The 50,784-nt window shown below is 50.1% G+C and overlaps 1 protein-coding gene and 1 long non-coding RNA gene across 2 annotated transcripts; one reads left to right on the top strand and one right to left on the bottom strand.

Annotated features, from left to right (window-relative positions):
- Positions 1-726: 726 nt before the first annotated feature.
- Positions 727-21,093, top strand: LOC146075900 (uncharacterized). Its single transcript, XR_014473654.1, has 2 exons — positions 727-858; positions 20,948-21,093. It is a non-coding gene; the product is annotated as an uncharacterized LOC146075900 (long non-coding RNA).
- LOC146075888 (uncharacterized) lies at positions 18,364-48,011 on the bottom strand. Its single transcript, XM_083185563.1, has 2 exons — positions 47,966-48,011; positions 18,364-21,047 (listed from the first exon to the last, which is right to left on the bottom strand). The coding sequence occupies exon 2, from the start codon at positions 20,870-20,872 to the stop codon at positions 19,652-19,654; it is 1,221 nt and encodes a 406-aa protein (XP_083041689.1). The 5' UTR covers positions 20,873-21,047; positions 47,966-48,011; the 3' UTR covers positions 18,364-19,651.
- Positions 48,012-50,784: the final 2,773 nt, after the last annotated feature.

Genomic DNA, 50,784 nt, shown 5'->3' with positions numbered 1-50,784 from the left:
GGTTTGCTGTGTGAAACCCGCTGTAGAACAGGACACACAGTAGCTATGAGACAGGCTGCTGGCGTCACCATGGTCAGGCTGAGAGGAGCGCGATGGAATACAGCAGACAGGAATCAGCATCCCTGGCATGGATACAGGCAGGTGGCAATACCCACATGCTGCCCTGCTCACTACAGATCCCTGATGCACTTATCTTCCCTCCGTGCATATGTAATGAGCGGGTCCCGCTTAATAAATATGCACTGCACCGGGTCCCCGCTCATTAAATATGCACAAAGCGGGACCAATAGTGCTCATTGCTACCTGGGTACCATTTCAGACCCGTTCACACTGCAAAAAAAGGGGTCTGAAACGGGTAGGACCCTGCTTTTTTACTGGTTTAAAATATAAGTTATTTTAAAATGGTAAATTCACCCTTGACCTTTCAGACCGCACATATTACCGTTTTTGAAACGGTAAAAAATGGCAAAAAACTGGGTAATAAGTGCGGTCTTAAGGGGCATAAATGTCCAGTTGAAATATAAAGAACAGTGTCAGCCTGGTAACATACCTCCCAATTTGTAATGCTGGCGAGGAGGGACACTGGCGCCTGCCCAAAATTAGGGGAGTGGCTTGCCACGGGAGGGGGCATGGCCTATAATTGCATCATCCCATGAGGCCACACCCACATTTTGCCCCCAGCCCCTCTGGCTGTGCTGTGCGCATGCACGCAGCATCTATTACCGCTGGCCAGCAACTGACAGGAGGGACTCCCAACTGTCCCCCCCGCCCTGCTGTGAGACACTGCGGGCCGCGGGAGGGCCGCAATGGCGTCCCTGAAAACTGTGACGTTCCCACGGTAATCGGGACGGTTGGAAGGTATGTGATAATATAATGACATTCAAGGGTTTTGGTCTGGAGCAACAAGGGTTAATGGGTTATTGTGTAGCAGTAGTTCATCAGGTCAGTGAGCAGCAGGCAGAAGCAGTTAATATGCTGCTGAAGTTGGTTTGTGCTGCATGATGTTCGCAAAGCTGTATCAGTACACATGTATATGTCACTACTGATATCTCAGAGATAATCTCTGTTATGCTCACCTCTCCTGTTTGGAGGGAGGAACGAAGAGGAAGGAAGAGGGCCTTGCTTCTACGTGCTGCATGCAGTGTTGGGCAGCCTTGTGTAGAGAGTTTCTGCTCAGACAAAAATGTCCATTTGAATAGCTGACAGGCAGGCTCAAAGGGGTTGCAGTGGACCGTGGAGCCTCAGCAAGGTGACAGACCAGAACGCCAGGGACCAGGACACCGGACAGAAGGCTGGAAGTGTGGTGGGAGGATACTCTGGCAACAGTGGGCGGAAGTTATGTGATTCATCTCCTTGGCAACCAGAGACTTCCTCAAGACGCTGTCCCTATACTTCGGGACTTGCTGAGTGAAGAACGAGTGCAGCGCAGGGTGCATACAGAGGAGGATTGCTGTGGGCAAAACGAGCTTCCCGGGATCTTCCAGAGGCCAGGACAGCTGTAACCACAGCACCCCCCTGTCGGTGGCCCTGCTCTTATGTACCCTCCCTCTCCTCCCCCCACTGGCTACCATCAGTGCACAAGAACTTGCCTCTGCCACAACCTCTAATCCATTTTCTTACCCAGCTTAACCCTTTGACACTTTGGGCCGTATTCTTGTTCACTCTCAGAGGCAAATTCCTTCTTAAATGGACAGAACCATGTGCACTGCAGGTGGGGCAGATGTAACATGTGCAGAGAGAATTAGATTTGGGTGAGTTATTCTGTTTCTGTGCAGGGTAAATACTGGCTGCTTTATTTCTACACTGCAATATATATTTCACTTTGAAAAACCCCACCCAAATCTAATTCTCTCTGCACATGTTATATCTGCCCCACCTGCAGTGCATTTGGTTTTGTCCGTTTGAGAAGGAATTTGCCTCTGAGAGTGAACCAGAATAAGACCCTTTCTCTTCATTTGAGCCCACAAATGAAAAGGAAGTACAGTATACGCACTCTTCTTATCCTCCTACTCCACTACCTCTCCTCTTGATCCTATACCTGCACAAGTCATTAAAACTCTATCTCCTGTGCTTATCCCAACCTTTACTAAAATCTGCAATCTCTCCTTTTCTACTGGTACTTTTCCTTCTCTGCTCAAACATGTAGTGATTACTCCCATTCTGAAAAAAGACAATTCTGACCCTAACTCTCTCACTAACTACCATCCTATCTTTCAGCTCACATGCCTCTCCAAGCTACTGGAGAGACTTGTCTCCTCTCACCTCACACACCTTCTGAACTCTCACACCCTGTTAGACCCACTTCAGTCAGGCATTCGTTCCCAACACTCCACTGAGACAGCACTGACTAAATTGGTGAATGATCTGGTAACTGCCAAGTCTAAAGGCCATCATTCACTACTTATTCTTCTAGATCTCTTTGTTGATTTTTACACTTTTGATCACACTCTTCTCATACAAACACTACACTCCCTAGGTCTTAATTGTTACGCTGGGTGGAGGGTAGAACGTCAGGCGTGAGCCCGTAGCCGGGACCGCCGGTCAGGACGGCCACAGCGAACCCTACACTCTCTCTGTTGGGTTCCTCTGGCAGATGACTGGCCACTGCGAAAGCTAGTGTTCACCTGTGGCCGCCGCGTCCGAAGGAGCGAGTTATGCCCGCTCCAGCCCCGATGCAGCCAGGTCTTATGTTGGGACAAGTGACCAGCGATCGTCAGAGGTAACACAAGAGGCGACTCTAACTACAGGGCCTAACTGAAATAACACACCCTGACTGCCGGCACCAAGCCAAGGACGGGGATGCGACCCAGTCGCAAACACAAAGAGGATACACGGGGAATTACCACCATGCGATACAAAATGAAACCAAAAGAATTCCCCAAAGCGACAGAGGAACGTAACAGGAGATATGCCCTGCCTACCAAAAAGAAGTAACGAAAAGTACAGAATAAATCCTGTTGCTAACAGAGACCAACAGGGTAGGTCCGAGAACACAGGGACCAATTCTCAAACAAATAAATGGCGAGGTGGCCAAGGTGTAACATAAGGAACACAAAAGGTAATAAGCCCCAAAAACAGGGGATAAAGAGTAACGCTCCTAAAGGAGCACTCACGTGACCCCAGGAGGGGGAGCAGGGTGAACCAAGGCAGGGAAGAACCAGGACTGACACCAGAAGACACTTGGGAGCAGGGTCTGGGACCAGGCAAGGCGACCAGGATAGCTGAGAGAACAAGCTATAACCGGCGCCATCTTGCCTGTGAGTATCCCTTAAAAGGGATACTACAGCCAATGGGGATGTCCCTGCATGATCCAGCCCCCCGCTACTTAGTAGTATCAGGTGGCCGAGCGCGCGACTCCCGGCGTCCCATGTTGCTAGGCAACCGCTGGGCGGCTGCAGGGGAACGCCGAGAGCTAGTACACAGACGCCCACGCTGGGCGGAAGTGATGTCACTCCGCCGGGCGGACGTGATCATCGGACGCTCGGCTGAGCCGGGCGGAAGCGCTGTGTGCACCTCCTGTGCACCCGCCCCCGGCCGCCGAGCGTCAGGAACGGCAGGAGAGCCCCTGCAGCGGCGCACCCGCCTGGCGGAAGAACCCGCTGGACGCTCGGCTGAGTCGGGCGGAAGTGCGGTGTGCACCTCCTGTGCACCCGCCCCCGGCCGCCGAGCGTCAGCGCCGGTAACAGTACCCCCCCCTTGAGGAGGGGTCAACAAACCCCTACCACCGGGTTTGTATGGAAATTCCCGAAAGAATAGCCTCTTAAGATTGGGGGCATGCAAATCCTTCTCGGGAACCCACGACCTTTCTTCGGGACCGAAGCCTTTCCAATGCACTAAAAACTGCAGAGAACCTCTACAGAACTTAGAATCCAGTATCTTCTCCACCTGAAACTCCTGCTGTCCCCGCACCACCACCGGAGAGGACCCAGGGGAAATCCTGCGGGGAAACCTTGGTGAGAAGAACACCGGTTTCAGGAGAGAGGCGTGGAAAGTGCTGGCAATCTTGAGGGACTTGGGAAGCAAAAGGCGAAAGGCCACCGGATTAACCCTTTTAACAATACGAAAGGGACCAATATACCTTGGCCCTAATCTCGCCGACTGTTGGTGGAGTTTGATATTACGGGTGGATAACCACACCCAGTCACCAACTTTGAATTGGCAAGGACGTCTGGACTTGTCAGCGAACACTTTCTCCTTCAAGGCAGCTTCCTTGAGAGCCTCATGGGTTCTTTTCCAGATAACTCTGAGGTGAGAAACAGAAGGAAAAGACGACTTGGGGACTTCTGGTCCAAAAGCATTGGCCCGTGGATGAAAACCAAACACCACAAAAAAGGGGGAGGCTTTAGATGCAGAGTGGTAGGCATTGTTATACGCGAATTCTGCTAATGGCAAAAAGCTCACCCAATCATTTTGTAGCTTGGACACAAAACATCTTATGTACTGCTTGAGGGATTGATTCAGACGCTCCGTCTGTCCGTTCGATTGCGGATGAAACGCTGAGGTTAGACTGATCTTTATTTTGAGAGAGGAGCAAAAAAGTCTCCAGAATTTTGCGACAAACTGTGGACCTCGATCTGAAACAATATCGGAGGGTAAACCATGAAGCCTGAACACATGTTGTAAAAACAACCCGACCAACTCCTTGGCGGACGGTAGTTGTTTCAGCGCCACAAAGTGTGCCATTTTAGAAAATCTGTCAATGATGACCCAGATAACTTGACACTGAGATGACACAGGTAACCCAACTATGAAATCCATGGCCAGATGAGACCATGGCCTGGAAGGAACGGATAAGGGGATAAGAACCCCAAGGGGCCGGGACCTAGGAACTTTATGTTGGGCACATACTGGACAGGACAACACAAATTCCCTGGCATCCCGTGCCATCCCTGGCCACCAAACCACCCGGGATAAAAGATCTAAGGTTTTAACAATCCCAGGATGACCAGCAATTTTGGAATCATGCAGTTCCGACAAGACCCTACGTCGAAGAGATTCGGGTACAAATAATCGAGAAGCTGGGGTTTGGGCAGGAGCCTGATCTTGAGCTTGACGAATTAACCCCTCCAACGTCTGATTGATCCCTGCATGTATACAAGTTGCTGGCAAAATAGGAATTTTGCTCGTCTTGATCTCGTGTTGGGGAAGAAAACAGCGAGAGAGGGCGTCAGCTCTACTGTTCTTAGAACCAGGCACGTAGGAGATAATGAAGTTAAACCGCATAAAGAACAGTGCCCAGCGGGCTTGCCGAGCATTGAGCCTTTTGGCTGTTTCAATGTATTGTAAGTTCTTGTGGTCAGTAAGAACCAATATTTGGTGAATAGCTCCTTCCAACCAGTGACGCCATTCGTCAAAGGCCCATTTGACCGCAAGCAATTCTCTATTCCCTACGTCATAATTAGTCTCAGCCGAAGAGAATTTTCTGGACATGAACGCACAGGGATGTACTTCCTGAGACTCCGGATCTCTTTGGGACAGAACAGCTCCGGCCCCTACTTCGGAGGCATCCACCTCTACTATGAAGGGGAGATCTGGGTCCGGATGTCTCAATACGGGAGCTGAGACGAAGGCCTGTTTAAGAGCCTGGAAGGCCCGCTCCACTTGTGGAGACCATTTGGATGGATCGGCCCCTTTCTTGGTTAGGGCAACCAAGGGCGCTACTATAGAAGAAAAAGAATGGATAAAGCGCCTATAATAGTTGGCAAATCCAAGAAATCGTTGGACAGCCTTCAAGTTGGTGGGTCGGGACCAATCCACAATGGCTTGTAGTTTCTTGGGATCCATCCGAAATCCCTCAGAGGAAATTATGTATCCCAGAAATGATACTTGGGACACCTCAAACTTGCATTTCTCCAGTTTTGCGAACAGCTGATTCTCCCTTAATTTTTGTAGAACTTGTCTTACTTGGCTCCTATGTAAGTTCACATCTCGGGAAAAAATCAAAATGTCGTCCAAGTACACGACCACGAATTGACCCAAAAAATCACGGAGGACGTCATTTATAAGATCTTGAAAGACGGCAGGGGCGTTGGAAAGACCGAAAGGCATTACTAAGTACTCATAATGCCCAGATTGAGTACTAAATGCCGTCTTCCATTCGTCCCCTTCCTTGATTCGAATAAGATTGTACGCACCTCTGAGATCAATCTTAGTGAAGACAGTGGCAGATCTTAATTGATCAAAGATTACCGAAATCAAGGGAAGAGGATATGTGTTTTTTACCGTGATCTTGTTAAGCGCACGGAAATCAATACAAGGCCTGAGAGAGCCATCTTTCTTTTCTACAAAAAAGAAGCCGGCACTAAGGGGTGATTTTGAGGGTCGGATGAAGCCCTTTTTAAGGCTTTCCTGGACGTATTCTTCCATAGCCTTGGTCTCGGGGATAGACAAGGCATACAACCTCCCTTTCGGCAGAGGAGCATGGGGAATTAACTTGATGGCACAGTCGTAGGACCGATGTGGAGGGAGATTGTCTGCTTTTCCCTTCGAGAAGACATCTGAAAAATCCATATAAAAAGAAGGAATCTCGGAAAGAGACACAGAAGCCTGGACCAACGGGATGTGCACACATTGTTCGGAGCAGAAAGGACTCCAACGAGCAATCTCTCCAGAACTCCAATCAATGACTGGGTTATGTTTAACTAACCAAGGATGACCCAAGACGATGGGGACACCCGGACAAGAGGTCAATAAAAATGTAATTTCTTCAGAATGACACAAACCTACGGTAAGCCGCACTAAAGGAGTTTGAAAGGAAATATCCCCGTTGGAAAGCACATTCCCGTCTAAACCCCGCAGGGTGATAAAACCATTGAGTCTGAGAAGGGGAATACCCAGACTACGGGCTAAAGAAATGTCTAAGAAGTTTCCTGCAGCACCACTGTCAATAAAGGCAGTCCCAGAAAAATTATTCTCTTGAAAAGAGATGCAACAAGGAGCTAGTAAAGAATCTTGAGAGGAAAAAAGCTGAAGGCCTAAGTGAACCCTCTCCACGTTCACTTGGCCTGAGCTTTTACTGGCCTAACTGGACAATTGCGGAGAAGATGCCCTTTGCCTCCACAATATAGGCAAAGGCCGGTACTGAACCGGCGGGCTCTTTCTTCCGGGGAGATGCGAGTCGCCCCTATTTGCATGGGTTCTTCGCTGTCCTCGGGAACCAAGGGAACAAATGGAAGTGGACGTACTTGAGCCCCTCGCTCGGACCTTCGCTCGCGTAGGCGGCGGTCAATGCGAATAGCCAACTCCATTAATTTATCTAGAGAGGTTGGTACTGGATACTGGATTAGGCTATCCTTGATGGCATCAGAAAGCCCACAGCGGAATTGACTACGTAAAGCAGCGTCATTCCAGCCGCAGTCATTGGACCAACGGCGGAATTCGGTACAGTAAGCCTCCGCTGGGTCTCTTCCCTGTTTAAGGGCCCGGAGATGGGTTTCCGCGGAAGCCTCTCTGTCAGGATCATCGTAGAGTAAGCCTAGGGACAAAAAGAAACTCTCCACCGTCGCCAAGATTGGACTATCGGCCGGGAGACCAAAGGCCCAGGTTTGCGGATCTCCTTGCAGGAGTGACATTACTAAGCCCACTCGCTGGGTTTCTGAACCAGAGGACCGAGGTCTTAGTCGGAAATACAACTTACAACTCTCACGGAAGTTGAAAAAGGCCCTACGATCCCCGGAAAAACGGTCAGGCAAATTAACTTTGGGTTCCAGAACCCCTGGATCTGGAGATCGGACCCTCTGCTCCTGAGTAGCAACTTTCAAAGATAAATCTCGCACCATCTGAGTTAAACCCTGTACCTGGTCTGAAAAGGTCTGAGGAGTGGGATTCATTTCTAAGTCTGCCTGAATGGTTGCTATATAAAAGAAAAATTTATATAACCTGTATGGCCGGTTATAATGTTACGCTGGGTGGAGGGTAGAACGTCAGGCGTGAGCCCGTAGCCGGGACCGCCGGTCAGGACGGCCACAGCGAACCCTACACTCTCTCTGTTGGGTTCCTCTGGCAGATGACTGGCCACTGCGAAAGCTAGTGTTCACCTGTGGCCGCCGCGTCCGAAGGAGCGAGTTATGCCCGCTCCAGCCCCGATGCAGCCAGGTCTTATGTTGGGACAAGTGACCAGCGATCGTCAGAGGTAACACAAGAGGCGACTCTAACTACAGGGCCTAACTGAAATAACACACCCTGACTGCCGGCACCAAGCCAAGGACGGGGATGCGACCCAGTCGCAAACACAAAGAGGATACACGGGGAATTACCACCATGCGATACAAAATGAAACCAAAAGAATTCCCCAAAGCGACAGAGGAACGTAACAGGAGATATGCCCTGCCTACCAAAAAGAAGTAACGAAAAGTACAGAATAAATCCTGTTGCTAACAGAGACCAACAGGGTAGGTCCGAGAACACAGGGACCAATTCTCAAACAAATAAATGGCGAGGTGGCCAAGGTGTAACATAAGGAACACAAAAGGTAATAAGCCCCAAAAACAGGGGATAAAGAGTAACGCTCCTAAAGGAGCACTCACGTGACCCCAGGAGGGGGAGCAGGGTGAACCAAGGCAGGGAAGAACCAGGACTGACACCAGAAGACACTTGGGAGCAGGGTCTGGGACCAGGCAAGGCGACCAGGATAGCTGAGAGAACAAGCTATAACCGGCGCCATCTTGCCTGTGAGTATCCCTTAAAAGGGATACTACAGCCAATGGGGATGTCCCTGCATGATCCAGCCCCCCGCTACTTAGTAGTATCAGGTGGCCGAGCGCGCGACTCCCGGCGTCCCCTGTTGCTAGGCAACCGCTGGGCGGCTGCAGGGGAACGCCGAGAGCTAGTACACAGACGCCCACGCTGGGCGGAAGTGATGTCACTCCGCCGGGCGGACGTGATCATCGGACGCTCGGCTGAGCCGGGCGGAAGCGCTGTGTGCACCTCCTGTGCACCCGCCCCCGGCCGCCGAGCGTCAGGAACGGCAGGAGAGCCCCTGCAGCGGCGCACCCGCCTGGCGGAAGAACCCGCTGGACGCTCGGCTGAGTCGGGCGGAAGTGCGGTGTGCACCTCCTGTGCACCCGCCCCCGGCCGCCGAGCGTCAGCGCCGGTAACATTAATGATACAGCCCTTTCCTGGTTCACATCTTACCTATCTGATCGCTCTTTCAGTTTTCGCTTCTCTGACTCTACCTCTTCTTCACTACCTCTGTCAGGCACAGTTCCGCAAGGCTCAGTCTTAGGTCCTCTGCTTTTCTCAATCTATACCTCATCTCTTGGCAAACTAATCAACTCTTTTGGATTTCAGTATCATTTATATGCAGATGATACTCAAATCTATCTATCAACCCCAGAGTTGTCACCAGTGGTTTTGGTCTGAGTCTCTTGGACGTCTTTTATCGACACCTCAAGCTTAATTTTTCCAAAACTGAATTACATTCCCACCAACCAAGAACAGTTACCATCCTGAGATCTCCATAACTGTTGACAACTCGATAATCTACCCTACCTCACAAGCTCGTTGCCTAGGGGCAATCTTCGACTCTGAACTGTCCTTTGTCATATTCAATCTGTCTCCAAATCATGTTACATACATCTGACAACAAAAAACTGAATAGTCCCAAGGCGCTACCAGTCCTTGCAGCCTCAACTCCAAAACGAGGACCACTGAGTAATCCTCCTGTACAACTCTCCAAAACAAATAGGAATTGTTGGCGCTGGACTTGTATGTTCCAATGTAGATTTTTCTCGTGCAGATATAAAACAATAAAAAATGTGTAAAAGTGACACAAATAAGTATTCGGGTAAGTGGGGTGAGATATACCCAAAAGAGGAAGTCGTACCACGACTCACACTTTGTGTGCTGTTACAGATGTGTAACGGTTTCTTAAAGGGTCCACCAAAGTGATAAACAAACAAGGACTACCAGGGGATGGGTGAGATCAATCACAGGTGCATACCGTACTCACTGATTGAACAGGAGTTCTAAACATATAAAGGTATCTTCCAACCAAGGGTCCCAACCGCATCAGTATATATCAATGGAAAGCAAGGTCACTTCGTACCATACTCACTAATAGTGCTGGTAACATAAGCATATAAAGGTATCTTTGGTGGACTGGCTCCTAACAAGACTCCACTCCTCGAGTTCCCACGTGGGAGCAGATGAACCCAAAAACAGAGGGATGACCAGTCTCAGTACCAAAATATATTTATTTAAAAACTGTAAAGTGGCCCATTGGCCAAAGGGCACGATACAGAATACAAAGATAAATGGACAAAAAAATAACTCACTTGACATCCAACATGTTTCGGCGGTCTCAGCCGACTTTTTCAAGGATAGTCAGTGAGTCAAACTTACAGGGTATTTATAGCAATATGGAGGAACCGTCACTTTAATTCAAAGTGCAAGTGCGCGAGCTTGTAAGAATCAGACTGTTAAGTCTCCGGCACAAGCCTCCGGCATGTGCTCTCTGACCGCACAGCCTTAATAACATAATAAATTACCTGTACCGATGCCTACTTGCCTACTTTTTAAATCTAGTTTCAGGGAGATTATAGTTGGTAGTAGAATTTTGCACAGCGCCCCATTGTGGGGGTGGCTCCAACCGCTGATGGGGAGAGGGACTGTGTGCCCTTAGGGATAGTGGCTGTGTACTCCTGCTGTGGGGAGAGGGGCTCTGTGCTCTTTCTGTGGGGAGATGGGCTGTGAACCCCTGCTGTTGGGAAGGGGGCTGTGTGTTCCCCGGATGGGGAGAGGGGCTATGTTCCCCCGATGATGGGGAGAGGGGCTGTGATCACCAGCTGATGGGGAGAGGGGCTGTGTATCCTTGCTGTGGGGATCTGGAACTGTGTACTCCTGCTGTGGGGAGAGCGTCTGTGTGCCCCCACTGATGGGGAGAGGGTCTGTGATCACCCGCTGATGGGGAGAGGGGCTCTGTGCTCTTTCTGTGGGGAGAGGGGCTGTGTGCCCCCACTGAGGGGGAGAGGGGCTGTTATCACCCGCTGATGGGGAGAAGGGCTGTGTTTCCTTGCTGTGGGGATCAGGAACTGTGTACCCCTGCTGTGGGGAGAGCAGCTGTGTGCCCCTAGGGATAGTGGCTGTATACTCCTGCTGTGGGGAGAGGGGCTATGTTCCCCTGATGATGGGGAGAGGGGCTGTGATCACCTGCTGATGAGGAGAGGGGCTGTGTATCCTTGCTGTGGGTATCAGGAACTGTGTACTCCTGCTGTGGGGAGAGCAGCTGTGTGCCCTTAGGGATAGTGGCTGTGTACTCCTGCTGTGGGGAGAGGGGCTCTGTGCTCTTACTGGGGGGAGAGTGGCTGTGTGCCCCTGCTGTGGGGAAGCTGGCTGTGTTTCCTTGCTACTATACAGTATGTATGGTGCACGATCCTTAGCTTGTAGCTGTCAAGTGGCTGTCGCCGTTCGCTACTATTAAACCTCTGAGCGTACTAATGCCAGAGCGGAGGTGAGGGGGGGCTTCCAACTTCATGTGGAGGGTTTTGCTGGGGCAGGACAAACCTGCCCTGATTGGTTTGCCCTGCCCCAGAAAAAACTCACCACCCAAGGTGTTAAAGGTCACATTTATTAATCAGATTACAAAATAATCTTACTCGCTTAGGTGGCAAAGATAGCACTGCGGTTCTCCAGCCCTTGAACGTAACTGAATCAAGCCGACCGTGAGGGGGGGGGATGAACCCTTTCTCGAAACTGAAACCTATAACCGACCTGGGTCCCCAATTTGCCCCCCCCCCCCCCCCGACGCCAGGCCTTTGAAGATCTTCACCCCCTTTATTGGGTGCCTCCGCTTCCTGGCACCACACTTTGGCTGCGCCGCAGGTACATCCGCCAACGTTAGGTTCCCAGAACCGTGGCCCGCCACCTTACCATGACCCTCCCTCACCCTATAACTCAAACCTTCATAACAACCCACTGCACACAAAATACATAAAATGACCAACCACAGGAGACCCTTTGCTCAGGCAGGGTGTTAGCTATGCATCAATTCCTTTCACCCAGATCTGATGTACTTCTTGTAGCTAGCTGAGCGCCCCCTCCCGATGCATTTTATCTCATTCTCCGAACACCCTGCTTCAAACGCTGTGGTGGCTGCGCCAATTCTAAACGAGGGCATACCATACTCCTTTTCCTGCTGACCATTAGCCTTCACACATCACTTAAGCAGGATTTTAAATTGGTATACCGTGAGTGGGGACTCATCCGTGTGCGCCAAAAAGGCCTCAGACCCTCCTTTTCCTTCGTTGGCCCTGAGTGCCAAGTATTCCTTTACAACCTAACGGAGCATGTCACTGGGTTGCTTCCTTCCCGCAATGCCACCCATTTTCCTTTGCCTTGTTGGTCTGTCTTAGACCCGTGTATTTTGCAGGCCACCACCGTTCCGCTCACTGATACATTGCCCGCCAATATGCCTGTCCCCTTGCAAGCTTTTGACGCAACCACCAGCTCACTAACCCTAAATGCCCCATGGAATGCCATTGTGAATGCTGCCATGAGCAACGCTGTTTCGAAAACCCCTTTGCACACGTTCTTAGCTGCCGCCATGAGGTGCCCCAGCAGTGGGCCGGCTAGTATCAGGCTCCGTTGGGCTCCTCCTGCCCCAACCTTTCATCATTTGGCTGATGGTAAAGCTCTTTGTAATGTCCTCCTCCCCTGCTACTTTTGTAAAGATAGCAATGGCTGCCAGATCTACCCTTGCTTGCGCCCTAGACTTCTCGTCTTTGTACATTCCCCACAGTAATACTTTTAGTGCTTCGCTTTCCAGCTTACCCTCCTTCGCTGCTGTTTTCTTTGTTATCCCCATTCCTCCGAAGCTGCCCTGTAGCTTCTCCATGTAGCAAACGCTAACGAGTCTTTCACTAGCTTGTTCTCGCCATCTTGATGACCTTGATACATGAGGAGGACATGAGGTGCCGCTTCCCTAAAGGCTTCCCACTTTCCCCTTGAGAGGGCATGAGCTATGATGTAATCTACCCCTGGGATGTGCTTGGCACGAAAGTTAATGTAGTGCCGCAGGCAAACCAATACCAAATACCTGATCAGATTAATCACTGGTGGGGAGGAGGCACTCTGCCTGTTGATCGCCTGAACCACCCAAGGTTGTCACACCTGAAGGATATTTCCTTGTTGGCTAACCTGTTACCCCACATCTCCACCGCTCCTATGATCGTGAACAGCTCTAGCAGCAGCATGTTCCTGGTCAGCCCTGCTCCGACCCAGCTCTGCGGCCACTGGGATGCGCACCATTCTCCCTCAAGATATGCCCCAAAACCACAAGACCCTGCTGTATCGGTGTACATCTGCAGCCTCTTGCTCGACACAGGCGGTGCCGGCCAGATGTGAATACCATTGAATTCCCTTAGAACGGTCTCCCACATCAACATGTCTTCTCTGATTTCTGTTGTCAGCTTAATCCGATGATGCGGCTTTCTTACCCCTACTGTGGCCCTTTCCAGCTGTCGGCAGAAGATTCTGCCCATTGGGATAACCCTGCATGCGAAATTCAGTGACCCCCCACAACGATTGGAGCTGTTTTATGGTAATCTTGTTTTCTCTGGCCTGCTCTCCAATCTGCCTCATAAGGCCGGCAACCTTGTCTTCTGGTAATCTACACAGCCTGTCGGTGGTATCTATTTCTATTCCCAGATACGACAGTTTGTTTGTAGGCCCCTCTGTTTTTCCCATTGCTTTGGGAACCCCAAAAGTGTGGAAAAGCGCCTGCGTGTATTTTAACAGCCGCTCGCATGTGTCAGTGTTCGCCTGGCCGACCATTAGAAAGTCATCCAGATAGTGCGCAATTGTCCTGCAGCCCGTCCCCACTTCAACGCACCAGTGCAGGAACGTGCTGAATTTTTCAAAGAATGCGCATGAAATGGCGCAACCCATGGGTAAGCATAGATCCACATAATAACTGCTCTCAAACTTTAGTACTGTGAATCTGTGACTATGTGCGTGAAGGGGGAGGAGCCTAAATGCTGGTTTGATATCTATCTTCCCCAATTGGGCCCTTACCCCGCAGCTGCGCACTATTCTGAGCGCATTTTCAAAAGACTGGTAAGCGACGCTGCACTGTTGCTTTTCCAAGGCATCATTCACTGATTTTCCTGCTGGGTATGACATGTGTTGGATGAGCCTGAATCTCCCATGACCTGGCCTTTTGGCATGCGCTTTGCACTCCCTGCGCTAACACATCTGACCTGCAGCTTCTCCGTGCCGCTGTCACTAATGCTTTCTTCGCTATGGCAAATGTAAGGCTCTTGCTACTTTATGCACATACTAACACAGCATGCGAGGAAATGTATGGGCCATTGGAACCTGGTTATACCATCATTTTTCCACCACACAACTCATTCCTGTCAAGAAAGAGTACGTTTTCATACTACGCTTTTGGCATTGCTGTAGCTCAGCGTCCGTCCAGGTCATCAGCCGGGCCACCCCCCCCCCATCCTTAGGTATCTGCAGGTGGAAGAGGAAGGGTTGCACTGCGAGGTGACATATTACACGTTAGTTTGTACTGTGTGTAAATACATTGCACCATGCAGCCTCCCAAACCTGAGCAATAATCCTATAATGCCGCCTTCCCTGCATCCTCCTTTTTCAATTTCCTACCCTGCCTCTATCTGATACAAGTGACTGAATAGCTACCCCCATGGAATTTATAACGTCCCATTAAGCCCTGTTGTCATTAGACTTTTCACTAAGCTTGTTCAGTAAATAGTGCATTACCTTTGTTCTAAATGACCGTGAAAAAGAACTTGTACTAAGCTTCAAAAGAAGGGGCTGTTATCCCTTGTATTAGCATAAAGGTTGTAAGATGTTGCCACCACATTGCTGGCAGGTGCACTGCGCATAGGTCTCCTTGCACCCTTCTGATTCCTATACATAATTTGCTCTACACCCTGCTCATGCTATTGCACCTGTGACTGTTTACCACCCAAGTTACACAAAATGACTTAGATTTTGCTGTGATTATTCTGCTTTGCTTATTCCATTTCCAAATTTCCAGCACATTCCGCCTTATTGGCAAGCTAACGTGCACTGAGCGGTTATCTGCCCTGTGTAGTTATCCGTAACCCATTTTTTAAAATGTTTTTTTTTTTTTTAATGCGTAATCTGTTAAAGGGCCCATCTACTTTGCACCCAGCTTCAGCAATATTACTTCCCTGCTAAGCCAAAGCATGTACCCCTTAAAAACTTAACTTAGTTGCTGTGAGAACTATGGTTCCACCCCTGTGCCCTAATTATATTCATTACTTCTTATACAATTGCATAAATTGACTTTAACAGAATTCTAACAGCAAAAGATTTTGTATAAAGCAGCAGATTACCCCCAGCGCTTTTCAGGAAGTAACGTAAGTTGCTCTGGCCTGAACGTATGGCGATTTTAGATCGGACCCGAATTTTGTAATGTATTCACTGACAGAGAGCAGTGAATAATTTACATAGGAAAATTGCATCTCATTGCATCGCATGTCATACAATACTGTGATTTCACTACATTTGCTTAAGTAGTAATATCGGGCGCCGTGCTAGGAAAAAAGTACCTATAAATACACTGTACTTGTTGTTACTCGCTGTTACGATGTATTCCTAGTTTTATTTGTGTTATAATGATACAAATATTTCTTACAATGACAAGCTGACACATGTTTATGCATATTATTGGTGTTTTTGCTTATACTCATATTGATATATTTAAAAAAAAATGTGATAAAATTCTAACTGCATTAAAGATTAAATTCATAAAATTACAGAGACATTGGGAGTTTGTGACAACAGACTGTAGCAGGGTGGCCGGGTGCCAAATATGGAATTAAGTAAAAGAATAAGAAGGAATACTTGCAAATAAAATATCCCTAGATACTTATCATAATATTTCTGGTTCATTCCTTTGTTGCTTTCTGGGTGTTCTTGCTGGATAAAGACAATCCTTTCTGCATCACCTGTTGCTATTTCTGATCCTCCCCCTATACTGGTCCTGTCCTTAAGTATGGGTATACGCCCCTGGGGAGGGGCCTGCTCCCTATAGCCCTCTCTTACCTTCCCCCATCTCTTCCCTACTATCTCCATTTCCCCATTCCTAATACCAGCAAGACAATTGGGCATACCTCCTGGCCTTGGGCACCCAGACTAATAGTTTATGGTCTCTCCCGGCTAATCGCCACTTGCTCCTATTTCTGGGAATCAGTAGTTCAGTGGTTGCAAACTTAGATTCTTCATGGTGCATTCTCCCCCTATTTGTGGGGATCTACCTGCAGTCTGTCCACTGGCATCTCTCCTGGATGCATTGCTGGGGGCATTTTATGCCTCACGAGGTTTCCTACCACTCACCCAGACCATACTCTCCAAAGACTCACACCTCCTGTCCTGCTTCTAGGGTACCTTGAAAGTGGGGATCTTCCTTGTTTCTTCCACTGCTGCCTCATGCTGTGGCTGCTTACCTTCCACTGATCTCTCCTGCTGCTCTCACACTGTGCTCTCCTTTCCATAAGGCCAGGGGCTATGGAATATAATACTGCCTGTTCTCCACAGCCCCAGCCTGGGCTCTTACCCCTGGACATGCTCTCCTGTGTATTGTATTATCTTCCTCAGTTCACACTCAACTATAGCCTGTCCTTTTTTCTAAAACCGTAACATCCAGTCCTAACCCCCTTCACTTCCTGTCCTATCCCCTTACATGTAGTAGGATCTGGAAGAACTGGTTTGGGGATCATTAACTCCCCCACTCACTGATAAGTCTGCATAGCTATTCTAAAACCCCTGCAATGCCTGCAGTTCAGCTAAAGGCTGGGATGCCACATACACCCCTGCTATAATCTTGCATGTCCTCATGCAAACCGATCCTTAACATTAAACATGATAAACCAGCATAATTGGAGTATATAAGAGAGACTGCGAACCAAGAATACTGTTACAGCTGCTGTATATGGGAGTGTGTAAGGCTCCCTACTAAGTACGAATCAAGAAAAAGAAGGATATACAGCTCTTGGGTTAGTCTAATCCAAGTGCTGTATATCCTCCTCTTTCATAATTGGAGTATATATTACACAATATAATGAGCACCTGAACAGGAAACATGATAAACCAGCATAATTTCAGTATATATTACACAACATAACGAGCACCTGAATAGGAAACATGACATGCAATACATCACATAAAACACATACTGCTTCCTTTTTACTGTGAATTACAGTCCTGAGTCACAGATTTTAAATGTTTGAACATCTTCTGGCAATTGCACTGAACACTAAAGGCCCCCATACACTATGCTGTTTGGTCCCAATTTCACCCGATTCAGATGGATCGGGCAGTGAAATCAGGCCAAATCGCAGGTTTAGACACCGGGTCCGACCCGATGCACGGTTCCGTGTGCATCGGGTCAGAGACGGCAGGTCGGACCGGCTGCACATAAGATTTGCTAAATCTTATGTGCAGCCAGGCAGGGGACACAGATGTGGTAGGTGGCGGACACCGGCAAGGGAGGGGGCGGGGGATGCCGGATAGGGATTCAGGCAGGGGGAGCCAGAGCAGGGAGCTGTCAATTATCCATCTGGGCAGGTGGATGGAGCAGGGGCCAGGGGACGCTGCTAGTAGTGCAGAGGCAGCTGCCACTGCGGGGCACACAGGCGGTAGTAACATAGAGCCGAGCAGGGGGAGCTGGGAGCTGTCAGTACTGAAAAAAAAGCCCATACAATGAATGGGCAGCCTGTGATTGGCTGAGTGCTCTCTCGCCAGTCAGCAATTGGCTGAGAGAGCGATCTCCCAATCATTGTATGGGATTTTTTCAGTACTGACAGCTCCCGGCTCCAAAAAAAGGCACATTTGTCTTATAGTTTGCCCTCAGCAAACAAACCCCCTCTTATTCAGCTCCCGGCTCCCCCTGCCCGGCTCTATGTTACTGCCGCCTCTGTGTCCCCCGAAGTGTCCACTGCCTCTGCACTACTAGCAGCATCCCCCCCAGCCGCCTCGCAGTGTCCCCCACCCGCCACCTCGATGTCCCCCGCCCCCCTGCTTCCTCCACCTTGCAGCTTCCTGGGAGTTGCAAATGATACATCATTTGCAAAACTTTGCACATCAAGTGCCAAAACGTGTGTCCCCCTCCCGGGGAGCTGCAGGGGGAAATCAGGTCCGACTTGTCCTTAGGACAAGCCGGAATAATGTATGGGGGCTTTTAGAACCTGCCACTGCCGGTCCTTCCTCCCCAGTTCACTAAGTCAAAAGAGATAGGTGGGTTTCATGGGCCACTCCCAATAAAGTTTTCCCCAAATTGTCAAATAAATTGCAATGTTGTTTGCGGATGCCAAATGTGGTTCCCGGGCCGGGGGATTGGAGTGGAGGAAAGATTGGTAACAGCAGGCCATCTAGTCACAATCAGCAAGCAGTTTATTCACAGTACAGACAGAATTATTGTCATGGTTATCACATATTAATCCTTATTCTCTCTCCAGCACAATCTTCATATAGGTTACATCATATTGCAACAGTTCAGCTTTGACTCTCAGTCGCTTCAATGGCAACAGCAGCATAAACAATGATGGGACAGCAATACATTACATCCCAGTGCATTCTGGGAATCAGTACTGCGGCGGTTGCAAACTGAGATTCTTTTTGTTGCATTCTCCCTCTATTCACTGGGAGATCTCTCTGCAGTCTATCTACTGGGATCTATCCTGGATGCATTGTGGGGGGCCTTTCATACCTCACGTGGTTTCCTTCCACTCACCCAGACCATCCTCTCCCAAGACTCACACCTCCTGTCCTGCATCTAGGGTACCCCTGGGGAAGTACATAGAAGTCTTGGTTGTATTGGTCAGACATTTCTAGCTGTGTGACGTCACATTATCTTGCTGGAAGATCCCAGCCACCCCAGCATGTATGGTTGCATGTTATTTGCTAGGATGGATTCATAACTAAATTGGTTGAGTGCTGCCACATGGATGACTGGGTCCAGAGAATGCCATGATAACATCCCCCAGACCATAACACTGCCGCCACCAGCTTGTGTCCTTCCAGCAATGGTTGCAGGGTGATTGTTCTCAGATGTTTCTCATCTGACATGCCAACGTCCATCCATTTGATGAAGCAGAAAACGTGACTCATCAGAGAAGAAAACCCATAGCCAATCAGCAGAGGTGTAATTCTGCTGGGCACATTGAAGCTTTTTTGCCAAAACACCTACTTCCACATAGATGCAGAGATCGTCATTAGTTGCAGAGCCCACATGCAGCAGGGATTGCTGAGCTGTCTGGTAGCCCTCAGGTTCATGTTGATGGTGAGCTGCTCCACTGTAGCACGTCAGATGTCCCTCATGCACCTTTGGAGCCAACGTTCACCACTTGCATCAACGGCATTTGGGGATTCTCAGTTCTTACATCAATTATTCACAATGGTCCCATCTGCCCAGTCACAATACACAATAACCACAGCGGCATGTTAACAGATCACAATCTGCGCTGTTTCAGAAATACTGCCACCCTTGCCCGAAGGCTGATAATTATCCCTCTTTGCACATCAGATAAATTCCCCCTTTTATTTATGACAGAATTGAGTGAATGACCTTATATACCCACCAAGCCAGTGTATGACACATGAAGTACTTCATGGGCTACATGCTGCTGTCATATGTAGGAGTTCATCATAATTATGTGACTCATTCAGAACATTTATATGGTTTCTCTCCTGTGTGACTCCTCTGATGACGGACAAGATGTGACTTCTGGGGAAAACATTTGCTGCATTCAGAACATTTATATGGTTTCTCTCCTGTGTGACTCCTCTGATGTAGGACAAGATGTGACTTATGGGAAAAACATTTGCTGCATTCAAAACATTTATATGGTTTCTCTCCTGTGTGAATCCTCTGATGTATGACAAGATATGACTTACGGGGAAAACATTTGCTGCATTCAGAACATTTATATGGTTTCTCTCCTGTGTGAATCCTCTGATGTATGACAAGATATGACTTACGGGGAAAACATTTGCTGCATTCAGAACATTTATATGGTTTCTCTCCTGTGTGAATCCTCTGATGTATGGCAAGATCTGACTTAAGGGAAAAACATTTGCTGCATTCAGCACATTTATATGGTTTCTCTCCTGTGTGAATCCTCTGATGATTGACAAGATGTGACTTATTGGGAAAACATTTGCTGCATTCAGAACATTTATATGGTTTCTCTCCTGAGTGACTCCTCTGATGTATAACAAGATATGACTTACGGGGAAAACATTTGCTGCATTCAGAACATTTATATGGTTTCTCTCCTGTGTGACTCCTCTGATGTATAACAAGATGTGACTCCTGGGAAAAACATTTGCTGCATTCAGAACATTTATATGGTTTCTCTCCTGTGTGAATCCTCTGATGATTGACAAGATATGACTTATTGGGAAAACATTTGCTGCATTCAGAACATTTATATGGCTTCTCTCCTGTGTGGCTCCTCTGATGTAGGACAAGTGCTGACTTCTGGGAAAAACACTTGCTGCATTCAGAACATGTAAATGGTTTCTCTCCTGTGTGAATCCTCTGATGTTGGACAAGATGTGACTTGAAGGGAAAACATTTGCTGCATTCAGAGCATTTATATGACTTCTCTCCTGTGTGACTCCTCTGATGTATAACAAGATATGACTCCTGGGAAAAACATTTGCTGCATTCAGAACATGTATATGGTTTCTCTCCTGTGTGACTCCTCTGATGTTGGACAAGATGATGCTTCTGGGAAAAACATTTGCTACATTCAGAACATTTATATGGTTTCTCTCCTGTGTGTATCCTCTGATGTATGAGAAGCTGTGATTTACATGTAAAGCCTTTGTCACACTCAGAACACACATGTGGTTGCTCTCCTGTGAGACTCATCATGTGTGAGACGGGAAAAATTAATTGTTCAATGTTTCTTCTATTCAGAAAATAAAGTCACTTCTGTTAATCCTCCAGGTGTAAGAAGTAATGATGACTTTAGTTGGCTGGATCAGAGAACAACGTCCCTTTGAGCAGGATTTGGACTAAGAATATCAGAAGATGTTGTACAATCGTCCTGTAAGAAATGTAAAAAGTAAATAAAAAAAGTTAACATATTCTAACTGTTATGTCTGAGTTATATTGTGTAAGGAACATTATATATATATATATATATATATATATATATATATATATATATATATATAATATACATACACAAAAATAATGAAAAAGATATGCACCATTAAACAGTTTATAATAAAAAATATTTACTAGAAATAAATGCTCACCTACTGTACATAAATGTAAAGATGAAACAGCTTGCTTGATGTATATGAACATTTACAGTGGAGTGATTTTTTTGGAGGGGGGCACAAGGGCACGTGCCCACATGTTGTTTTATTTAAAAATATCTGGACAGGAGAAACAGGGGGGACAGAGCTGTTTGACCGATCTGTAGACAGAGTTACTGGGAGCCAGCTGATGTAGGGTGGTGGTAAAGCTCCCGGGAGCCAGAAGAGCAGTAGACAGAGCTGCAGCATTCAAAATGGGAGATGCTGCTGGGAGCTGGCTGATGGGGTGCCGGACGAGGTCCCGACAGTCAGGATCCCGACAGCCATTCATCCAACGTTAGGATCCCGACTGTCAAAACACAGACAGACGGGTTCTCGATGGCCGTCGGCTATTTTCCCTCCCATAGAGGGAGAATAGAATAGGTGGCTCGCGTAGTGAACCCACAAGGGGCTTTGTTGTGCTCACCATGCTGTCTTGGTCTGGCCAGTCAGGATCCCAACATTGGGATAATGACTGTCGGGATCCCGACTGTCGGACCCATATACCACACCCTGCTGATGGGGCAGTGCTGGCAGAGCAGGGTACAGAACTGAAGCTGCAGGGAGGTGGGATGGTGCAAGGATCCAGCTGAGGAGGGATGGTGCTGCAGCTCCTGGAGTAGGGACTGATCTGCAGCTACTGAGAGCTGGCTGAGGGGGGGGGGGGGGGGGGGCAGTGCTGAAGCTCCTGGGAGCTGGCATAGCAGGGTTCAGAGCTGAAGCTGCAGGGCTGCATCGCCACAACTGAGGGACGGTGCTGCAGCCACTGGAGATGGGGACTGAGCTGCAGCTACTGAGAGCTGGCTGAAGAGGGGGGGGGGGGGGTGGCGCTGAAGATCCCGGGAGCTGACAGAGCAGGGGACAGAGTTGAAGCTGCAGGGCAACAGCTGAGGAGGGATGGTGCTGCAGCTCCTGAGTAGGGGACTGAGCTGCAGCTGCTGAGAGCTGGCTGAGGGGGGGTGGTGGTGCCGAAGCTCCTGGGAGCTGGCAGAGCAGGGGACAGAGCTGAAGCTGCAGGGCCCCAGCTGAGGAGGGATGGTGCTGCAGCTCCTGAGTAGGGGACTGAGCTGCAGCTGCTGAGAGCTGGCTGAGGGGGGGTGGTGGTGCCGAAGCTCCTGGGAGCTGGCAGAGCAGGGGACAGAGCTGAAGCTGCAGGGCCCCAGCTGAGGAGCGCTGTCGCTGCAGCTCATGGAGTTGGGGACTGAGCTGCTGAGATCTAGCTATGGGAGGCAGTGCTGAAGCTCCCGGGTGCTGGCGGAGTGCTGTTGGGGGCAAAGGTGTTCCTGTCAGCAGATGAGTTGATGATCTGTTGATGCCAGGAGGAGCCAGCAGAGGGGGAATGAAGCAGTAGGTGATGGGAGCTGGTGGAGTAAGGGTTAGATATCTGCTGCTGCCTGGAGACAGATAAAGTGGTGGACAGATCTGCCCGCTGCTTGGTGTAGGCCAGGGGGATGGAGTTGCTGCTGGCAGTGCAGAAGTGATGCAGCAGAGGAGAGGCTGTTGTTAGAGTGACTGTGCAGGGCTAGGAGAAAGACATCAGCAGGTCAGTGCTCATATTAGTGTCCCAACATGTATTGACAATCCCATAATACCAGCCCAGTGTCTCCCAGCCATCACTCCCCCAGCTACCCCACCTACCTTATCACCCACTTCCTTCAATATGTCCTTCTCCTGTCAACAAGTGTTTCTCCATCCCACTGTGCCTCTTCCTCCCCAACTGTGTCTATCTGTCTCCCTCTACCTGGTGTCACCCACTACTTCTCCTCACCATCCACTACATCACCTAATGCATCCCCATGTCACCTATCCCCTGGGATCACCCACTGCTTCTCCTCATCATCCTCTACATCACCTAATGCTTTCCCATGTCACCTATCCCCTAGCATCACCCACTGCTTCTCCTCATCATCCTCTACATCACCTAATGCTTTCTTATGTCACCTATCCCCTGGGATCACCTACTGCTTTCCCATGTCACCTATCCCCTAGCATCACCCACTGCTTCTCCTCGTCATCCTCTACATCACCTAATGCTTTTACATGTCACCTATCCCCTAGCATCACCCACTGCTTCTCCTCCTCATCCTCTACATCACCTAATGCTTTCCCATGTCACCTATCCCCTAGCATCACCCACTGCTTCTCCTCATCATCCTCTACATCACCTAATGCTTTCTTATGTCACCTATCCCCTGGGATCACCTACTGCTTTCCCATGTCACCTATCCCCTGGGATAACCCACTACTTCTCCTCACCATCCACTACATCACCTAATGCTTCCCAATGTCACATATCCCCTGGGATCACCCACTGCTTCTCCTCATCATCCTCTACATCACCTAATGCTTTTCCATGTCACCTATCCCCTAGCATCACCCACTGCTTCTCCTCGTCATCCTCTACATCACCTACTGCTTTCCCATGTCACCTATCCCCTAGCATCACCCACTGCTTCTCCTCATCTTCCTCTACATCACCTAATGCTTTCCCATGTCACCTATCCCCTAGCATCACCCACTGCTTCTCCTCATCATCCTCTACATCACCTAATGCTTTCCCATGTCACCTTTCCCCTGGGATCACCTAATGCTTTTCCATGTCACCTATCCCCTGGGATCGCCAACTGCTTCTTCTCATCATCCTCTACATCACCTAATGCTTTTCCATATGACCTATCCCCTGGCACCACCCACTGCTTCTCCTCATCATCCTTTACATCAGCTAATGCTTTCCCATAGCCCTGCCGCCCGGTGGATACGAACAAAGTTAAGTACAGGGGAAATCTCGCGAGAGCTATCGACCTCTCGCAAGATTTTATGCTTTGTTAATATAAAATTAACCGTTCCTCAAGGTGAGTCGAACGATCCGGATCTTTCAACTGACTAATCCGCTGGATCCCGGCTCGCCTAGGTGATCCGTTTTGGCCACCTCTACTCCCTATTGTGATGCCCCTCCCAGTTTTTCAACACACGTAAAATAACTCCTCCCTCACTTCCCCTGCCATGGTACACCCCCCCTGTAAAACATTTCTAGTAAATATTTTTTATTACACACTGCTCATTGGTGCGTATCTTTCTCCTTCTTTAACAAGTATTCAGCCAGGTTGTTGGTAAGGATTCAATGAAAGAGGCTGCAGACATCTATTAACTTTTCTGGACTTAATTAATCACACTGAGAGGACTTTGCGCTGGGAATCACACTGTACAATGGATATTTTGCAAGAAGCAAAAAATAGTCGGCACTCTGCGGTTACAATGGTACAGCAATACATTACATAATGTGCCATCAACGTTTCCTGGCCCCAACCACCATTTCATCAGGATGTGGTCTGTTTAAGTGAATTGTTGCATGTGCAAGAGAGTGACAATCAGAAGCGTGCCTACCGGATTCTTATAGTGACAGGGGAGCTGTGAGGACTCCCAGGCTCATGGGTGCACGGAGGGACCTATCGCTCGTATCCGCCTTGAGAAAGGCAGGGTTTACAGCCGTGCACAGTCCCGGGAGGACCTCGGTTCGTGGATCACACAGTAAGGCCACAACAGCAAAGGTACAAAACGCACCTTTATTTCATATTAACAGTACATGAAAACCATAACCACACCACTAACACTACACAATACAGGTAGCACTACTACACAACACAGCACACACTAACTATTATCAGAACCACACAAAGATGACCCCTTCCCTTCCACAGTTAATAATCACCTTGGGCAGTCTCTGAGCTGGGGCACAGCACGGGGCAAATCTCCGCCACAATGCCTGCTGGAGCTGGTGGGGCCTTGGTGAGTGGGATGCAAACTCCGGCGGATGTATGGGCTCCACTGAGCCAGGGCCGATGCCCGCTGCTGATCCTGCAGGTGGTGAATTCCAGCCGCTTGGCCTGTGGGTGCTGTCGGGGTGCTGGCACGCTGGATGCAAATGCTGGCTGTGGTATGGGATCCGCTGAGCCAGGGCCGATCCCTGCTGCTGATGTTCTGGTGGGGTCTGGAGGGACCTCAGTCTCCTCCCCAGGGCCGATTGCCCGCTGCGGATGTTCTGGTGGGGTCTGGACGGACCTCAGTCTCCTCCCCTGGGATCCTGCCTCGCCGGGTCAGGGATCCTGAATGGATGCAGAATGTAGAACCCAGAGCTGCTGTTTTCAGCCCATTTTATCCTTGAGTTCTGCGACCGGATTGGTTGTTACTTGAATCCTGAGATGTAAATGCCCCTGAGTCCTGTGTAGGGGTCCCTCCAGACCCCACCAGAACATCAGCAGCGGGCAATCGGCCCTGGCACAGTGAAGCCCATACCACCACCAGCGTTTGCATCCATTGTGCCAACACCCCGACGGCACCCACAGGCCAAGCGGCTGGTATTCACCACCTGCAGGATCAGCAGCGGGCATCGGCCCTGGCTCAGTGGAGCCCATACATCCGCCGGAGATTTGCCCCGTGCTGTGCCCCAGCTCAGAGACTGCCCAAGGTGATTATTGACTGTGGAAGGGAAGGGTTCATCTTTGTGTGGTTCTGATATAGTTAGTGTGTGCTGTGTATATTGTAGGCTACTTATATTGTGTAGTATTAGTGGTGGGGTTATGGTTTTCATATGTATTGATAATATGAAATAAAGGTGCGTTTTGTACCTTCGCTTTGTGTCCTTACTGTGTGATCCACGAACCGAGGTCCTCCCGGGACTGCACGGCTGTAAACACTGCCTTTCTCAAGGCGGATACGAGCGCTAGGTCCCTACGTGCACCCATGAGCCCGGGAGTCCTCACACTGGGTCTCTGGGCTATATTTAGGAATCTTGGGGTGCCTACCCCCTCATGATCCAGGTGGGGGTGCCCAGAGGGTGGGTCTTGACAGACCTCCCCCTTCCTAAATCCGGTCCGAGGGGCTGGCTCCCAGATCGGAGCCAGTCAGGATGACCGGGCCCAGTGATCTCCTGGAGGCGTGATTCCGTTCCTCCTGCTCTGGATGAGGGGGGTCTGAGGTCAGCAGTTCACCGCATGTAATCTGCATTCCAGTACCCCAGTTACAGGGTTTGCCCCTGTCATGTGGAAATCTTTCCTTCTCTCCTGCCTGTTTGGTTGTCCCTCCTCCCTCCGCCTCTGGCGCAACTGGGAGGGGCCCAATCTGCGCACACAGGCTACAATCCGGAAACCTGGCTGTGGATCCTGCTCTTAACAACGGCGCCGACGTTGGCTGCAGGGGAGCAGTGGGTAACAACGATGCTCCTCCCAAAACCTCAAATGCCTTCACAGTCACCCCACTTGGGCCTGAAACCTCCCCCAGCCCCTTAAACTGCTGGTCCTCCCATGGGCCACCTTCCATCCCTGTCCATCTATCCACCTCGCTGGGCCTCAGCACACCCTGCCCCCGCCTGCCCTCAGCAGTAGGCAGTGGCCCAGGGAGTGCTCCATCCCATAATGGCTGCAGAGGAGCAGGGAGTATCCGCAATTCTGTTGCTGCTCCTCCCTTAAAAGCCTTCATAGCCACCCCACTTGGGCTGAACCCCTCCCCCAGTTCTTCAAACAACAAGTGCTGGGCCTCACCTGGGCGACCTTCCGTCTTCCTCAGCTCACCACGCTTCCCCAGCCTGACTCGTATGGGGCCTGGGTCGACACTGTACGGTGGTACCGATGGCACCTCCCTCACGACTCCAGGTGCATCCTCGCCTTCCCTTGCTTGTGCCATGCTGGGTGGGGAGGAGTCTTCCTCTGATGGGCCAGGGGGTGGCGTGCAGTGCCCCCTGCCATCCTGGTTACATGTCCCGGCTGGGGTTTCCTCTTGCTGCAGTGCCTCCTGGGGCACAGAATTACAGTCCACATCACTTGTAGGAGCCTTACAGCCGAGCCACTCCTCCCCATCTACTCCCGGCTCTGATTGTGCATTCACCGTCTCTGGTATTCCTATCCCTTGCGGCCCCCCAGGTACATACCCGTCCCCTGATCTTGGCTCCTCATCCTCCACATTGCTCCACAGATACGCAGGGTAATCTCCCTGGGGGGGTAGGGCGGTAGAGTGCACACAGGGCAGCTTCTCCTTTTTCCCCAGCCGGACAGGTAGGACCACCGGAGGGAGGAGGTTGTCCCCCACAGGGATGCTTGTAGTAGGGTAGGGGTGTAGTCCAGCCCCCTCTGCTGCCTCCTCTGTTGGAACCCAGTCATTGTAGATCCCCGGGCAGCTGGTTTCTAAGTCTCCATCTCCCACATCCGCAAAAAGGAATATGTACTGCCATTCCTCCTGGGGTGCCGAGTTTGTGTGCACCCCCATCCTTTGGCTAGCAGCCTCCCCCAGCTTAGAACATTGGTCCGCTGCTTGGAGCAGGGGCTGACCACCGCTTGCTGCCTCCTGTTGTGAGGACCCAGCCATCCCAGGCCCAGTCTCTGATCTCCACCCTGCTCTGGGGCTATTCTCTGTGGCTGCCCCTGCCCGGTGTATTGGCTCTGCTAGGTCTACCACGGGCTCCATGGGCACCAGTTCATCCTCACCCTGTGGGACCACAGCGTCCAGCTCCACCCCACTACCTGGCATGGTGTAGGGGGAATAAATATCCTTGTTCTGCCATTCATCTGCCCCAGCCACAGTCCATGAGGTTAGGGCTCATTTAGAGTCCTGGGTCCCTGATGTGATATCGCAGGGATACTTCCCAGTTAGCACCTCATTTTCCACCTCACTGATGGGAAACAGTTCCATGATTTCTCCCTGCGTCAGCAGGGGATCTGTTCCTGCCGCTCCCTGCAGGGCCAAAAGCTGCAGTAGGCGGTCTTCCTCTGTGTTCCTCCTCTGGCACTGGTCCAGCCACCCTGGGGAATTTAGCTGCCCCTGTGCGGTCGCAATCTCCTCCGTCTCTTTGTAGCACTGCAATAAGTACTGTAGCTGATCCTCCACACCTCCCAGGGCTCCGTGCCAAAGGACCCCTTTCCTATATAGGCTGAAGGCGTGCAGGGGGTCCTCCTGTTGCTCATACACCTACCGAATAAGGGTTCGTGGGAACAGCCATCGGTGGGGAGGCTGCATCGTAGCTTCCATTCTGCAAGTAAATCCTCCAGACTCATTCTCGCTAATGGAGCTTCCCATTCTGCATGCCGCAGTTCTCCTGTAGTGGACCCCTCGGTCATCCACCCAGGTGGCACCATCAGCTCCTCCTCCCTCTGGGTTCTCTTCATGGGCTCCTTCCCAGGACCCAGATCACCCGGTGCTGGCGCGCTGGCCTCAGCTACCTGGCTTCTCTGCATTATCTGCGACATGGAGTTACTCACTTCCATAACAAATGCTCTCCATTCCAGAGTTCTTGGCAGATTTCTCACGTCAGCATCACTTTTACACTGCACGAATTCATCTATTAGATAGGCAATTTTCTCCCCTATAGAAGCTCCAGTCCACAAGCTAGTCCACAGGCACGCTGCCTCCCAGTGCTCCCAGAAAGGCTGCATCTTTGTGGATAGACTCCTCAGGTGCCAGTCCTCAGCCCTGAGCTTCACTGCTCTAGGAGACTTGGGGCACTGCTTGCCTCTCCTCAGGCGCTTCTCTCCCATTCCTGGCGCCATTCTCCAAAACGTGCTGCACAAGTAGGGCTTGGTTAGCGTCACTTGCTGGACCCCTCACTTCAGCTTCCGATCCCGGGCCACGGCACACTCCACCGTTCCCTCGCTTGCAGGGAATGTCCCCCTGGACAAGCCGGCACTTAAGCGGAATTCTTCCCTCGCTTACTGCCCTCACACATTATCCTTTTTCTTCTCCCCGGCATCCCTGCTAGGGTTACAAGAGCTCACCTCTGTGTGGTTCTATACTACTGGTTATGGGCTATTGCGCCAACAGAACCTGGCCGTATAACGATACGGGCCCCTGGTTCTGTCCGGTCTACAGGACTGTGTGATCCCCACTGCTTGCCACCAATTGTGAGGACTCCTAGGCTCATGGGTGCACGGAGGGACCTATCGCTCGTATCCGCCTTGAGAAAGGCAGTGCTTACAGTATTGCACAGTCCCGGGAGAACCTCGGTTCGTGGATCACACAGTAAGGCCACAACAGCAAAGGTACAAAACGCACCTTTATTTCATATTAACAGTACATGAAAACCATAACCACACCACTAACACTACACAATACAGGTAGCACTACTACATAACACAGCACACACTAACTATTATCAGAACCACACAAAGATGACCCCTTCCCTTCCACGGTCAATAATCACCTTGGGCAGTCTCTGAGCTGGGGCACAGCACGGGGCAAATCTCCGGCACAATGCCTGCTGGAGCTGGTGGGGCCTTGGTGAGTGGGATGCATACTCCGGCGGATGTATGGGCTCCACTGAGCCAGGGCCGATGCCCGCTGCTGATCCTGCAGGTGGTGAATACCAGCCGCTTGGCCTGTGGGTGCTGTCGGGGTGCTGGCACGCTGGATGCAAACGCTGGCTGTGGTATGGGCTCCACTGAGCCAGGGCCGATCCCTGCTGCTGATGTTCTGGTGGGGTCTGGAGGGACCTCAGTCTCCTCCCCAGGGCCGATTGCCCGCTGCGGATTTTCTGGTGGGGTCTGGAGGGACCTCAGTCTCCTCCCCTGGGATCCTGCCTCGCTGGATGCAGAATGTAGAACCCAGAGCTGCTGTTTTCAGCCCATTTTATCCTTGAGTTCTGCGACCGGATTGGTTGTTACTTGAATCCTGAGATGTAAATGCCCCTGAGTCCTGTGTAGGGATTGGCTGCTGCTGTAGCCCTGGAAACTTGTTGCTCTCTGGGACTCTCTGGCCCCCTGCTGGTCTGGTGCCGGCCAGTCTATAACAAGTCCCCGGGGAGAACAAAAGGCCAGGAACCATTGCTGATAAGGGGGCGGCCCAGGTGTGAAGTCAAAACAGACCCTATTTTTGGTTGTGAAGTCTCAGCCTATTCAGCTTGCTGATGCTTCCTGTGAGGGGGATGAGATAGGGGGGTGTCGGCTGTCCGCATTAGCCAACAAGATATTACACACATGCAATAAACCATACATTACTGTGATAGACACATATCAGGCTCAGGAGTATATGCCCTGATGGGCGCAATACCTATAAACACGCGGTACTATTTCCCATCGCATGCAGACATCTGGTATGTAATAAAGTCCTGTCCTAGTACTATAGAACACAAAGTCCTGTGGAAGGCTCTATTAGTGTGAGAGGCACGGCTCCCATGAGATGGCAGGCAGGGTATTATATTGGGAAAATGTTGTTAATTCAGGTAAGAGAGTGTTTGGGTCTCTGGGCTATATTTAGGAATCTTGGGGTGCCTACCCCCTCATGATCCAGGTGGGGGTGCCCAGAGGGTGGGTCATGACAGGAGCCCAGTGGCGTAACTTCAAATATTGCTCCACACTGCCAAATGTTTCTGGTGCTCCCCCTCCCCCTCCCTGCCCGCCCGCCACCCATATAATAACTTACTCAGAGTCCGGCTGTCAGCTGGGATACCTGTCGGCGCCAGGGCCGCCGAGAGGCGGGGGGGGGCGGGTACATTTTACCTGGGCCCGGACCTGCCAGGGGGGCCTGGGTCGGGACACACACTTTAAAATATATTTTTTGGGCTGCGGGTGCGTAGGGAGGACAAGGACCTGTGTGCCCGCCCGCCCATGTTTCCGGCCACCCGCCCGTCAGCTGCGGCTGCCACAGCCTTCCCCTGTCTGTCCTTCCCCTGCACACAGAGAGACAGACGCTAAAAGTCATAGTTCACCTCTAGCGTCTGACAGGAAGCACAGCTCTGCACTTCCTGGTAACGCTGCCGGGCTGTGCTTCCTGTCAGACACGCTGGAAGTGAAAAATGACTTCTAGCGTCTGTCTATCTGTGCACAGGGGAAGGCAGGGTAAAGCAGGGGGCAGCTGCAGCCGACGGGCGGGTGGCCGGTCACATATTAACCCCTTGGCAACGAGCTAGAACCCCTGGCAATGGAAATAAACCCCCCTTGGCAACGAGCAAGAACCTCTGGAAAAAAATATTAAAACCTTGGCAACATTTAAAAACCCCTTGGCAATGAGCAAGAACCCATGGCAATGGACATTAACACCCCCTTGGCAACGAGCAAGAACCCCTGGCAAAGTACATTAACCCCCCTTGGCAATGAGCATTAACCCCTGGGAACAAATTTAAACCCATTGGTAACAAGCAATAACCCCAGGCAATGTATATTAACCCCTTGGCAACGAGCAAGAACTCCTGGCAACGGACATTAACCCCCCTCTTGGCAACGAGCAAGAACCCCTGGCATCAGACATTAACTCCCCTTGACAACAAGCAATAACACCTGGCAATGCATATTAACTCCCTTGGCAACAAGCATGTAATTTATAATGTATTAGAAGCCTTACTGTGGGGGGCAACATGGTGTGGCATAGTCAGTGTGTATCGATTTTTGTGTGACATCCCATTTTTTTGGGATGGTTCTGTGGGAATTAGACACTGGCCATGCCCTCACAGCGACAAAACGGCGCCCAAAAATTTTTGATGCGTGCCTGCGGCAAGCACATATATTCCTTTCTCCACTGCCGTAGTTGGGAGGTATGCATTAGGTGTGAGGGGTATTGCAATGTGTGGCATAATGTGTCAGGGGCATTACAGTGTGCAGCATAGTATCAGGCATTGCGGTGTGCTGCATCATGTTTCAGAGAAATGGCGGTGTGTGGCATAATGTATCGGGCATTACAGTGTGCAGCATATTGCGCTGGGGCATTATGGTGTGCGGCATAGTATTAGGGGCATTGTTCAAATTTTAGTAGCTCTCGGGGACTTTTGTTTGTCTTTTTTTGTCACGAGTAGCTCTCGCTCAATTAAGGTTGGAGACCACTGGACTAGGAGAGCGGGCATGGGGTTAGCTGTGTCCATGCACCAACTCACGCATTCACATGTGCAGTCTAATGCCGGGCAGCGTCTGAGCACTCGCTCAGACACTGCCCGGCTGTTCCCGACCTGGCGTGCGGCCTGCGCTGTGTGATTCGGTCATAGGTCACGCTGTGCAGGCCGCAGTTCTGACCACCAGTGCCGAAACCTGTTTGCCGCTGGGCCTCCCACATCATACCCGACACCGGAACCTGCTCACCGCCGGGCCTCCCACGTCGCACATGTCTACCCGACGCCTGCCTATGCACTGCGGCCGCCTGCCCCCCTCCACGGCAAGTCAGTGTGGGGGCACAGGGGGCAATTTTCTTTTAGGGATGCCAATCCCTGGATCCCGGGAATACCGGGTTTCAGCATTTTTCAATCCCAGTGATATTGGGGTACCGGCCCCAAGATTTCTGTAGAAATGACCTTCTAGACCTACTTTGTCTCTGTCCCTGCGTCCCCACCATCTCTGTCCCCACCGTCTGGTCCTTCGTCACCACCGTCTCTGTCCCTGCATCCCGCCATCCCGCTCTATGCACCTTTGTCCCCCCCATCTCTCTCCCTGCATCCCCACCATTCATCTCACTCTCCCTGAATATTGCCTCAATCTGTGTGGAATAATTAGAATTTTGTGTCATTCCATGTGGCATAATGTGAATTTTAAGACATTCCATGTGAATTTTGGCTCATTCTGTGTAGCATAATGTGTAAGGGGCAAGTATAAGGGGTCTACTATTGTGTTGCATAAAGGGTATATGGTGTGGTACACACCCCTATATCCTTTAATGGCCACACCTCTTTTCTGTCGCTTGCCACTCCAGGGGGGCCCCGTGACGCTGTTGTACCGGGGCCCAGGATTTCTCTTGGCAGCCCTGGTCGCCGCTGCGGTGGTCCCGGCTCCCGAGTCCCGTCCTGGCTTCATTCTGATATGAAAAATGGACCATCACAAAATGTCCGCCCCCATACAGCAGACAGTTTCAGAGAACTGTCTGCTATATAGGGGCGGACATTTTATGATGGTCCGTCTCCATAGGCTCAGAATGAAGTCAGAGCGGGAGCCGGGACCACCGCATCGCTGACAGGTAAACCTGCGGGGCATGGGGGGGGGGGGGGGGGGCATTACAATAGCACCGCAGCCCCCCGGCGCCCGCACTTACACTGCGCCTCCCCGCAACCGCGGGGGCTGCGGTGCTATTGTTACGCCACTGGGGGCGCCCATGATGTGTGTGGGAGACGCCACAGGTTCCCGCGCGCCGGGCTGGATGGTGTCTGCACCACTTCTGGGTCACTTAGCATCACCTTTATCCCGTTCTATGGCTCCCTGCTGCTTCCGGGTTTCAGTGACACGCACGTTGGGCCGTCCTGTGGTTCATCCTTGTGAGGAAATAAGGATAAGGGAAAACAGACGCTTGTAAGCCCTTGTCATAAAATAGTGTTGAAAAGAACACAAATAAGTGGAAACAGCGCATATAATGCTGCTTTCCCACTGCTGAAATGGGTCACTACCCATTATTTTTAAATGGGTTTTTAAACAGCAAGAGCCATAAAGACCCTTTCCCACTGCAGCTTTTAAACGGTAAATTACCGTTTAAAAGCCGTTTTTGGCACATTCACACTGCCGTTTAAAAACCCCTTTAACCCATAAAAAATATGAGGGGGGATTAAAAAAAAAAAAACGGCGTGGGGTCCCCCCACTGCCATAACCAGCACCAGGCTGAAAGAGCTGGGCTGGTATTAAAAAATCAGGAAACAAATAGGGCTTCACTGATTTTTTAAAACCAGCCCCAGGCTCAAGGGCCAGGTTTGGTTTCCAAAATATGGGGGACAAAATGAGTAGGGGTCCCCGTATTTTAAGAACCAGCCCCAGGCACAACCAGCCAGCAGGGTAATGCCACAGCCGGGGGACACTTATGATATAAGGTCCCGCGGCCAAAGCATTAACCCTACCGACCAGTCAGCCTGGCCAGGGGTCCTGTGGGAGTGGGGACCCCCCCAATAAAGGGGTCCCCCCCTCCAGGACTTACCTGACCAGGCTGACCACTGGGGGTGGCGTAAGAACCAGCCCCAGGGGGTGGCGTAAGAACCAGCCCCAGGCACAACCAGCCAGCAGGGTAATGCCACAGCCGGGGGACACCTATTATATAAGGTCCCGCGGCCAAATGCCCCTGGGCTGTGGGCATCGAGCTGATCTTTGCGTAAAAAAATTGATTAAAAACTATTGTCTTATACCGTGGAACTATGAGTCCCAGCAAGCCTCCCCTGCATGCTGGGACTTGGAAAACCACAAGTCCCAGCATGCGTGGCATTAACGGGCCCGCGGGCACTTGTAGTTCCACAGTACATGAAATAGTTAAATAAACACACTGACAAGCCAGAAAAATAAAAGTTTAATACATACATTACACAAACACACTGATACTTACCTATCTTTAGCCCGTCAGTAGGTCCCTGGGTCCGGTCCGGTGGCTTGGTTCCGGGGCCTTGGTTCCGGGGCTGGTCCGGGCTCCAGGGCTGAAGAGTCCGGGGTCCAGGATCCGTAGTAATCCAAAGGGGTACCTGTGGAAGGAAATCCTACTCACCTGGTCCTCTGGCGAAGGATCCCGGCATCTTCTCTTCAAGTCGCGCTTCTCCCGGCTGCTGGTACCCGCTCATACACTGGAGAGACGCAGATATCCTTCATCTTCTGCGCCTCTCATCCGAATGATTCTATTGGCCAATCAGGAGCCGACTTTCTCTGCCTAAAGCCATGTCGTCCTAAAGTCATGTTGATCTAATTGCCTGTCGAACTAGCCACATGTCGACCTTTCAGAATGTTGACCTAATGGTGTCGACCTAATGCTTGTTGACCAACTTGCTGTAGACAAAACGATCCCAACCTGCCCGGGGAATGCGCACTCGGCCACCTGAAGCCATTAGGTCTTGGGGGGCTGGGTCTCCAGATTGATTGATTGATAGATTGTTTTTTATATGTATGTGAATAAAACCAACTGTACTTCACTATATACATATATTTTTTTATCCTTTTATGCCCTACTTGAATGATGGAGGTATATCATCATTGTGACATACCAGCGCAGGCTAAGTGTCATTATTCAAATTTTTATGTCTTGTGTATTTACGGGGAAGGAATAAGGAATCCTTTTCTTAGGATATTGCACACAGCGTATATCAGGGTTGCCTACTTTGTTATTCTCCTCTCCGGGGGCGGGGCTTAAGCGTGACATCACTAAGCCCCGCCCCATGATGCGAAACCAGGAAATTTACGGATCTCCGTGGAGGGGGCGGGGCTAAAATGATGCGATTGTGTCATTTTAGCTCCGCCCCCTCATCTGAGACCCGAGGATTGCGGCATTTTAATGCCGCGATCCGGGGGACAGCGGGGGTGCCCCCTTAATCCGGGAGGGTTGCCCACCCTTCCGGGGGCCGGGAGGGGGGACACGATTTTCGGGAGACTCCCGGAAATTCCAGGAGGGTCGGCAACCCTGGCGTATATATACATTATACACTTTCACCCTTTTTCCCTCTTGCAAAGTATCTCACTCCCTGTATACTGTATATCCCCTGTATTACACTGTATCTCACTCCCTGTTTACCCCCTGTATTACAATGTATCACACTTCCTGTATACTGTATACCCCCTGTATATGGCTGTATTCATGTAACACAACTGTCCTGTTACTCTCTGCTGAAGCAGTTACACAGCATATGCCCAGACCTGGGAATTACAATGTATATCACTCCCTGTATACTGTATACCCCCTGTATTACACTGTATCTCACACCTGTATACTGTATACCCCCTGTATTACACTGTATCTCACTCCCTTTATACCCCCTGTTTTACACTGTATCTCACTCCCTGTATACTGTATATCCCCTGTATTACACTGTATCTCACTCCCTGTTTACCCCCTGTATTACAATGTATCACACTTCCTGTATACTGTATACCCCCTGTATATGGCTGTATTCATGTAACACAACTGTCCTGTTACTCTCTGCTGAAGCAGTTACACAGTATATGCCCAGACATGGGAATTACAATGTATCTCACTCACTGTATACTGTATACCCCCTGTATTACACTGTATATCACTCACTGTATACTGTATACCCCCTGTATTACAATGTATCTCACTCCCTGTATACTGTATACCCCCTGTATTACACTGTATCTCACTCACTGTATACTGTATACCCCCTGTATTACAATGTATCTCACTCACTGTATACTGTATACCCCCTGTATTACAATGTATCTCACTCCCTGTATACTGTATATCCCCATATATTACAATGTATCTCACTCACTGTATACTGTATACCCCCTGTATTACAATGTATCTCACTCCCTGTATACTGTATACCCCCTGTATTACACTGTATCTCACACCTGTATACTGTATACCAGGGTTGCCTACTTTTGAAAAATAATTTCAGGGAGAAAAGTAAAAGTGAAGGGGGCGGGCCTTGCATCACCAGGGGGTGGGCCTAATATGGTTCGCAACCAATCAGAAAAATATGTCTTTGGATCGCCTGCACTGTAGTCCTCAAAGGGTTATATGGTTTTGCAATGTGCTCTGAATATATGAAGCTCAAAACATGCAACTCACAGTACTTTCCGGAGGAGGGGTGAGGAAAACAGACTCAAGCAGGAGGAGAGGGTTTTATTGCAGCAACTCTGCTGCTTGCCGGGCACTGATTACTTTTAGCCAAGTGATTAAGGAGATATCTGCTGTCCTAGCTAGTGAAGTGTGATACACAGACGCCAGAGCAGGGAATTCACACTTAAATTCAGACAGCACACGGAGACTGGTTTCCACACTGCAGAACTACGGTAATTGCATACCTCCCAACAGTCCCGATTTTATCGGGACAGTCCCGATTGTCAGGGCCTGTCCCGATGTCCCACCCGCGGGCGGCAGTGTCCCGCGGTGTGGGGGGGCTGTTGGGAGTCCCCCCTGTCAGCTGCTAAGCAGCGGGGAATAAACGCTGTGCGCATGCGCACAGCGTCTATTCCTGCAGCCAGGGGACTGGGGGCATGGCTAGAGGCTCACAGAGCCTCTGGGTCATGCCCCCATAGCGGCAAAATGGAGGCGTGGCCTCACGGAAGAGCCGCGAGTATAGGCCACGCCAACAAAATAGGCCACGCCCCCCGAAAATTTCGGCGCGCAGGAGCATCATCCCGAATGCAGCACTTAAAAAGTTGGGAGGTATGTAATTGTATACTCATCTAGGCTAAGTGTGAGTTCCCTGCTCTGGCGTCTGTGTATCACACTTCACTAGCCAGGACAGCAGATATCCCCTTAATCACTTGGCTAAAAGTAAACAGTAAACAGAGTATCCAATTACCGTAGTTCTGCAGTGTGGAAACCAGAAGTCTCTGGGCGGTATTCAATGTGAATACCTGCGAGGTGCAGCGAATCCTTTTTTGGATTCGCTGCACATTCGCCATGTTCCGGAGCCGGCGGGCTCCGGTATTCAACGAGTCAGGGGCAGCGAGCCCCTGACTGGCGAATATGAGCTCCTGCGGCGATTGCCGCAGGGAGCCTGAGGTAGGTGCCAGGCAGAGAGATGGTAGTCTCTCTGCCTAGCCCAGACCTTTGTGGGGGGTTAGGTGGGCTCCCCGGGTGCCAGGCAGCACAGGCTGCCCCCCCGGGGGTGCCAGCAGGGGGGCGTATATTCACTACACACGATCGTAATGATCGTGCAGTGAATATATGAATATGTAATGTGCGGTACTATTGCCGCGATGTCGACTGCGCGGCTTCATCATGTCAGCGGCGTCACTCAGCGGCACTCATTGGGGAAGCAAAGCAGCAGCTGCGGGAGAAAGGGGCCCTCTTCCGGGAGTCCGTGAGATGTCCCATGATTCCGGGAGTCTCACGGACATTCCGGGAGAGTCGGCAACACTGCTGTATACCCCCTGTATTACACTGTATCTCACTCCCTGTATACTGTATACCCCCTGTATTACACTGTATCTCACTCCCTGTATACTGTATACCCCCTGTATTACACTGTATCTCACTCCCTGTATACTGTATACCCCCTGTATTACACTGTATCTCACTCCCTGTATACTGTATACCCCCTGTATTACACTGTATCTCACTCCCTGTATACCCCCTGTATTACACTGTATCTCACTCCCTGTATACTGTATACCCCCTGTATTACACTGTATCTCACTTCCTGTATACTGTATACCCCCTGTATTACACTGTATCTCACTCCCTGTATACTGTATACCGCCTGTATTACACTGTATCTCACTCCCTGTATACCCCCTGTATTACACTGTATCTCACTCCCTGTATACTGTATACCCCCTGTATTACACTGTATCTCACTCCCTGTATACTGTATACCCCCTGTATTACACTGTATCTTACTCCCTGTATACCCCCTGTATTACACTGTATCTCACTCCCTGTATACTGTATACCCCCTGTATTACACTGTATCTCACTTCCTGTATACTGTATACCCCCTGTATTACACTGTATCTCACTCCCTGTATACTGTATACCGCCTGTATTACACTGTATCTCACTCCCTGTATACCCCCTGTATTACACTGTATCTCACTCCCTGTATACTGTATACCCCCTGTATTACACTGTATCTCACTCCCTGTATACCCCCTGTATTACACTGTATCTCACTCCCTGTATACTGTATACCCCCTGTATTACACTGTATCTCACTCCCTGTATACCCCCTGTATTACACTGTATATCACTCCCTGTATACTGTATACCCCCTGTATTACACTGTATCTCACTCCCTGTATACCCCCTGTATTACACTTTATCTCACTCCCTGTATACTGTATACCCCCTGTATTACACTGTATCTCACTCCCTGTATACCCCCTGTATTACACTGTATATCACTCCCTGTATACTGTATACCCCCTGTATTACACTGTATCTCACTCCCTGTATACCCCCTGTATTACACTTTATCTCACTCCCTGTATACTGTATACCCCCTGTATTACACTGTATCTCACTCCCTGTATACCCCCTGTATTACACTGTATATCACTCCCTGTATACTGTATACCCCCTGTAATACACTGTATCTCACTCCCTGTATACTATATAGCCCCTGTATTACACTGTATCTCACTCCCTGTATACTCTATACCCCCTGTATTACACTGTATCTCACTCCCTCATACCTCCCAACTGTCACGATTTTAGAGGGACAGTCCCGATTTTCGGGTCCTGTCCCGCTGTCCCACCCGCGGCAGGCATTGTCCCGCTGCGGGGGGGTGGCAGTTGGGAGACCCCCAATCTAGTAGAATAGACGCTGTGCGCATGCGCACAGCGTCTATTCTCGTATGAAAATGAGGTCGCGGCTAATTAGCATAATTTGCGACCTCATTTGCTTCGCAGCGCGAGTGTCCCTATTTCATACGGGCAGAAGTTGGGAGGTATGCTCCCTGTATACTGTATACCCCCTGTATTACACTGTATCTCACTCCCTGTACACTGTATACCCCCTGTAATACACTGTATCTCACTCCCTGTATACTATATACCCCCTGTATTACACTGTATCTCACTCCCTGTGTACTGTATACCCCCTGTATTACACTGTATCTCACTCCCTGTATACTGTATAGAACCCTGTATTACACTGTATCTAACTCTCTGTATACTGTATACCCCCTGTATTACACTGTAAATCACTCCCTGTAAACTGTATACCCCCTGTATTACACTGTATATCACTCCATGTATACTGTATATCCCCTGTATTACACTGTATATCACTTCCTGTATACTGTATACCCCTGTATTACAATGTATCGCACTCCCTGTATACCCCCTGTATTAAACTGTATCTCACTCCCTGTATACTGTATACCCCCTGTATTACACTGTATATCACTCCCTGTATACTGTATACCCCTGTATTACACTGTATATCACTCCCTGTATACTGTATACCTCCTGTATTACAATGTATCACACTCCCTGTATACTGTATACCCCCGTATTACAATGTATCTCACTCCCTGTATACTGTATACCTCTGTATTACAATGTATCTCACTCCCTGTATACTGTATACCCCTGTATTACATTGTATCTCACTCCCTGTATACTGTATAACCCCTGTATTGCAATGTATCTCACTCCCTGTATACTGTATACCCCTGTATTACAATGTATCTCACTCCCTGTATACTGTATACCCCCTGTATTACTATGTATCTCAGTCCCTGCATACTGTATACCCCTGTATTAAAATGTATCTCACTCCATGTATACTGTATTACATTGTATATCACTCCCTGTATACTGTATACCCCCTGTATTACAATGTATCTCACTCCCTGTATACTGTATACCCCTGTATTACATTGTATCTCACTCCCTGTATACTGTATAACCCCTGTATTACAATGTATCACACTCCCTGTATACCCCTGTATTACAATGTATCTCACTCCCTGTATACTGTATATCCCCTGTATTACAATGTATATTAATCCCTGCATACTGTATACCCCTGTATTAAAATGTATCTCACTCCCTGTATACTGTATACCCCTGTATTACATTGTATCTCACTCCCTGTATACTGTATACCCCTGTATTACAATGTATCTCAGTCCCTGTGTACTGTATACCCCCTGTATTACACTGTATCTCAGTCTCTGTATACTGTATACCCCCTGTATTACACTGTATCTCACTCCCTGTATACTGTATACCCCCTGTATTACACTGTATCTCAGTCTCTGTATACTGTATACCCCCTGTATTACACTGTATCTCACTCCCTGTATACTGTATACCACCTGTATTACAATGTTTCTCACTCCCTGTATACTGTATACCCCCTGTATTACAATGTATCTCACTCCCTGTATACTGTATACCCCCTGTATTACACTGTATCTCACTCCCTGTATACTGTATACCCCCTGTATTACAATGTATCTCACTCACTGTATACGCCCTGTATTACAATGTATCTCACTCCCTGTATACGGTATACCCCCTGTATTGCAATGTATATCACTCCCTGTATAATGTATACCCCCTGTATTACGCTGTATCTCACTCCCTGTATAACACCTGTATTACAATGTATCTCACTCCCTGTATAACCCCTGTATTACAATGTATCTCACTCCCTGTATAACCCCTGTATTACAATGTATCTCACTCCCTGTATACTGTATACACCCTGTATTACAATGTATCTCACTCCCTGTATAACCCCTGTATTACAATTTATCTCACTCCTGTATACTGTATACCCCTGTATTACAATGTTTCTCACTCCCTGAATACTGTATACACCCTGTATTACAATGTAGCTCACTCCCTGTATACTGTATACCCCTGTATTACAATGTATATCACTCCCTGTATACTGTATACCCCCTGTATTACACTGTATCTCACTCCATGTATACCCCCTGTATTGCAATGTATCTCACTCCATGTATACTGTATACCCCTGTATTACACTGTATATCACTCCCTGAATACTGTATACCCCCTGTATTACAATGTATCTCCCTCCCTGTATACTGTATACCCACTGTATTACAATGTATATCACTCCCTGTATTCTGTATACCCCCTGTATTGCAATGTATCTCACTCCCTGTATACTGTATACCCCTGTATTACACTGTATATCTCTCCCTGTATACTGTATACCCCCTGTATTACAATGTATCTCACTCCCTGTATACTGTATACCCCCTGTATTACAATGTATCTCACTCCCTGTATACTGTATACCCCCTGTATTACAATGTATCTCACACCCTGTATACTGTATACTCCCTGTATTACAATGTTTCTCACTCCCTGTATACTGTATACCACCTGTATTACAATGTTTCTCACTCCCTGTATACTGTATACCCCTGTATTACACTGTATCTCACTCCCTGTATACTGTATACCACCTGTATTACAATGTTTCTCACTCCCTGTATACTGTATACCTGGGTTGCCGTCTTTAAGATTCTCCTCTCCAGGAGAAACCCGGAGAGGAGAGTTTCAGCAGCCGCTCAGGGGGTGGGGATTACGAGTGACATCACTAAGCCCCACCCCCATGCTGTTAAAGCAACAAATTCACGGATCTCTGTGGAGGGGGCGGGGCTAAAATGACGCAATTGTGCCGTTTTAGCTCCCCCCCTCCTCTGAGACCCGAGGATTTCGGCATTTTAATGCCGCGATCCGGGGGACAGCGGGGGTCCCCCCTGAATCCGGGAGGGTTGCCCATCCTTCCGGGGGGCCGGGAGGGGGACCCGATTTTCGGGAGACTCCTGGAAATTCCGTGAGGGTCGGCAACCCTGCTGTATACCCCATGTATTAAATAGTATCTCACTCCCTGTATACTGTATACCCCCTGTATTACAATGTTTCTCACTCCCTGTATACTGTATACCCCCTGTATTACAATGTATCTAACTCCCTGTGTACTGTATACCCCCTGTATTACACTGTATATCACTCCCTGTATACTGTATACCCCCTGTATTACACTGTATATCACTCCCTGTATACTGTATACTCCCTGTATTACACTGTATATCACTTCCTGTATACTGTATACCCCTGTATTACAATGTATCTCACTCCCTGTATACTGTATACCGCCTGTATTACACTGTATATCACTCCCTGTATACTGTATACCCCCTGTATTACAATGTATCTCACTCCCTCTATTCTGTATTCCCCTGTATTACACTGTATCTCACTCCCTGTATATTGTATACCCCCTGTATTACACTGTATCTCACTCCCTGTATACTATATACTATACCCCCTGTATTACAATGTATCTCACTCCCTGCATACTATATTACAATGTATCTCACTCCCTGTATACTGTATACCCCCTGTATTACAATGTATCTCACTTCCTGTATACTGTATACCCCCTGTATTACACTGTATCTCACTCCCTGTGTACTGTATACCCCTGTATTACAATGTATCTCAGTCCCTGTATACTGTATACCCCCTGTATTACAATGTATCTCACTTCCTGTATACTGTATTCCCCCTGTATTACACTGTATCTCACTCCCTGTGTACTGTATACCCCTGTATTATAATGTATCTCAGTCCCTGTATACTGTATACTGCCTGTATTACAATGTATCTCACTCCCTGTATACTGTATACCTACTGTATTACACTGTATCTCACTCCCTGTATACTGTACACCCCCTGTATTACAATGTATCTTTCACCCTTAATACTGTATACCCCTGTATTACACTGTATCTCACTCCCTGTATACTGTACACCCCCTGTATTACACTGTATCTCACTCCCTGTATACTGTATATCCCCTGTATTACAATGTATCTCACTCCCTGTATACTGTACACCCCCTGTATTACACTGTATCTCACTCCCTGTGTACTGTATACCCCCTGTATTACACTGTATATCTCTCCCTGTATACTGTATACTCCCCTGTATTACAATGTATATCACTCCCTGTATACTGTATAACCCCTGTATTACAATGTATCTCACTCCCTGTATACTGTATACCCCCTGTATTACACTGTATCTCTCTCCCTGTATACTATATACCCCCTGTATTACAATGTATCTCAGTCCCTGTATACTGTATACCCCCTCTATTACAATGTATCTCACTCCCTGTATACTGTATACCCCCCTGTATTACACTGTATCTCACTCCCTGTATACTGTATACTCCCTCTATTACAATGTATCTCACTCAGAGGCGTAGCGAGGGCGGTGCCGGTGGAGCACAAGCTCCAGGCGCAGGAAGCTATCTTGGCGCCGGAGCCGTGCCGGCACCGCCATCTCGCCCGCTGAAGTACTGCCACTACTATCCCGCCCGCTCAAGTCTCCCCCCGCTGGCTCTCCCGCAAGCTCCCCCGCTGGCTCCCCCGCCGTGTTCGTCGAGATGTGCACTGCTATTTAAAAGTCACATCTCCCGCTGGACCGCGCTAGCCAATAGGCGCTTGCGGTCCAGCAGCCAAACAACTGGTGGCTGCTGGACCGCGAGCGCCTATTGGCTAGCGCGGTCCAGCGGGAGATGTGACTTTTAAATAGCAGCACCGTGCACATCTCGACGAACACGGCGGGGGAGCTTGCGGAAGAGCCGGCGGGGGGGGGGGGGACTTGAGCGGGCACATCTCGCCGAACACAGCGGGGAGGAGCCGGGACTCGGGAGCGGGCAGGCGGATTGCACCGCTGCTTTGCCGGCTGTAGGTGGGGTGGGGGCGCACACTGTACCCTGACAGCTGGGGGGACTCCACACTACTCCCTGCTCTGCGCGATCACGTCCCCATCCCTGCTCTGCACGATCACACCGACCCACCAACCCTGCTCTGCACTATCCCACCCACCCTGCTCTGCACTGCACTATCCCACCCTGCTCTGCACTATCCCACCAAGCCACCCACCCTGCTCTCACTATCCCACCCACCCTGCTCTGCACTATCACACCCACCCACCCACCCTGCTCTGCACTATCACACTCACCCACCCTGCTCTGCACTATCACACCCACCCACCCACCCTGCTCTGCACTATCACACCCACCCACCCACCCTGCTCTGCACTATCACACCCACCCACCCTGTTCTGCACTATCACACCCACCCACCCACCCTGCTCTGCACTATCACACCCACCCACCCACCCTGCTCTGCACTATCACACCCACCCACCCTGCTCTGCACTATCACACCCACCCACCCACCCACCCTGCTCTGCACTATCACAATGACCCACCCACCCTGCTCTGCACTATCACACCCACCCACCCACCCACCCTGCTCTGCACTATCACACCCACCCACCCACCCTGCTCTGCACTATCACACCCACCCACCCACCCTGCTCTGCACTATCACACCCACCCACCCTGCTCTGCACTATCACACCCACGCACCCACCCTGCTCTGCACTATCACACCCACGCACCCACCCTGCTCTGCACTATCACAACCACCCACCCACCCTGCTCTGCACTATCACATCCTCGCACCCTCCCTGCTCTGCACTATCACTCCCACCCTCCCTGCTCTGCACTATCACTCCCACCCTCCCTCCTCTGCACTATCACTCCCACCCTCCCCTCCACTATCAATTACTCACACCTACCCTGCTCTGCACTATCCCACCCACCCTGCTTTGCACTATCACACCCACCCACCCACCCTGCTCTGCACTATCACACCCACCCACCCTGCTCTGCACTATCACACCCACCCACCCACCCTGCTCTGCACTATCACATCCACCCACCCACCCTGCTCTGCACTATCACACCCACCCACCCTGCTCTGCACTATCACACCCACCCACCCACCCTGCTCTGCACTATCACACCCACCCACCCACCCTGCTCTGCACTATCACACCCACCCACCCTGCTCTGCACTATCACACCCACCCACCCACCCTGCTCTGCACTATCACAATGACCCACCCACCCTGCTCTGCACTATCACACCCACCCACCCACCCACCCTGCTCTGCACTATCACACCCACCCACCCTGCTCTGCACTATCACACCCACCCACCCTGCTCTGCACTATCACACCCACGCACCCACCCTGCTCTGCACTATCACACCCACGCACCCACCCTGCTCTGCACTTTCACACCCACCCACCCACCCTGCTCTGCACTATCACACCCACCCACCCACCCTGCTCTGCACTATCACACCCACCCACCCTGCTCTGCACTATCACACCCACCCACCCACCCTGCTCTGCACTATCACACCCACCCTCCCACCCTGCTCTGCACTATCACACCCACCCACCCTGCTCTGCACTATCACACCCACCCACCCACCCTGCTCTGCACTATCACAATGACCCACCCACCCTGCTCTGCACTATCACACCCACCCACCCACCCTGCTCTGCACTATCACACCCACCCACCCTGCTCTGCACTATCACACCCACCCACCCTGCTCTGCACTATCACACCCACGCACCCACCCTGCTCTGCACTATCACACCCACGCACCCACCCTGCTCTGCACTATCACAACCACCCACCCACCCTGCTCTGCACTATCACATCCTCGCACCCTCCCTGCTCTGCACTATCACTCCCACCCTCCCTGCTCTGCACTATCACTCCCACCCTCCCTCCTCTGCACTATCACTCCCACCCTCCCCTCCACTATCAATTACTCACACCTACCCTCCCTGCGAGCAATTTCAGTCCCCCTTGGCAACGAGCAATTTCAGTCCCCCTTGGCATTGAGCATGAAGCCCCTGGCATAGAGCATGTAGGTAAGTGGCACTTATGTGTTAAATTTGTAATGGGCATTACAGTTTGTTAAATAGTATGCAATGGGCATTGCAGTGTGTTAGTATGCGATGGGCATTACGGTGTGTTAGAATGTGACAAGCATTATGGTGTGTTCTATAGTATGCAATGGGCATCATGTGTGGCCTTATGTGTAATTGGCGTTATGGCTGTGGCTTTATGTGTGATTGGTATTACAAAGTTTGCTAAAATGTGCAATGAGCATTACGGTGTGTGGTATAATGTTGGGCCATGCCCACTTTTCACTGCGCAGGAGCCTCACCTACTACAAATTGGGGGGCACAAAACATGCCCTTGCTCCGGGCGCCGTGGCACCTAGCTACACCACTGATCTCACTCCCTGTACACTGTATACCCCCCTGTATTACAATGTATCTCACTCCCTGTATACTGTATACCCCCTGTATTACACTGTATCCCTCACACTGTATACTGTATACCCCTGTATTACAATGTATCTCACTCCCTGTATACTCTATACCCCTGTATTACACTGTATCTCACTCCCTGTATACCCCCTGTATTACAATGTATCTCTCTCCCTGTATACTGTATACCCCCTGTATTACAATGTATCTCAGTCCCTGTATACTGTATACCCCTGTATTACAATGTATCTCACTCCCTGTATACTCTATACCCCTGTATTACACTGTATCTCACTCCCTGTATACCCCCTGTATTACAATGTATCTCTCTCCCTGTATACTGTATACCCCCTGTATTACAATGTATCTCAGTCCCTGTATACTGTATACCCCTGTATTACAATGTATCTCACTCCCTGTATACTCTATACCCCCTGTATTACACTGTATCTCACTCCCTGTATACCCCCTGTATTACAATGTATCTCTCTCCCTGTATACTGTATACCCCCTGTATTACAATGTATCTCAGTCCCTGTATACTGTATACCCCCTGTATTACAATGTATCTTACTCCCTGTATACTGTATATACCCTGTATTACACTGTATAACACTCCCTGTATAACCCCTGTATTACAATGTACTCACTCCCTGTATACTGTATACCTCTGTATTACACTGTATATCAGTCCCTGTATATAAACATTTGCTGGGATCTGTGCAGTAAATCAGTCAGCAGCTGTCTCCTTGTTTCCTTATTTAGTCTGCCTGGTTATAGGACACAAGTGCAGACCTACAGTGACCACCAGCTGTTACCTAATGACAATTGTTTTTTTTCAAACCTAATACTAGATTTTGGATGCATGTAGAATACAGGGGGCAATTTAGAACAGCTCATATGTCCCAGACATACAGGGGGTAATTCAGAACCGCTCATATACCCCAGACATATGGAAGCAGCAGCATGTCAGTGTGATGCATACTGTATAAATCACCCCCTAACTATTCCCTGTACTCCAGCTCTGGGTCCTCTCATCTCCCCATACCAGATATGACCCTGCAATGGTGATTACACTGACCAGGACATTCCCATAGGAGTGTAATAAAGCAGATATCCTACCTTATTTCTGCCCTCATAGAACCGTGCAGCCTCACTCGCTTCTCCGCTGGACACTGCCACAGGGAACAGCCAACAGTCCAAGTAGGACGGATGATGGGAAGCAGCAGCTGCAGTCTGTGTGTGTCTATAGCACCTCCTCCCCCTACCCATTTCATCTTACCCTACCACAGCTTTATCTCACAAGGGACGGCATAATACCTTGTACCCTGGTTCTCCTGGTGCCAACTCATTAAAAACAATATTGTTAAATAATAAATAATGAAATAAATAATAAATATTATGGGTGTCTAAATACACAGAGATATTGTTTTTCCATATGTGTGACAATCTACAGAAAGAGCATTAATGACATGAATCCATTCTCGGATTCAGGGTCTGTGATGCGCATGGAACCTAGGTGTCAGAGTCTGTGATGCGCATGTAACCTAGGTGTCAGGGTCTGTGATGCGCATGTAACCTAGGTGTCAGGGCCAGTGATGCTTGTCATGATCCCCCTTTGGGCACCCCCACCTGGATCATGAGGGGGTAGGCACCCCAAGATTCCTAAATGTAGCCCAGAGACCCAGACACTCTCTTACCTGAATTAACAACATTTTTCCAATACAATTCCCTGCCTGCCATCTCATGGGAGCTGTGCCTCTCACACTAATAGAGCCTTCCACAGGACTGTGTGTTCTATAGTACTAGGACCGGACTTTATTACATACCAGATGCCTGCCTGCGATGGGAAATAGTACCGCGTGTTTATAAGTATTGCGCCCATCAGGGCATATGCTCCTGAGCCTGATATGTCTCTATCACAGTAATGTATGGTTTATTGCATGTGTGTAATATCTTGTTGGCTAATGCGGACAGCCGACACCCCCCTATCTCATCCCCCTCACAGGAAGCATCAGCAAGCTGAATAGGCTGAGACTTCACAACCAACAACAGGGTCTGTTTTGACTTCACACCTGGGCCGCCCCCTTATCAGCAATGGTTCCTGGCCTTTTGTTCTCCCCGGGGACTTGTTATAGACTGGCCGGCACCAGACCAGCAGGGGGCCAGAGAGTCCCAGAGAACAGCAAGTTGGCAGGGCTACAGCAGCAGCCAATCCCTACACAGGACTCAGGGGCATTTACATCTCAGGCTTCAAGCAACAACCAATCCGGTCGCAGAACTCAAGGATAAAATGGGCTGAAACAACAGCTCTGGGCTCCACTTTTCTGCATCCATCCAGGATCCCTGACCCGGCGAGGCAGGATCCCAGGGGAGGAACTGAGTCCCCTCCAGACCCCACCAGACCATCAGCAGTGGGCAGTCGGCCCTGGCGCAGTGGACCCAATACCACAGCCAGCGGTTTCATCCAGCGTGCCAGCACCCCGACGGCACCCACAGGCCAAGCGGCTGGGATTCATCACCTGCAGGACCAGCAGTGGGCAGTCGGCCCTGGCGCAGTGGACCCCATACCACAGCCAGCGGTTGCATCCAGCGTGCCAGCACCCTGACGGCACCCACAGGCCAAGCGGCCGGGATTCATCACCTACAGGACCGGCAGCGGGCATCGGCCCTGGCTCAGTGGAGTCCGTACCTCCGCTGGGGTTCTGCATTTCCCCCTCACCAAGGCTGCACCAGCCTCAGCTCAGAGACTGCCCAAGGTGACTATTGACTGTGGAAGGGAAGGGGAGGTGTTCACTTTTGTGTGGTTCTGATATAGTTAGTGTGTGCTGTGTATATTGTAGGCTACCTGTATTGTGTAGTGTTAGTGGTGTGGTTATGGTTTTCATGTACTGTTAATATGAAATAAAGGTGCGTTTTGTACCTTGCTTTTGTGGCCTTACTGTGTGATCCGCGAACCGAGGTTCTCCCGGGACTGTGCAAATGCTGTAAACACTGCCTTTCTCAAGGCGGATACGAGCGATAGGCCCCCCCATGCACCCATGAGCCCGGGAGTCCTTCACAATTGGTGGCAAGCAGTGGGGATCACACAGTCCTGTAGACCAGGCAGAACCAGGGGCCCGTATCGTAATACGGCCAGGTTCTGTTGGCGCAATAGCCCATAACCAGTAGTATAGAACCACACAGAGGTGAGCTCTTGTAACCCTAGCAGGGATGCCGGGGAGGAGAAAAAGGATAATTTGTGAGGGCATTAAGCGAGGGAAGAATTCCGCTTAAGTGCCGGCTTGTCCAGGGGACAATCCCTGCAAGCGAGGGAACGGCGGAGTGTGCCGTGGCCCAGAAACGGAAGCTGACGTAAGGGGGTCCAGCAAGTGACGCTGACCAAGCTCTACGAGTGCAGCCCGTGTGGAGAATGGCTCCAGGAAAAGGACAGAGACGTCCAAAGAGAGGCAAGAGGTGCCCACAGTCACCCAGAGCAGTGAGGCTCATAGATGAGGAATCGTCATGGAGTCTTCTGGCTGAGGAATGGGACTGGAGAAGCCCATCCACGCTGATGCAGCCCCTCTGGGAGGATTGGGAAGCAGCATATCGGTGGATTAATGTATGGACAGGTGCTACTACAGAGGAGAAAGCAGCTTACCTGACCGATGAATTTAAGCAGTATGTATCTGAGGCTGCTGCAGGAAACCTGCTGCATACGGTGGCGTGGCAGGCTTTTGTCACAGAAGTAAGTAGCGCCACGCATCAGCTAATGCACAGAAGCCGGGTCGCTGAGGCCAGCGTGCCAGCACCGGGTAATGTGGGTCCTGGGAAGGAGCCCGCAAAGAGAACTCAAAGGGAGGAGGAGTTGATGGTGCCACCGGGGTGGATGACCGAGGGGTCCACTACCGAGATCCCAGGGGGGGAGGCAGAGGAACTGTGGCCTGCAGAATCTGGAGCTC

The sequence above is a fragment of the Crinia signifera genome, chromosome 4 (assembly GCF_055691185.1).
Source record: "Crinia signifera chromosome 4, ASM5569118v1, whole genome shotgun sequence".
Lineage (NCBI taxonomy): Eukaryota > Metazoa > Chordata > Amphibia > Anura > Myobatrachidae > Crinia > Crinia signifera.
The sequence above is the reverse complement of the archived record's forward strand: the minus strand, read 5'-3'. Positions and strand labels throughout refer to the sequence as shown.

Excerpts from the sequence above, each read along its gene's own strand:
- LOC146075888 (XM_083185563.1), bottom strand. The coding sequence starts at position 20,872 with ATGATGAGTCTCACAGGAGAGCAACCACATGTGTGTTCTGAGTGTGAC.